The sequence below is a fragment of the Mobula hypostoma genome, chromosome 15 (genome assembly GCF_963921235.1).
Source record: "Mobula hypostoma chromosome 15, sMobHyp1.1, whole genome shotgun sequence".
Classification (NCBI taxonomy): domain Eukaryota; kingdom Metazoa; phylum Chordata; class Chondrichthyes; order Myliobatiformes; family Myliobatidae; genus Mobula; species Mobula hypostoma.
In genome coordinates, this window is record NC_086111.1 from 61,412,483 (window position 1) to 61,484,571 (window position 72,089).

Here is a 72,089-nt window from a genome sequence, read left to right on the forward strand (position 1 = left end):
AGCAAGACCTGACGTACTGTGCATTGGGGGACCACTTTGTCACGTCCCTTCGCTCAGTCAGCAACAGGTAGGAATTCCAGAAAGACACCCATTTTAATTCTACTTCCCATTCACATTCCAACATGTTGGTCCATGGCCGCCTCTATTGTCACGATAAGGCTACTTGAGAGCCCATAAGTAGATCGACAGAACAAAGACCATCATCCTCGACCTCGAGAGATAGCCATGACGACGAATCTCAGGATTCTGTCTGGGTAGCCAATGTGTCTGTATGAACATTGATGTATGGTGTTACATGCTCAAGGAGATCTGGTTTTTTTTGTGAGAATGATGTAATAGTCTTTTGGAGGTCACCTGATGTGATTTTCCCGCCGGTGAGGTCACATGATGACATGTGCCCCGTGACTGTATAAGGGTCGACCCAGGTGACACAGTTGGTTTTTGAGTTTGTAGATTTCCAGGTAGAACGTGTTGTATCTCCGTTTCTGTTGCGTGTTTGTTTTTGTGACGCAGTTCCATTTTTTAAAACGGTTTTGCGTTCTGTTGCAAAATACCATACTATTTGGACTGGAAATTTTTGCTAGATGTGTTGATTTACTCAATTCCAACGTTAGAAGGGAGAGTGAAGAATTTATCAAAGTTACAGAATCGAAGGATTGAGAGGAGTCAGCATCGTTTGGCAGTTTTTATAAAGGATCGACCTTATTGAGTCTTCGTTGGAAGAGTAGCTACCTGGATCGAGATAACTCTTGCCACAAAGAGCAAGGAGCTCATGCAAAAAGGTACTCTCTCTCTCTAAAGGAATTTAAAGTCAGTTGATTTAAACTGTTTATTTTTGGCATTGTGAATCCTGTGGACAGAACCAGCAGTAAAGGTGTGTCAGTGAAGAAATCCTTCTCCAGAGAAGTCTGTCCCAATTGAACGTGTAAATCTGTTGGTCTTTCGAAGTTATCGCTTTAAGAACTACATCTGACTGTATCACTTTAAAAACTGTTTTCGCATTTAACGCATTAAGAACCAGAGCCGAGTGGCGAGTTGGTGAATGGCTGCAAATCTGTTAACTTCTGGTTAAAGTTTTCATTTGTTTTTTTTCCCCTTATCGTTTATTGGTGTTTAATAAATATTTGGTTATTTTTATATAACCTGTCTCGATTGATATTCATTGTTGCCGGTTACGTAACAATGGACACTTCCCCATTCTTTTTCTTCAATTCTCTATTCTGGCACCCCTCCTACCACTTCTCTTCTGCTCATCTGCCTATCAATTCTCTCTGGTGCCCCTGCTCCTTCCCTTTCTCCTGTGGTCCACTCTCCTCTCCTATCAGATTCCTGCTTCTTCAGCCCTTAACCTTTTCCACCTATCACCTCCCAGCTTCTCACTTCATCCCTCCCTCCCCCACCCACTCACCTCCTCCTCATCTTGTTTCACCTGTCACCTGTCACCTGTACTCCTCCTCCTCCCCCACCTACTTATTCTGGCTTCTTTCCCTTTTCCTTTCCAGTCCTGATGAACGGCCTCAGCCTGAAATGTTGACTGTTTATTCCGCTCCATCCGTACCGTCTGAGCTGCTGAATTCCTGTAGCATTTTTTGTGTGCTGAATTGTTGCAGGGTGGCGGGGTGGAGATGCGTCTCTACCAAAGGAGGTGTAAGGTGCTCCTTCCCTCCGCTAGCCTGGGCAAGGTGTAGCACCTGCTTATCCCCCGATCAGGGTCACGTGAAACCATGGGGAGCAGGAGGTAGATGGTTGTTTGAGCTGATGGTGCATATCACAAGTCCAGGTTATGCGACCACTGACTCCAGGCAGACAATCTCTGAAGATGATTGATAATGGCTGGGGTCACCCATTTTGTAAAGACACTACCCAGAAGAAGGCAATGCCAAACCACTTCTGTAGAAAAATTTGCCAAAAACAATCATGATCATGGAAATAGCATATAATGACAAAGCACATACGACATAGCACATAATGAATGAACAAAAATTGTTAAGACTTTTCATTCCATCCTTTTTCGGAGAAGAAAGCTACCCTCAAGAGTAAACGGTAGGAAGCTGGTCTCCCTCTGCAAAAACTAACTCACAATGAAGTGTACCAGGCTGGAATAGAGTATGGTTCCGGTTATGGCCATACAACTCAGTTTCCTCTGTTACCTCCCGCACTCCATGCATAATAAACTGCAAATTGTCAAGTCTCCAATAAACTTGTAATCCAATGATTTTACCTTTGAGAACAAATGTCCCATGCAAACTTAGGAGGGATGCTTTGCATATGATGAAGCTGCTCAGCTAATAAGCCTCACTGGAATCAGTGTGGAAGCTGCAGACAGGAAATCATGCCCAAGAGATGCTGAAGTTATTGAAGCAAATCCACAAAGTTAATTCTGTTGTGCCCTAGAGTATGAAGGAAGGAAATGATAAAGTAAATAGACTTCTGGCTTTACAAGTGGGTGAGAAATTGTTACTGCCGTTTGTGGATGAAATGAAAGCTACAAGATACATATACACACACACACACACACACACACACACACACACACACACACACACACACACACACACACTTAATTCGGTTGTCCATCAAAATCTGATGACGACGTCCACTCCTTTGATGACTATACAGTCCTATCCTGGGCCCACAAGCTCTATTGCAGGTGGGACATGTATATGTGGTGGTGGTGGCAACTATGGCTGCATTTCTCCCGGCTCTCTTCTGGTTGTTTTTTCCATTTCCAGAATACGAATCCCGTCCCTACACAGCTGTCTCCATGAGGTACGGTCAGCAGCAACCTCCTCCAGGTCCTCGGGTCTGATCTTGCACTTCCTTAAAGCATTCTTCAACTGATCCTTATAGCGCTTCTTCAGCCCTCCAGCTGAGCGTCGACCATGATGTAGCTGGCCGTATAACACTCTGCGGGGTAGCCGACGTGGGGGCATCCTTATCACGTGCCCCAGCCACTGCAGCTGACACTGGGTGATCATAGCCTCAATACTCCTGCAGTTGGTCTTTACGCATATTTCAGTGTGAGGCACCCGCTCACGCCAGGTAATTCCCAGGATGTGCTGGAGGCAGCTTATGTGGAAGTGCTCCAAGGATTTGATATGATGGCTGTAGGTTACCCAAGCTTCACAGCTATAAAGGAGGGTGGTGACACAGACCTCTTGGCATACGGCGACCTTTGTGGAGGGACAAAGGCTCCCGTTCTGAAAGACTCTACGCCGAAGTCTCCCAAAGGCAGCTGATGCCTGTTTAATGCGGCTCTGGATGTCGTTGTCAGTGCTGCTATCCTCAGAGAGAACGCTCCCCAGATATTTGAAAAATGGCACTACTGACAGCTTTTCATCACCAACAGTGAAGGCAGGTAGAGTGGGTGGGACACTGGTACTCCATTGGCAAACCACTTCTGTCTTGGTGGTATTGACAGTCAGCCCCATCCTGCTCTACGCTCTCACCGCCACAGCAAGGACAGTCTGAAGATCCTCCGGAGTATGGGCCACAAGAGCACAGTCGTCTGCATACTGCAGCTCCAGGACCCACTCTCAACGGAGCTTGGTGATTGCGTGGAGCCTCCTGATGTCAAAGAGGTTGCCATCTAATCTGACGTCCACTGCCACATCGCTGCTGTCTTCAATCTCGTTGTGGAGAAGCTTGGTAACACACAAGGGGAAGATGTTACAGAGCACTGACGCGAGCACACACCCCTGCCTCACCCCTGTGCGTACAAGGAAGGGCTCGGACTCTTGTCCTCCTATGGTCACCCAAGCAGTCATCCCATCATGGAAATGGTGGAGGATGTTCACAATTTTATTGGGACAGCCAAACCTGAGGAGGACATCCCATAAGAGCTATCTTTGCGCACGCGCACGCACAAACACACACACACACACACACACATTCCCACTAATTTGTAATGACCAGAGTGTGCAATAATCTTGTGCCGTGCAATTTTTTTGCTCAGTTACAACAATATAACAACAGTGGAAGTAAACCTCAAGCTATTCTAAGGATAATTCTAAGGATTTCATTGTAGCTGCGTGTTCCTGACCTCATAAGCTTTTGATGTAGCAGTTTCTACTGTTTAATTAAGCCATTCCACTTTAAATGAACTAGCAGTTCTTTTGCACTTCACACCCTTTGCTTCTTTGGCATTCATCAATAATCTCTTCAATAAAAACAGTATAAATAAGCCAGAACTAAAATCTGCGGACAAATCATCGCAAACTCCATGTTGTCAACACCGTCTGCATCAGAAACCGGAAAAGGAAATGTGATTGTGAAAGATACTTAGCATGAAAATGAGGTAGAGGGTAACAATCTATCGTGCACAGTTTAAGGTCCTTTGTGCACTAGTAGCAAAAGATGGGTGCATGTGCACACACGCACACCTTAGAAGCAAAATTGTGCGAGTGTGAATCTAAACTGCAGGGATCTATCATGATAGAAGTGTTGCTGTGCTACAGTTACCAGTAATGGAAGAATGCAGAGTTGCCAGGTCAGTGTGCAACTCGGGTTTGGTTCCCGTGAGTCCACTTTAGATCTCAGCACTCTTTTCGATGCCCTTAACCTCCTAATCCATAATCTGGTGCATTTTTTTTAGATTATGAGAACACTCAGTCCTCTTTTATTGTCATTTAGAAATGCATACATGCATTAAGAAATGATACAATGTTTCTCCGGAGTGATATCACAGAAAACAGGACAAACCAAAGACTAACACTGACAGAACCACATAATTATAACATATAGTTACAGCAGTGCAAAGCAATACCATAATTTGATGAAGAACAAACCATGGGCACGGTAAATAAAGTCTCAAAGTCCCGAGTCGATCGACTCCCGAGTCCCCAATAGCAGGCGGCAAAAGGGAGAAACTCCCTGCCATAAACCTCCAGGCACCGACAACTGCCGATGCCTTGGAAGCAGCTGACCACAGCCGACACTGAGCCCGTCCATCCGAAAACTTCAAGCCTCCAACCAGCCCCTCCGATACAGCCTCCCGAGCACCATCCTCTGCCGAGCGCCTTCGACCTCACCCCGGCTGCTGAAACAAGCAAGGCCAAGGATTTGAGCCTTCTGCTCCGGAGATTCCAGTTACCACACAGTAGCAGCGTCAGCGAAGTAGGCATTTCAGAAGTTTTCCAGACGTTCCTCCGTACTCTCACGTCCGTCTCCATCAAATTAGAATTGTGCACGGTCCCCTACTTGACAGATTACAGATATCATTCACCAGAGAGGCCGCGCGTGCTGCCGTCGCACCGCCATCTTCTCCTGAATTTTGCCACTTGACTCTCACTTCACAATTGTCCACAGTTTGGAGTTTGTTGGTTGGGTGAGCGTTTCTGGCTGTTTCAGCAAGTCTTCCCACGTTTGTTTTTTCCAGATAGTTTCAGGTTTCAAAGGTGGTTATGGCACATCTGCTAAAGGGCATTGAAACCATTGAATCCTTTATTTCTCTATAAAGGAGTTATGCCAGGAGGATTTGGGCTTCCCCTTGATATCAACTGAGAAAATGAATGAAGGAATCCAGGGCAATGCAAATGAACAGACGAGGGAGGAAGAGGAGGATGTCGATAAAGTGCTCTCAGCCAGATATGGTATCTGCCCAATTTTTCACATTTGCCCCTTTCTAGATTTCCGGGAAATAAATGAATGTGTGAGATAAATTTCAGAGAGGTGGTATCACAAATATGTGGTTCTGCGGATGCCAGGAATCCAAAGCAATACATACAAAATGCTGGAGGAACTCAGCAGGCCAGGCAGCATCTATCCATTCTGACATGTCAGTTCTTCCCCTCCTCTACTGGCACAATGAGGCCACACTCAGACTGGAGGAGCAACACCTTATATTCCATCTGGGTAGCCTCCAACCTGATGCCATGAACATCGATTTCTTGAAATTACAATAATGCCCAGTCCTTGACTCTCCTTCATGATTCCCCATTCCTGTTTCCCTCTCTCCCCTTATCTCCTTAGTTGCCCATTTCCCCCCTCTAATGCTCCTCTCCTTCCCTTTCTTCTGTGGTCTACTGTCCTCTCCTATCAGAATCCCCCTTCTTAGCACTTCATCTTTTCACTAATCAACTTCCAAGCTCTTTACTTCACCCCCTTCCTCTCTCCCAGTTTCACATCTATATGAAACACAGTGGTGTTAGATAAATTGAAGGGATTGAAGGCAGATAAATCCCCAGGGCCAGATGGTCTGCATCCCAGAGTGCTTAAGGAAGTAGCACAAGAAATAGTGGATGCATTAGTGATAATTTTTCAAAACTCTTTAGATTCTGGATTAGTTCCTGAGGATTGGAGGGTGGCTAATGTAACCCCACTTTTTAAAAAAGAAGGGAGAGAGAAACCGGGGAATTATAGACCGGTAAGCCTGACATCGGTGGTGGGGAAAATGCTAGAGTCAGTTATCAAAGATGTGATAACAGCACATTTGGAAGGCGGTGAAATCATCAGATGAAGTCAGCATGGATTTGTGAAAGGAAAATCATGTCTGATGAATCTCATAGAATTTTTTGAGGATGTAACTAGTAGAGTGGATAGGGGAGAACCAGTGGATGTGGTATATTTGGATTTTCAAAAGGCTTTTGACAAGGTCCCACACAGGAGATTAGTGTGCACACTTAAAGCACACGGTATTGGGGGTAAGGTATTGATGTGGATAGAGAATTGGTTGGCAGACAGGAAGCAAAGAATGGGAATAAACGGGACCTTTTCAGAATGGCAGGCAGTGACGAGTGGGGTACCGCAAGGCTCAGTGCTGGGACCCCAGTTGTTTACAATATAAATGACTTAGACGAGGGAATTAAATGCAGCATCTCCAAGTTTGCAGATGACACAAAGCTGGGCGGCAGTGTTAGCTGTGAGGAGGATGCTAAGAGGATGCAGGGTGACTTGGATAGGTTAGGTGAGTGGGCAAATTCATGGCAGATGCAATTTAATGTGGATAAATGTGAGGTTATCCACTTTGGTGGCAAAAACAGGAAAACAGATTATTATCTGAATGGTGGCCGATTAGGAAAAGGGGAGGTGCAACGAGACCTGGGTGTCATTGTACACCAGTCATTGAAAGTGGGCATGCAGGTACAGCAGGCGGTGAAAAAGGTGAATGGTATTCATAGCAAGAGGATTCGAGTACAGGAGCAGGGAGGTACTACTGCAGTTGTACAAGGCCTTGGTGAGACCACACCTGGAGTATTGTGTGCAGTTTTGGTCCCCTATTCTGAGGAAAGACATTCTTGCCATAGAGGGAGTACAAAGAAGGTTCGCCAGATTGATTCCTGGGATGGCAGGACTTTCATATGATGAAAGAATGGATTGGCTAGGCTTATACTCTCTGGATTTTAGAAGATTGAGGGGGGATCTTATTGAAATGTATAAAATTCTGAAGGGATTGGACAGGCTAGATGCAGGAAGATTGTTCCCGATGTTGGGGAAGTCCAGAACGAGGGGTCACAGTTTGAGGATAAAGGGGAAGCCTTTTAGGACCGAGATGAGGAAAAACTTCTTCACACAGAGAGTGGTGAATCTGTGGAATTCTCTGCCACAGGAAACAGTTGAGGCCAGTTCATTAGCTATATTTAAGAGGGAGTTAGATAAGGCCCTTGTGGCTAAAGGGATCAGGGGGTATGGAGAGAAGGCAGGTACAGGGTTCTTAGTTGGATGATCAGCCATGATCGTACTGAATGGCAGTACAGGCTTGAAGGGCCGAATGGCCTACTCCTGCACCTATTTTCTATGTTTCTATGTTCCTATGTAGAAAAGCAGCATTCATCGTCAACGATCCTCAGCACACAGGCCATTCTCTTTTTTCACTGCTGCCATCAGTTAGAAGGTACAAGATCCTGAGGACTCACACCAACCGTTTCAAGAACAGTTACAGCCCCTCAACCATCAGGCTGGTGGCGCAGTGACATCAGCGCTGGACTCCGGAACGGAGGTTCCCGGGTTCAAATCCATTCGGGCTGTTCCCAAGTAGGCTTTCCATCCGTGCCGGGTTGAGCGTTGAGCTTACAACTCGACCTCGTAAAATAAAGAAAAATACTGCAAAATGTCTGTGCAAGGAGTGGCGCCTCACACAGCTTTCCAGTCCGTGCCTTGTACGGCATGAAAATGCCCAACGCTGGCCTCTCAGGCCTGAGTCGACGCCATCATCGTCAACCACCAGGCTCTTGAATAAAAGAGGATAACTACACTCATCTATTGAGACATTCCTTCAACCAATTATCTCACTTTAAGGACTCTTTATCTTTTTACTTCATGCACTAGTTATTTATTGCTATTTATTTATACTTGCATTTGCACAGTGTGTTGACTTCTATGGTCTTGCTCTTTCATTGATCCCATTTGCAGTTACCATTCTATAGACTTGCTGAGTATGCCTGTAGGAAAAAGAATCTCAGGGTTGTGTGTGGTGACGTGTATGTACCCATATGATAAATTTTACATTGAACTTTGAAATATTGGTATTAGAGTCAACATACTTTCAGTTTTAAAGGGAAGTGCCATGAAGAGTATTTAGCACGATAACAGAGAACTTATCTTCCACTAAATCAAACCATCCTTCATCAGTCAGCAAGGTAATGGCATCACTCAGAACACGCTGGAGGAACTCAGCAGGTCGGGCAGCATCCGTGGAAACGATCAGTCAACGTTTCGGGCCGGAACCCTTCGTCAGGACTGAAGAGGGGGGAAGGGGCAGAGGCCCTATAAAGAAGGTGGGGGGAGGCTGGGAAGGAGAAGGCTGGTTGGTTCCAGCTGAAAAACCAGTAAGGGGAAAGATAAAGGGGTGGGGGAGGGGAGACAGGGAGGGGATAGGCAGGGAAGGTGAAGAAGGAATAGGGGAAAGCATAATGGGCAGTAGAAGGAGGTGGAACCATGAGGGAGATGATAGGCAGCTGGAGGAGGGGGCAGAGTGACATAGGGATAGGGGAAGGGAGGGGGAGGGAATTACCAGAAGTTGGAGAATTCTATGTTCATACCAAGGGGCTGGAGACTACCCATACGGTATATGAGGTGTTGAGGTAATGGTAATGGCAAGGGCAATGGGTTATTTGTATCAGAATTAGCTAATAGTTGGTGAAGAATACAATGAAAAATATCTTGCCTGGTCAAGACAAGTACAAGAAGCATGGTAAGCACATCTTGCAAAGGGGAAATAGGATTGTAATGTTTGACAATGTTGACGGATCAAACGACGTATTGCAAGCCCCAGTGAGCACAGTGCTTAGATGCACTGGATTTCTGAAAAAGAAGCAGCATGACAGATAATCTCTTATCAGAGAGCATGGTGTAATGACTTCCGCATATTACATAATTAGGATCCTGAGGAGAAGGCTGCAAATGTGACAGTCCAGGAACAACTTTTTCAGTATGAGAAATCAATTTTGAAAATCCTACCTTAGACTACACAGAGCTTGAAGGATCCTGTTTTCTGCCTACCCTCAATGCATAATTATCAACCTAATAGAGTGTAGATAAACGGTGACAATAATTGGTGTCAAGCACGAATAAAAAACATGAAAAACTTAAAGAGTGAGCGTTAATTCCCTGCGGGAGATGACAACATCCCATTTATCTCTGAAACAGCCTGTGTATATACTGTAATCATAAGAAGGATTTGTGAGGAGCATGTCAAGCACCTGATAACCTATGGCAAAGCACTGAACAATGACAGCCAGGTACTCAATTTAACCGTGCTCGCTAGCAGTTTCTTCTGATAAAGATAGAAAGGTACAAGGAATGAGAGCTGCAAAGAAAGAGCTAAAATGGCTGTGTAAACAAAAAATGACAAAAGGGATGTTTAGGCATATTATCCCGAGATGCTATTAGGAAGGAATAAGTTATTGGGGCGGCTCAGTAACATAGTGGTTAGCACAACGCTTTACAGTACCTGTGACCTGGGTTCAATTCCCGCCACTCCCTGTTAGGAGTTTATACGTTCTCCTTCTGACTGTGTGGGTTTCCTCCGGGTGTGGTGTGCCACTTTCCTTCCGCAGTCCAAAGATGTACCAGTTGGTAGGTGATTCGGCCATTGCAAATTGTCCCGTGATTAGGCTAGGATTAAATTGGGTGGTTTCTGAGTGGCATGGCTTGAAGGGCCAGAGGGCCTATTCCACTCTGTGTCTCAATAAGTAAATAAAAACTTTGATAGGAAATGAATTAGACTGAAGGATAGGGAACCGTAAGCATATTCCTTCCATTTTATCAGCAAGTTGGCCTTACAGAGTATAGTGAGCTGAGAGAAAAGCAGGCTTGTCAAGAATTGTGCCACATTTTTTGTTCATCTTTTTGTCCTGGAGCAATCATTAAAACTGTGATTACAGTTAGTTATTGCAATCTCTTCAGTGGAAATATGGCATGAATGGCCTGCGATAGTTCTCAGGAAAGAAGATTGCAAAGGGATCATGTCTAATAAGACTTTCCATTTGTTGTCATTAAGTTAGTTTACATCTGTCCTTCTCCACATTAAGTGTGGCACTTTGATTTTGATATATTCTCATCGGCATGTCGCCAATACGCTCAATTTTTTTTTAAGTGTGTTGTACCAGACATTCAGCCATTCTTGTCTGGCACATGGTGTCAGGATTAACAGGGTCACGTTAAGAACGTTCCTGACTCGACCCGAGCCGCTAGCTTGACACGCAACCCAGCACGGATGGAAAGCGTGCTCAGGGGTGGCCCGACTTGGATTCGAACTCGGGAATCTTCGCTCCAGAGTCCGGCACTGATCTCACTGCACCACCAGCCAGCCTAACAGGCTCAATAAATTGATTAGAAAGACTGGCTCTCTTATAGGAGTCAAACTGAACACGCTGGAGGCTCGGGTGGAACAAAGTACCCTACGGAAAATCCTGGCAATTCTGGACAATGTTTTTCACCCTCTGCATGCCACCTTGGCTGAACAGAGGAGCACTTTTACTAATAGACTAAGACAACTGTGCTACTCCAAAGAGCTCTATATGAGGTCATTCTTACCCTCAGCCATTAGGCTCTGTAATGAGTTAACCTATAGCTGGGGAAGTGATGACCCTCTCCTGTAGACTGTTTGAGGTAATTATTCTTTAATCTTTTTTACTTCTCTTCTAATATTTGTATCTGTGTACTTGTAACGCTACTGTGACACTGTACTTTCCTTTGGGATCAATAAAGTATTTATCTATCTATCTATCTAGTTCTGATGTGCAGCAAGAACAGGAGAAACAAAAGATTGCGGAAATCATGCACGTAGTTTGTTTCCTACAAACCTCAAAGGGACCTTCTCTTAAACCTTTCCAAGTTGCATAAAGTATTACAATGGAGCTCTTCCAGAATATTTAAGGATGTACTATCTATCTGCTGTTATTGAAACAATCTATTCAATTTCAAAGTAAATTTATTATCGAAGTACATATATGTCACCATGTACATTTTCTTGTGCGAATTCACAGTAAATACAAGAAACACAATAGAATCAATTAAATACCATACCCAGCAGGATGGACAAACAACTTGTGGGCAAAAGAGAACAAAATGTGCAAATACGAAAAGAAAGAAAAAAATAATAACACTAATAATACTACTAACTGTTTCCCAGAAACAGAGGTGTTCCTTGTGGCAATACAGGACCAGGCGGTTAACACAAAAAATATCAAAAATACAATAGACCAACAAATTCAAGATCATATATGCAGAAAATGCTGAGAGAAACCAGAAACAATCCAACACATTACAGGATCCTGTAGCAGTTTAACACAATCTGATTACTTACACAGGAACAATCAACTGGAAAACATCATTCACTAAAATCTTGCTTTAAAATACAAACTCAGAAATGAAATCATACCTTACTAAAAATACAAGCTTGATCTGGTTTTAGAGTCAAGGTCCCACTAATTATATTACGATTGATCAGTTATTACGGATAGGATAATCCATAATGACTGTCTGGATATAATAATATGGGATAAACAAGCAAGAACAACTTACGTAATAGCTATTGTAGTTGCACGCAAACGCGCTACTAAAGAAACACACGGAAGCAGAGAGCTGAACTCAGAATGCCTTTATTGATTCAAAATCGCGCGCTTAAATCTCCCCTCCCATGGGCCCCTGCGACCTGCGGGGCAGACGTGACGTCAGACTGTCCTCGGAAGGTCCGCCCCGAGCTGATAGTTCCAAACATGCTACCGCATGTCTGCCCACGGCTCCCAATGGCGGTTCGAGTCCCGCGAGTGTGGGCCACCACAATATACCCATTCCAAATACAAATAGCTTAAAAATCAATAAGTGAAAAACACCAAAAATATGCTGAATTAAAAGAGGAAATTGAAAGACTTTGGAACATGAACAAGGTATACATTGTCCCGGTAATAATATCTACAATTGATATCATCCCAAAGGCACTACACAATAGTAGTAAACAATTAGGGTTACACAGCAATATCTATGTAAATCTTCAGAAAGCCACAATACTAAACACCAGTAAATTGATTTAATTAATATTATTCATTTTATCTGTTTCATTTCATCAACCATATGTTTGGTGAATTCGTAGGCTTCTGATCTGGTACAGTAGAGTGCTTGTTTTCAATGAAAGGAGGTCATGTAAAATTATAGCCGTTGTTTCCAAATAACTGTGCAGGATAATCAAAGGAGGAAGTTAAAGATGTCCTGATTATCATCAGTCAAATCTCTGTAAATTCAGGAGTGGTACCGCAGTAATGGATAATTGTAATGTAACATGTACAAACAAAAGGAAAATGGAATAAATCCAGTAATTACGTCCAAATAATTTGATCTTGGTAATGAGGAAAGCTCTTGAAGCAATTGAATTGGCAGTCGCATGGACGATTGTTGATTGATTACAGCAGGGGTTCCCAACTTTTTTATGCCATAACCCCTATCATTAACTGAGGAGTCTGTGAACCCTACATTAGGAATCCCTATACCAGAGAAAGCCAACAAAGAATTTGTTAAAGGACGACCATTCCTAACAGACTTGATAAAGTACATTAATGAAGTTACAGGGCTGTTTGATGAGGAAAATCTGGATGACGTGAAATATATGGGTTTGCCAAAGTATCAGATAAGAAAGTTGTCATCGGGATTGAAGGTTACGGGAAATAAAGGAACTTCAGCAACATTGATGGAATGTTGGTTCAGTGCCAAGAAGCAGAGGGTCGCAATAAATGATAATCTTTCATACTGGAGCAAAATGTACAGCTTTAGTTATATATGGAATTGGTAAGAGCTCATTTGGAGTGCTGTATTAGTCTCCTTATTTATGGAAGGAATAAGTGTACAGGTATTGGAAGCAGTTTGGAGAAGGCTTGCAAAACTATTATTTGGAATGCATGGATTTTCTTATGAGGAAATGTTAAGCAGACCAAGCTCCATCCACAGGAACATAAAAAGTGGGAGGGGGGACTTGATTGAAACATAGATATTAAGAGGTTTTGTCATGGTAAATGCAGAGAAGATCTTTCCTCTTATGGAAGAATTAAGAACTTGAGGTCACCAATGAAAATGAAGAGGTTTTCCATTTACGTCAGAAATTTACCACCGTGTTTCTCCAAGATGGGTTAAACAATTTTAAAGCAGAGACAGACAAGTTCTTCATAAACAGGGTGAAGGGTTGCCAGAAATAGGTGGGAATAAGGAGTTAATGTTGCAGTCAGATCAGCCATGATGTTATTGCATGACGGAGTAGGCTCCAAGGTCAAGAGGCCATCTTCAGTTCCTAGCCAGAATGCTCATATGAATAATGGATGTAATTAATAGAGATAGAATGTGAAAGAGCAAACAGGACATGATAGATATTTATAAAACATTAGTTCAGACACAATTTGAATATGGAGTTTCAGGCATTACCCTTTAGGAAAAATGTGAACGATCTGGAGGAGGTGCAGAGGAATTTTGCCAAAATTATTCTAGGGATGTGGAACTTGTATTAGGTGGACTGCACAGCACAGTTTGCAAGTACCTTTGATAGTGGTATTTTAAATCATGAAAGGTACAGTATAGATGGAGAGAAACGGTTCCTGTTGATGAAAGGGTTAACACAAGAGCACATAGAATGAAAAGAATCCAGAAGTAGCTTAGGCAAAATGTTCTTTTCTACACAGCATAGAGTTTGGTCCTGAAATGTATTGATGAGGTATTTCTGGAGGCAAGTGTAATTATTGTGTTCGATAGGAAGCTGGTTAAGTATTTGAAAAGAAAGTATTTGCAGGTTTTTAGGGAGAGGACAAGGTGGCGAGACAAGCTGAATTGCTGTTACATGGAGCTGTTATGAATTTAACAGGGTGAATTTCCTTCCTCCATTTGTAAATATCATGTAATTCAGTGACTGGCTTTGGGAAGGATGCAATTGGATAATCCAACGAGAAAGCCAGATAAGTTCTATAGTTCCATTTCATATCAGAGAATGTATACAATATTAGCCTGAAATTGTTAATACAACATATTAATTTTTAATATGTCAAAATCAATGTGCAAGGAATATGGCATAATATTTATATTGCAGTGAAAGTTTTCTGATTATGAAATAGTACCAGCCACAATAAGGACTTTTTGGTACAGAATCTATCAAATGATATTCTGTGCAGTGCACAAAAGGAAAAAAAAATACTGCTTTTATCCTTGGCTTTGTCACCTTGATTAAAGCTATTCATTGAATCTTGGTTTTCTTTATCATGCTTTTGATTTGCTATTTCATTCTCCTTATGGTTACTGTACAAATCAGGAAGCTTCAATATTTTATTTTAAATTAGGGAAAACCAGAAGTAAATTACTGTGGATTGGGGAGATCTGGAATATAAATGAGAAAATGTGGGATATTTGCAACAGGTGAGGCATCTGTGGAAAGAAAGAGTCACTGTTTCAGGTTTATGACTGGTTCTGATGAAAGTTCTCTAGCCTGGAGCACTAAATGCAACTATCGAATACCTGTAGCATTTTCTGTTTCATTTTCCGAACAGCGGCAAGTCTGGGAAAACTCTTTTCTTTGTGTCAGTGATAACCATACTTTAATTCTTGTGCACATTTACTTCAACTGTTAATCCATTGCAAAGTCACGGTTGCAAATAGTACTTTTTTGTTTATTGGGGTCTAAAATTCCATTCAGAAATGAATAAATTGTAAGATTTGCTCAGCAGTGGAGCCATTAATGGATTTTTATGAATCAATATTGAGAAACTCTAATCTCTCATTACTGAACTAGTAAGGGAATGTATAAAGGAAACTGATCGCATTCAGGCTTTAGCATTTTACTAAACAGAACTTCTAAAGTAAAGCACACATCTAGTTGCTCATTTTGTGTAATAGCAGGTGTACAGTAGATTGCACACTTGAATTTACCATCAGACTTCGGAATGGACATTGAACCCATGAACACAACCTGACTAATTTGTTTTGCGCTACTTATTTAATTTAATTATTTTATATATACATAGATTATATCCTGACGGCAATTCACAGATTTTATTATTTTATTATTATGTATTACTGCTACCGCACAATGGCAAATTTCATGACAAATGCCAGTGATATTAAACATGATTCTGATTCTGAATTAAGAGTAATTTTTAATTTCATTCTACAATTTGTTTATTAAGCTGTAAATACTTCAAATACTTCTATTAATTCTTCCTTATTAATGACGAATGTAGATAGCTTCTTGAGTGTATGAGACTTCATTAGTACATTGATTTAAGTGCCTAAAGTTAGTGCCACACTAATGTTTTCACTTATTTATACACACATTATAATTCTTATATAAATAAAGTAAATATAAAGGCATCCGTTAGTCTTGTGAGACCATGGATCTGCACCTGGAAAATCTTCACTCTCCAGGGCGCAGGCCTGGGCAAGGTTGTATGGAAGACTGGCAGTTGCCCATGCTGCAAGTCTCCCCTCTCCTCGACACCAATGTTGTCCAAGGAAAGGGCATTAGGACCCATACAGCTTGGCACCAGTGTCGCTGCAGAGCAATGTGTGATTAAGTGCCTTGCTCAAGGACACAACACATTGCCTCGGCTGGGGATCGAACTCACGACCTTCAGATCGCTAGTCGAAAGCCTTAACCACTTGGCCACGTGCCCACACTTATATAACACTTTCACATATTCATGAGGTCCCAAAAGCACTATAGTCAATTAAGCAGTTTATGAACTGTATCATCATTGGGATTTTCACCATCTTATATCCATTGAAAACATACGTTGCACCTGTGGAGTGAGAAATGGAGTTGAGAGAAGGAAGCAGAGTTGACATTTTAGCTGGATGACCTGTCATCCAAGCTAGGGAGAAACAGAAATCAAAACTTACAAGTGAGGGGTGGACTGCAAGAACTGAGGAGGTCTATGTTGAGGAGGAAACCACTTGAGACTGAAGCCTCAAGCGATGGTGGTACCGGCTGAGGGAGTGGAGAAAGCTCGTTAATTGCAACCAGGCGGTCCAGAGCAGATGGAATGAGATAGATACGAATGAGAACAGAGGAGAGACAGAGTATTGGTGTTGTGAAGTATAAAATATTACAGCAGCTGAAAGTCTGAAGTAGAAGAATGCTGAAATTCTCAAGCAGCCTCTTTGAAAGTGGAAGATCAGAGGTAAGAATGCAGGCTGATGACTGACTATTTCCACAGAAAACAGGAAAGGCTGGCTATCTGAAACTGATACATTCAATATTGAGTTTTGAGGAGTCTGATGTAGCTCAACAGAAGATGAGAATGTTTTGGGTTGGTTTGGCTTCATTAAAACAGCATAGGAGCCCAGAGACACTTGATTTTTGATTGTCTCCATGGCATTCCATTTCTCAGAAATGTCAAAATGTTTCTAGTATCAAATGAAAACATGAATTGATGTGGTTCAGAAATTTAAATATAAATCTGTATTACATCAATGCAGAAAAGTTGAAATAAGTTGACACTTTGCAAAGAATTAATATGAAGTGCTCTTGTCCATCATTGTAATGGTCTATTCAGTTCATTTGTTTTAACCAGGAAAACCATTCTATTAATTTAATGGACAAAGTAATCAGACTCATGCATATTAACATCGTACACAGTGATTTAAATGCTTTATTTTTTATATAGCCTTTGGGTTTGTAGCACGGTTAGTTTTACAATCTTGTAACAAACTACTCTCTGGTAAATTAAAAGTAAATTGCAATGGAGCTATCAAACACTTTCCACTCTCAAGGCAACATTGCTCCTTGCATTGTTATAGTTACCTGTTGTAAGCCAACTAGAAAATAGCAAGAATATGAGAATTTTAAGGGTGGCTCATGAACTTTGATGTGCACTGACTATCACTTTCCAGACCATTATCAAAGAAGTCTAACAATTCCTCATTGTTAAGTACCTTGGCCAGTTGTTCAAATCGTTCTGTGACCTTGGTGAGCCCTATGTTCAAATCTGCAAAAGAAGAAAAATATTTGCAATTATACAATGTAATTAACATCTGCATGATATTCCCAAGTGCTTAACAGCCACTATGAAAAGTAGTCTCTATTGACACCCGTATGTAGTGAACACAGCTGCCAGTTTTCAAACTTTCTCAAGCAGCAATGATATTGATTGGATATTGTACTTTAACAATATTGATCGAGGGATAAATGTTAATCAGGACTTCAGGGATAACTGCCCTGCTCTCAAAAATCCTACCACAAGATCTATTAAGTCTAACTGAAAGTAAAGATAGGATCTCAGTTTTTTTTATTTCACCAGAACTGCACTGTGTAATGTACTATGTTATGCACCATGTAATGATCTAATCTATATGAACAGTGTGCAAGACAAGCTTTTCGCTGTATCTCAGTACATGCAACAATAAAAAAAAATTGTAGTTCCAAAAGAAAACTTCTGTGAAATTGCTGCTCATCCTCTTCCTTGACTTTTGTACTGAAGACTTGCGGTGAGATTTGAACACACAACAGCTGCCTCAGAAACTTCACGAAACTTGCTGCTTCACCAACCTCCTCCAATCAAATAATTTGCTTCGAAAGGACCATAAGCAACAGGAGCAAAAGCATGGACTGCCTTGCTATGCTGAAAGATTAATCTTAGCCCTTGTACTTTGATTTTCGTAGACTCCAAAGTATAATCTCTGCCTTAAAAATTCTCAGTGACTGACCATCCACTCCCTCCATGATTGAGATGAATAATGTTTAAATCAAAGAGTTTTCTCCTTATCTCAGTCCAAAACCTTCACTGGAAACTCTAGAGTAAACAACCTTTGTTAAAAACTCCAAAGAAGATTATCTTCTTTTTTCTACTTCCCTCTAGATAGAAACACGTTGTACCAAATCCTTCCACATAGAATAAAACACTCCACTCAGGAATCAATGTAATAAATCTATCTTGCCCTGTTTTTAAGACAAGTTTATTCTCCCTAATTTGACAGCTGCCAAGCTGTATACCTTTTCCAAGTCCTGTATTAGTTTTTTAAATTGCTGCTGCATTTGGGAGTTCACTTGTGAATATCTTGTACCATGCCTTTCGTAGAAACATCCATAATTACTAATTTCTCAATATATTTAACTGTATTGCATTTCTATTTTCTTTCATCTCCAGTGACATTGGGGTATTCACCTCTGCCTTTAATACCATCATTCCAAATAAATTGATTCCTAAGCTCCGGAACCTGGGCCTCAGCACTCAGATCTGCAGCTGGATCTTCAACTTCCTCACAAACAGGACCCAGGCTGTAAAAATAGGGGACAAGCTCTCCTCTACAATCACTCTGAGCACCGGTGCCCCACAAGGCTGTGTACTCAGCCCCCTGCTGTACTCACTGTACACCCATGATTGTGTAGCCAAGTTTCCATCAAACTCAATATATAAGTTTGCTGATGACACAACAATTGTAGGCCATATCTCGGGTAATGATGAGTTTGAGTACAGAGAGGAAATTAAGAACCTGGTGGCATGGTGCGAAGACAATAACCTATCCCTCAACGTCAGCAAGACGAAGGAATTGGTTGTTGACTTCAGAAGGAGTAGCGGACCGCACGACCCAATTTACATCGGTGGTGCGCAAGTGGAACAGGTCAAAAGCTTTAAGTTCCTCAGGGTCAATATCACAAATGACCTGATTTGGTCCAACCAAGCAGAGTTCACTGCCAAGAAAGCCCACCAGCGCCTTTACTTCCTGAGAAAACTAAAGAAATTTGGCCTGTCCCCTAAAACCCTCACTAATTTTTATAGATGCATCGTAGAAAGCATTCTTCTAGGGTGCATCACAACCTGGTATGGAAGTTATCCTGTCCAAGACCGAAAGAAGCTGCAGAAGATCGTGAACACAGTGCAGCACATCACACAAACCAATCTTCCGCCCATGAACTCACTCTACACCGCATGCTGTCGGAGCAGTGCTGCCAGGATAATCAAGGACACGACCCACCCAGCCAACACACTTTTCGTCCCTCTTCCCTCTGGGAGAAGGCTCAGGAGCTTGAAGACTCATACGGCCAGATTTGGGAACAGCTTCTTTCCAACCGTGATAAGACTGCTGAACGGATCCTGACCCGAATCTGGGCCGTACCCTCCAAATATCCGGACCTGCCTCTCGGTTTTTTTTGCACTACCTTACTTCTCATTTTTCTATTTTCTATTTATGATTTATAATTTAAATGTTTAATATTTACTAATTTTTACTATTTTTAATATTTAATATTTGTAATCCAGGGAGTGGGAAGCACAGAATCAAGTATCGCTGTGATGATTGTACATTCTAGTATCAATTGTTTGGCAACAATAAAGTATAAAGTATAAAGTATAAAGTGTTCTCTTCTGGGTACTGAAATTATGGAGGTCCTTGATGTAAAGTGTTAGGTCACCCTGAATGATCTCCCCAGAATACAAGACAACATTTTTGGCATCAGCTTGTCACCAGAATGGCTGGAAATCTGACTGAGTTAAGTACGAGTCTGATTTTAGACTTTGTTTTGCCCTAGAATAGGTACAAAACCATGGGTTAGTGCAGTACCTGAGCGCCAGAGTTTATGCAAATGCCAACAGGCTAGCACGCTGATATCCCCAACCGCATCTGAAGCACATAGAGCCACAGCAGAGTATACATGCAAAAGGGTGCAGTAAGTGTTAAGAAGCAGATTAAAATATTGAGGGAGAGGTTCAGAAGGCTAGGCTTCCTTACTTGCCTGTCTGTTTAACATTATTGCTGGGCAGGAGTGCAGGCTGGAAGTAAGGGATACATCCATGCACTGCCAGCAGCAATTGACACATTAACTCCCATTTCCTTCACATTGCATTGATGTGATGTCTGAGATATAATAACATATTTTATATGATAATCTCTTTATCACAAGGCTATCAATCCACAACCTTGAACTTTCTCTACATTATACGTATTACCTTCTCCTACCTTCCCACAAAATTTCAGTCTCTGCATTTCTGGCCTCTTGACTACCATTCTCCACCACAGAAAGTGTGCTTTCAACTGATTAATCTGCAAGCTTCTATCCCATTGTTGGATAGTTCCCATGCTAGTATCTTTCCTCTAATACCATAAGCTTTTAACTTGTTAAGCCGCCTCATATGTGGTACCTTGTCAAAGGCCTTCTGAAAATCAAAGTACACGACATGCACTGATTATCCTTTGTCTATCCTGCTAGTTATGTCTTCAAAGAATTCCAACAGATCTGTCAGGCAAGATTTTCCCTAAAGGAAACCATGCTGGCTTTGGCCTATTTTATCATGTGCCTCCAAATACCCTGCTTTTCTTTCTCTTGAAGAATGGAGTGACATTTGCAATTTCTATTCCTCTGGAGCCATGCCAGAATCAATTGATTCTTGAAAGATCATTATTAATGCCTCCACAATCTCTTCAGCCACCTCTTTCAGAACCCTGGGGCTTATACCATCTGGTCCAAACGACATATCTACCTTCAGACCTTTCAGTTTCCCAAGAACCTTCTCCCTAGTAATAGCAACTTCATACCCTACTGCCTCCTGACACTCTTGAACGTCTGACATACTGCTAGAGCCTTCCACAGTGAAGAGTGATGTGAAATACTTATTCAGTTCATCCGCCATTTTCTTGTCTCCCATTAATAGCACTCCAGCATCCCATTATCCACTCTTGCCTCTCTTTTACACTTTATGTATCTGAAAAAAAATTTGGGACTCTCTTTAATGTTATTGGCTAGCTTGCTTTCATATTCCATATTTTCCTTCTTAATGACTTAATTGCATTCTGTTGGTTTTTTAAAAGCTTCCCAATCTTCTAACTTCCGACTAATTTTGGCTCTATTATATGCCCTCTTTTTGGCTTTTATGTTAGTTTTGACTTCTCTTCCTAGCCACTGTTGTGTCAGGTTGCCTTTAAAATACTTCTTCCCCTTTGTGGCGTATATATCCTGTGCCCTGGAAATTGCTTCCAGAAATTCCAGCCTTTGATGCTCTGTCATCATTATGTACCATGTCGTATGATGTAGGCGATCGTGGTCTCTCCATGACCACATTTGTTCTTGGCCAGTTTTTCAACAGTAATAGCTTACCAGTGCCGCCTTCTGGGCAGTGCCTTGACAACATGTGTGATCCCAGTGATTATCCATACCCTCTAGAAGTTATCTGCCTGGCGACAGTGGTTGCAGAACCCGGGCTTATGATACCCACCAGCTGCTCATATGACCATCCACTGGCTGCTTCCATGGCTTCACTTGACCCTGATCGGGGGACAAGCAGGTGTTACAGCTCGCCCAAGGGTGATCTGCAGGCTAATCGAGGGAAGGAGTGCCTTACACCTCCTTTGGTAGAGATACGTCTCCACCCTTCTACCCAAACACTTCAGTACCTGTGACAATGATAAACAACATTTCCAAAGCTTGACTTCATAATTCCTTCTCGGAACCTCTCCACAACTCCACTCCTCAAATTTCAGCATGACCCCTTAAATCCATCTCTTTGAGAAGATCTTCAGATCTCTCCATGTGACACATGTTGAATCTTGTATGATAGTACTCCTGAGTCATGAAGTGCTTTACTTCTGTCACATCCACAGATTCAGCAGTGCAGTAGATATGGCAATTGCACTCGTGAATTTGCACGTGTCAGCTAATTTTTATTTCATTGTGATAGTATTTAACTCCATTCATTCCGTCAAAGTATATGTCGAGACATGGGCACAGCAACGCTTCACTGCCTGCTTGCATTCCGCCTTGCCTGAGAAATTGGACTGTCGAGTCAACTGACTCTGAAGACTAGCAGTATTCATTTTATGTTGTTTTCAGCCACAGTGTAGGCTTCATTTTCCATTTGAGAGTTTTAGTCAGTAGCCCTGTTTGGCCTAGCATTTATTGTTTTCTTTTCCCTTTGACACTGTTCACATTAAAGTCTATGAACTATCGACCTGCTTCAGTGTCTCTCACTCCACACTTGGGCCATATCCGAACCTGGTGACAGCAAGCCTCGACCACACAAAGATGGACCCACCAGAGAGGAGAGCAGCTGACCTTGGCCATGAGCTTCATTGGTCAGAGTGATTTGTCGAGGCAACAATGTTCCGTTGGAATTCCTATGTATAAACTCTTGTTTCTGTCTCCATCATGACTGAAGGATCTTGCCAAGTGAGGGAGCCAGCAAAGTTTGAACAGTGACATTTTGGCATTGGCGGCTTGAGGAGAAGGTGCCTTCTATTCTCAGTACGTGTCCTGCCCCTACATTCCGAGAGTCCCGAGCCTACCCATCGAGCTTCTCCAGTCTACATCGAGTTTCTCCAGTATCCATTCCACGATTTTCAAGTCACAAGTACCCAGGTTCCGAGCTTTGTGGTCCCATGACTCATGTCTGCATAACAAATGAGCGTCTCAGGCAAGCTTATCAATTATTTCAACAAATCATCATTCAAGTCAATAGTATAAATTCTGGAAGTGCCCTACTCCAAAGGCTGACCCCTGGCTGGAGTGTGCAAATACACAAGATAGATAGACAGGCATCTGTTAGTCCCATGAGACCATGGATTTGCGTCTTGCAAAGTTTCCAGGGCGCAGGCCTGGGCAAGGTTGTATGGAAGACCAGCAGATGCGCATGCTGCAAGTCACCCCTCTCCACACCACCGATGTTGTCCAAGGGAAGGGCATTAGGACCCATACGGCTTGGCACCGGTGTCGCCGCAGAGCAATGTGTGGTTAAGTGCCTTGCTCAAGGACACACACGCTGCCACAGCCAAAGCTCGAACTAGTGACCTTCAAATCACCAGACTAATGCCTTAACCACTTGGCCACGCACCAACACAAGTAAATACACAAGTAAAGTAACTCTATCAAGAGTATTTTCAACCTCTTGATGAAAGTCATGGTACAGACTGGGAAAATTGAACTTTCATGTAGCAAATTAAATAGGTCTACAGAGAACCAACTAGCTTAGCAATGAAAGAAACCTGTCTATGCTGTCTTGATCTATAAAACTGAGAGTATATTCTAATTGCCTCTGGAAAAAAATTGTGAAAGACAAAACACTGAGCAAGATCTGAAGAGGTTCCTCCTCTAGGTTTCAAGTCTCATGTTTTCAAGGTTTCCCAAGGTCTTTTCTCTATGTTATAAAGGATGTTGTTTTATTATTTGTTATGAATATACTAGCGTGTTTCTTCTTAAATTCAAATCATACAAAAGAATTATTTTGGCAGGTTTATGCTTTGCACAATTGGCTCTAGGTGCTGTTAGTGAATGCTCATCCTCCTTTTACAGTGGCCTCTTGTCATATGCATAGGATATAGATTTTCTCCACTTCCATCAGACCCAAATACTCAGCAATGTTGTAAGGTTACAAGCTCTGCTCCAATGCAGAGTTCCATTGTTCTAACTTATAAACTGAAGTGTCAGAAACCTAAAAGGGATGTGATGTTGAGGCTCTATAAGGCACTCGTGAGACCACAAGGGATGTGATGTTGAGGGTCTATAAGGCACTCGTGAGACCACAAGGGATGTGATGTTGAGGGTCTATAAGGCACTCGTGACACCACACTTGGAGTATTGTGTGCAGTTTTGGGCTTCTTATTTTAGAGAGGATATACTGATATTGGAGAGGGTTCAGAGAAGGTTCATGAGAATGATTCCAGGAATGAAAGGGTTACCATATGAGGAACATCTGGCAGCGCTTGGGCTCTGTTTCCCTGGAGTTCAGGAGAGTGAGGGGAGATCTCATAGAAACATTCTGAATGTTAAAAGGTCTGAACAGATTAGATATGGCAAAGTTATTTCCCATGGTAGGAGATTCTAGGACAAGAGGGCACGACTTCAGGATTGAAGGACGTCCTTTTAGAACTGAGATGTGGAGAAATTACTTTAGTCAGAGGATGGTAAATCTGTGCAATTTGTTGGCATGAGTGGCCATAGAGGCCATGTCATTGGGTGTATTTAATGCAGAGATAGATAGGTTCTTGATTAGCCAAGGCATCAAAGGGTCTGGGGTGAAAGCAGGGGAGTGGGGATGACTGGAAGAATTGGATCAGCCCATTATTGAATGGCGGAGCAGACCTGTTGGTTGAATGGCCTACTTCTGCTCTTATACCTTATGGTCTTAAAACCTAGAAATTCCATAATTATGCAGTTCAAGGTTTTTAATAGAACTTCTTGAAAAAGCTTATCCACCTATAACACACAGAAAGATCTTTTGTCTCTATTTTCCCTATGGATAAAATCTACATGCATTGAGGTCGGCAGGCATGATTAGTGATACTGGTACAAGATGTTCTGCAGACACTGGACATCTTAAGCAATGCACGCAAAATGCTGATAGAACTTAACAGGTCAGGCAGCATCTTTTTGTGTTGATAATATTGCACAAAATAGTACCTGCAGGTGAAAGATGAATGCTGCAAGCCCAACACATGGAAACTGGAGAATTGAGCCTTATTTGGAAATTACTTGAAGTGTTTAGCTTATCCTGAGTTACAGTCTTAAGAGTTTGGGGCATTCAATTCTTCCAGATTAGTTTGTTTAGCTTTTCTGCATTAATGACCACGGGAACATTTCCTTCCACTGCCACCACCCCCAACTCCCCAACTCTCTTCCAATGAACTCAGGCCAACTTGGACATCTCGATAAGTGAACACTCCACCCATCAAACATCTTGCACCTGCCTTTTACACACACACACACACACTCGTCTCACTCTCCACACCACCCTCAAACCCTGGCTATCTGATTAATCAAGTTAAGGAAATTCAGTGGAAAAAAAAACTCCCTCTTTCTCCGTTACCAGTGCAGATGCCCCACGAATTGAAACCTGATTTGCCATCCAAGTTGTTAAGCTCTGTTCTTACGTACTCCATCAAGCAAATTGCTGACAGTAATATTGACTTAATTATTTTAGAGTTCCACTTTGTCAATTCAGCCCTGAGTACTCGTAGTCTCTCAGCAGGATGGCTTTCTTAGCCCAATCTCTATCATTAGTACCTATGTGGGGCACACAACTCCATCTTCCTCCTTTGATTCCAAGTTCATTTCCAATTAAAGGGAAATGCCCTTAACCTTGACATGCAGCCTTTGGCTGCTGCCTGTGGGTGTCAACAATACTGGACTGTGCCCCTCTGCTGTGTCACTTTAATAAACCCATAGAGTTCCATTTCTAGGCCACTTTCTTTCCTTGGGAAATGGATGATTTGTTGCTATGGAAATAGCATTAAGCATGCAGAGCACATTTGAAAACCACCTAACAGCATTTAATATGTTCTAATATCAAATGTTATGGGGTATTTACTATGAACTATTTATATTTCCTCGTATTTCTTGCTGTTTCATAATATTTAATGTAAAAAGCAACCTGGGTTATAAATAATAGATTTGTAATGTGTTTAATCAAATAATTATGTGGATGATGTTAAGAGATCTGACCTTAATTTCATTTTTGCCCAGTGAAGTTGTAGATAATAGTATTTTAATAAGTCAGCGATTGCAACAAAGAAAATCAAAATGTTTATGATTGCGTTCAGTGCTCACACGTTGGCAACCTGTAGATATTATCAAATTTATTCATCTACAACATAATTTGCACTCGTAAAAAAATAAATCCAGCTGTTTGGAAGTCTGCAATTCTCCACAACTGGGCTGTAATCAAAAATCAACATGTTGCACTGTCAAAATGGTGTTGAATATGCAAAGACAGAATAGGAGTTTGTTGCTGCTCTCCCGTGACATGTGTTTCTTTGTTTACAAACAGTAACCTTGAAGCCACTATTTGAGGAATTAACACATGATGTTTGTTTTCCAAGTAGTTTGACAGAATGATTTTTCTTGTTAAATCTTAAGACATTGGTTCACATGATAGGTGATAGAATATCATATAAATGTTAAGGGTTCAAAAGGTTAATGTTGAGGCTCTATTTTTCTGCTAGCTTTATCCTATCTATAATGATCCTCCTTGATATATGCGGCACGTTCAACTATTTTATATTTATTGCATTCCTTTTCTCACTTTTAATATTGTACAGCAATGAAATTAATCCTAAAACAGCAATAACAAGGATTTTAGGCTGATAGCTAATGAAAATTACGATATTGCACATAATAATTGCAAAACAAGGATCGGATTAATTGCAGAGTAAGTTCCTGCTTAAATGGTTAAAATAACATCCTATTCAATATCCTAGAAATAATTTTATGGGATATAATATTTCCAAGGAAAGCAGCCATAGAAAACCTAATGAGGCAAGAGTTCAGAATGTATCTTCAGCATTTGAACCATGTATACGTGCATCAGTTAGATTATGAGAACACTCAGTCCTCTTTTATTGTCATTTAGAAATGCATACATTCATTAAGAAATGATACAATATTTCTCCAGAGTGATATCACAGAAAACAGGACAAACCAAAGACTAACACTGACAGAACCACATAATTATAACATATATTTACAGCAGTGCAAAGCAATACCATAATTTGATGAAGAACAAACCATGGGCATGGTAAATAAAGTCTCAAAAGTCCCCGAGTCGATCGACTCCCGAGTCCCCAGTAACAGGCAGCAAAAGGGAGAAACTCCCTGCCATAATCCTCCAGGCACCGTCAACTTTCCGATGCCTTGGAAGCAGCCGATCACAGCCGACACTGAGTCCATCTGTCTGAAAACTTCGAGCTTCCGACAAGCCTCTCTGATACAGCCTCCCGGGCGCCAACCTCTGCCGAGCGTTTACAACCTCGCCCCAGTGGCTGAAAACATGCAAAGCCGAGGATTTCGGGGCCTTCTGCTCCGGAGATTCCGATTACCACACAGTAGCAGCGGCAGCGAAGCGGGCATTTCAGAAGTTTTCCAGATGTTCCTCCGTACTCTCACGTCTCTCTCCATCAAATCAGAATTGTGCACGGTCCCCTACTTGACGGATTACAGATATCATCATCGAAGTGGCCGTACGCGCTGCCGTCGCGCCGCCATCTTCTCCTCTTGTGTTATGGTGTGCAACAATGTGAGAATCATTGTGAATTTGTTATTGGAGGTATTTGGTAGAAAATGAGGGAGGTTAGTGCAACACTTTACAGTATCAGCAACCCGGGTTCAATTCCTGCTGCTGTCTGTAAAGAGTTTGTATGTTCTCCCTTTGACTGTGTGGGTTTCCTCTGGGTGCTCCGGTTTCCTCCCACAGTCCAAAGACGTACCGGATGACTGTTAATTTATCATTGTAAGATGTCCCGTGCTTAGGCTATGATTAAACTGGGTGGTGCGGATCAAAGGGCCGGAAGGGCATATTCTGCGCTGTATCTCAATAAATAAATAATAATAAACTTTGAGAAAAAGAATAGATAGCTCATTTAGATAAAAGTAATAAAGTGGTATTGTTTTTAAATATCTGAAACACTTTTAAACATTTAAAAACATTAAAATGCTCAAGTAATTGAGAACATTGTGAATTATTGTACACTTATCCTTGTGGCTCTCAGCAGTCTCTGTTAGTCCCTGTTCAGGATCATTGCATGGTGTGGGTGCGATGTTGCGCTCCATAGATGGACTCCAAGAAGTTTCAAAAGTCCACGCATCTCTGGGAAATCAGAAGTGGAACCCATCATACGTGTTTTGACTTCTAGGCATCCTAAATTTGCTAACACTTCATTATCAATGTGTGCATCCATTATGATGGTTCAGCGGTTCCACTTAATATCAGAGAATGTATACATTATATAACCTGGAATTCTTACTCTCCGCAGACATCCACAAAACAGAAGAAAAAGCCACAGAATGAATGACAGAAAAACATTAGAACCCCAAGCTCTCCTCCCCCTCCCATGCACAAGCAGCAGCAAAACATCAACACACCCCCCAGTTGTTCCAGCAGGAAGCATCTGCACCCCCCCACCACCCACCAAGCAAGCAATAGCAAAGTCCCCAAAGAGACCGTGATCTGCAGTCCAACAACAACGGCAGTCTCTCTCTCTATCTCATTACAAGGGAGAGAGAGGGGAGACCTAAAGCTCGCTGTATCGACCTTACAGTCTTCAGTGTCGCTTTCATTTTGAAGAATTGGTAGCATACTCTCGCCACCCCTGAACGAGAGGGAGGGAGAAAGAAAGAGCGTCGCTCGAGTGCAGGAGCGTTCTACAGTCACACCTGCTGTCAGGATGTTGCAGTTTCCCGTGACACTTCAGTTGGCGACACTGGTGAGGAATCGGTCATCCACGAGGCCACGCAAGGCTGCTCCCTGTAGGTGCACCATCTTCTAGGCCACTCCTGGAGATATCTGTCAGCAAGCCCAGGAAGTGGGAGCCCCGTGCTGTGGAGAACTGCAGTCTGAGTGCAGCTGTAGATCGTGGACTCTGACAAAAGCCCAGCCACCTTGTCTTGAAAAGAAGAGACATTAAAGAGAGGAATTTAAGCTGTTTCACAGAAGGACTAGAAGAAGTCATCCTCTGGCCCATACAACCTTGAGATTCATCTCCTTAAAGGCAGCCATAAAACAAGAAACACAAAAGAACCCGAAAAACAAGAACACTGGCAAACACCCAATGTGCAGAAGGAAAAAAAGCAAACTTACAAACAATAAAGGTAATTAAAGAGCATTTAGAACAAAAATGAGTCCTCAGACATGAAGCCCAGAATAGCTAGAGCAGACCACAGCCTCTCAACCTTAATGCAGCACAGAAAGGAGTAAACGTCAAGGAGCATTAAGCAGAACCAGCCCAACCCTCGTCTCTGGTCCCAACACCTCGCTTTTCAATCTATCTGGCCCGGCACTGAAATTGTCCAAACATTGGGTCAATTCTCACTCTAAGACGTGGGCACTGTCGCATCGATACACTTCGGGCCTGAACCCCTCTGCCACGTTTTGGCCCATACCCGATCTTTCCAAATCAGTCCGGTGCCTAGAGCAATCAAACCTCCCTCTTGGTTGAGGTGGATGGGCCTCGAATCTGCCTCTCCTCCACTCTGCTTACCCTCGACTCAGCCTCACCTTCGCTCGCCTCTTTATTGCTTGCGTTGAAAGTTTACCATAATTTTTTACAGAAGAGGTGTTATCAAAAATATATTTCATTGAAGTTCTTGTTTGATTAACTGCCAGTAACTTGTCACTTGCCTTTAGCAGCGCCATCTTAAATGGGTCCTAGACTCCCCCACCAATGGGAGCATTCTCCTCACATCCACTCTATCTAGGCCTTTCAACATCCGATAGGTTTCAATGAGATCTTCCTCATTCTTCTAAATTCCAGTGAGTAAAGGAACACCACTAGTCACCGGCAGTCCAAAAAGGATTCCTTTATTCCCACTATTTGTCTCCTGCCAGTTAGCCAATGCTTTATCCATGCAGGTATATTTCCTGTAATACTCTGGGGCCCGATCTCATTTAACAGCCTCATGTGTGGTACCTTCTCAAAGGCCTCCTGAAAATCCATGTACACAACATCCATCAATTCTCCTTTGACTATCCTGCTTGTTATTTTGTCAAATAATTCCAACAGATTTGTCAAGCTATATTTTCCCTTGAGGAAACCATGCTGACTATGGCCTACTTTATCACGTACTCTGAGACCTCATCCTCAACAATCGACTCAAATATCTTCCCAGCCACTGAGGTCAGGCTAAATGGCCTATAATTTCTTTTCTTCTGCCTCTTTTCCTTCATGAAGAGTGGAGTAACATTTGCAATTTTCCAGTCCTCTGGAACCATTCCAGAATCAATTGATTCTTGAAAGATCATTATTAATGCTTCCGTAATCCTTTTTAGAACACCGGGGTGTAGGCCATCAGGTCTGAGTGGCTTATCTGTCTTCAGACCTTTCAGTTTCCCAAACACTATCTCCCTAGTAATAGTAACTGCTCTCACTTCTGCCCCCTGACATTCTTGAACTTCTGACATACTGCTAGTATCTTCCACAGTCAAGACTGATGCAAAATACTTATTCAGTTCATCTGCCAATTCCTTGTCCCCTATTACTATTTCTCCAGTGTCATTTTTCAGTGGTCCAAATCTACTCTTGCCTCTCTTTTACTCTTTATTTATCTGAAAAAACTAAGCGGAAGTATTAGAGATATTGATTCACATTAAGGTGTATTATTCATCTGGCACTGATAAAATCTATCCCAGGGTATTCTATGTAAATTATATATATTAAATGACTTGGACGAGAATGTCTGTGGTTTGATTAGTAAATTTACTGATAGCATAAAAATTAGTGGAGTTGTAGATAGTGAGGGTGTTTACCTAAGTATACAGAGGGACACAGAGCAGTTGGAAAGTTGGATGGATGGAATTTAATGCAGCCAAGTGTGAGATAATGCATTTAGGATCATCTAATACTGGACAGATACATTCAATTAACATCAGGGACCATGGAAGGGCTGATGTGGTTTCAATTTCGAACATTTTTTGGGTTGAATCAATTTATTTTAGCAAGTCCTATTATATCTAATTTCTTTTTTCAACCTTCCACTATGGATCAAGCTTATTTAGATTGGAAAATCAAAGGTATAGTACGATTTCGTCATTTATTTTTGGTTGATTGTTTTATGTACTTCGAACAACTATCTAATAAATATAATTTGCCTCGATCTCATTTTTTAGATTTCTACAGGTTAGAAACTTTTTAATTACTGTTTCTCCTAATTTTCCAAATTTATGTCCAATGGATATTTTGGAATAAATTTTAGATTTAAATCTTTTTCAGAAATATATTGTAGCAATTATTTATAATACGATTATTAATTTATGTCCTGATGTATCTAATAAAATTAAGACTGATTGGGAAAGAGAACTTAAGATCACTGTACCGTTGAAAAATGGGAAAAGATTCTTCAGTTAGGTAATTCATCCTCTATATGCGCTAAACATGCGTTGATACAGTTTAAACTAGTGCACAGGGCTCATATGTCTAAAGATAAATTATCTCATTATTACTCTTATATAAATCCTATATATTATAGATGTCATTCTGAGCTAGCTTCTTTAACTCACATGTTTTGGTCATGTCCTTTGTTGAAAAAATATTGGAAAGATATTTTTGATATTATCTCAACTGTTTTGAATATAGACTTACAACCTCACCCAATTACTGCTATTTTTGGGTTACCATTGATAGAATCAAGTCATTTAACCTCTTCAGCTCATCAGATGATTGCATTTCTTACTTTAATGGCTAGAAGATCCATTTTGCTGAATTGGAAAGAGGTTAATCCTCCCACCACATTTCATTAGTTTTCTCAATCTATGCCGTGTTTAAATTTGGAAAAAAAATTAGAAGTGTTGTTTATGATCCCTCTGTTAAATTGGAATAGACCTGGAGGCCATTTATTCAACATTTTCATATGACGTAATTTGACCTTTTCCAAACTTATTTTACTTCTTTGTAATATTGGTTGAGAGGAACAGAGTCGTCGACACTAAGATTTCCTCTGTTTTTTATGATGTTACATAACAGCCCATGTCCTTTTTATTTAGCTTAGTTGATTAATTCTGTTTAGATCAGGTTTTTTGGGGGGTATAATTTTTCTTTTCCTTTTTCATGATTTTTTGAGATATTTTCCTTTGATTTATATTGTTCATCTGTATCATATATGATTGGGAGTTTCATCATTTAAGTGTCAACTGGCTTTATAATTACTTATGCTAATTATAACAATGTATTCCCAATAATTTTGTACTATTACCATGTTATGTCTATTATTATGAAACTAATAAAAGGATTGAAAAAAAGGAAGGGCTAATGTACAGAACAAACTTGGAGAGTTAGTTCATAGTTTCTCAAAATGGTGACTCAAGTAGACAGATAGTGAAGAAAGCATTTAGCTTGCTTGCCGCTTCAAAAAATTTACACAGTGTGGGGAATAAACAGTGAAAAGGACCAGCTGTGTTAATTTTAAACATGACATTGGGTTTGATGTCATGGGCATAGCCTTATTTAGTTCTAAACAAATCTATGGTTTGCTGTGGATGTTTTAATTAAAACTGATCTCACTTTCTCTCTCCATGGTTGCTGCCTGACTTGTTGATGGTTTGTATTTTGATTCCAAGTAAGTGTATCTGATGTGTTTTGTTTTTACAGACCCCCCCCCCCCATCTTTGGAACCACTCTATTAAATCTCTTTTTCCACCTTCTCCAAAGCCTTCAAGTGTGTTGAACCAAACTAAGCATAATACTCATATAAGGGCCAGATTGGGATATTGTAGAACATTGTTCTCCTGCTCTTATAAAGCCTACAATTCTGTGTGTTTTAATAACCTCTTTGTCAACCTGTTCTGCCACATTCACACATTTCCCCAGATTTCTCTCTTTCTACAACCCCTGTAAAATGATACCATTTGGTATCTCCCATTAGTTTAAATTCTTTTCTTCCAGCAATCACTAGATTCATCATCACACACTAAATGCTGGAGGAACTCAGAAGGCCAGGCAGCATCTATGGAAAAATGTACAGTTGATGTTTTGGGCCGAAACCCTTCCGAAGGGTCCTGCCAAAAGGTTTCGACCCGAAACGTCGACTGAACTTTTTTTCCATAGATGCTGTCTGGCCTGCTGAGTTCCTCCAGTATTCTGGGTGTGTTGCTGGGATTTCTAGCATCTGCAGATTTTCTCTTGTTCGTACTAGATTCATCACATCATTATGCACCACGTCGTACGACATGGGCAATCAAGGTCTTTGACCATTTCTATTCCTTGGCATTTTTTTTCTACAGAAGTGGTTTGCCATTGCCTTCTTCTGGGCAGTGTCTTTACAAGACAGGTGACCCCAGCCATTATCAATTCTCTTCCTTGCTCTTGGCAACAGACCCACTGCCCCATCTTGCCTCAGTTCTGCCACATTGAATTCCCTCCAGCAAGGAAGTTACAGGCTATTGTTTGCGATGATCACTTACCGGAAAAATGGTGATTAACAAAGTATTCAATCGTTTTCCTTCTTTCCTTGGCCAACATCTAGAAGTTGCTGAGTTTCACCAGTGCGATCATCAATTGGTCACCTAACCCTCGCACCAGCTACTCATATGACCATCCACCACCTGCTTCCCTGGCTTGACATGACCCTGAATGGGGGGCTAAGCAGGTGCTACACCTTGCCCAAGGGTGACCTGCAGGCTGGCAGAGGAAACGATCACCATACACTTCCTTTGGTAGAGATGTATCTCCACCCCACCACCCTAATCACTAGATTATATTTGTAAATGATGAATAGATGACTACAATCTATTAATGTTATCAAATTTTAGAATCATAAAATCTGGTACTGAATCAATTAATACAAACTGTATTTGACCATAATAATGATTTATTTATTTAAGAGAAACTTTTAAATTAAGCTGCATAAATATCCCATGTCAGATGAGAAAGGTTCATTAGGTCTTTTTGGAACTCCACTAAACATGGTGATTAATGTGAAGAAGTTAATTATAATTCAATATCACATTAAATATAAGGTGGCACTCCTGTAATTTAAGATTCATTAAGGTTCCATTGCCAAGCTTGTCAATGAAATGAAATGATGCAGTTCAGAGCAGCTGCTCCCAGCAAATAAGATTCTGATTAATAGTAGACTGCTTACAATACATAAAGAGTTTGGAAACTCTGAAAATCATGCCAGGCTTCATTACTGACCTTGATAGGATTTGTGTAATCAGTGAGATCCCACCTCGCAGCCAAGCACCGTGTCCTCATATAGAAAGCAACGCACTCAAAGTGCTGGAGGAACCCAGCAGGTCAGGCAGCATCGATGGAAAAGATTAAGTAATTGATGTTTCGGACTGAGGGCCTTCATCCTTCATCAGGACTAGAGAAAGAAAGACGAAGAGTCAGAGTAAGAAGGTGGGTGAAACTGGGTGGGGGAATGGGTAATGTAAAGAGCTGGGAGGTTGATTGGAGAAAGAGATATAGGGCTGGAGAAGGAGGAACCTGAGAGGAGAGGACTGAAGGCCATTGAAGAAAGAAAAGGGGGAGGAGCACCAGAAAGAGGTGATGGGCATTGGTAAGGAAATAAGGTGAGAGAGAGAAATGGGATTGGGGAAGGTGAATTACTGGAAATTTGAGAAATTGATGTTCATGCCATCAGGTTGGAGGCTACCCAGCCAGAATATGAGTCGTTGTACCTCCAGCCTGAGTGTGGTCTCATCGTGACAGTACAGGAGGCCGTGGACTGACATGTCAAGATGGGAATAAGAAGTGGAATTAAAATGGGTGGCCACTGGGAGATCCTGCTTTTTCTGACGGTGGAGTGTAGGTGCTCGGTGAAGTGGTCTCCCAACCTATGTCAGGTCTCATTGAGCACCGGACACAGTAGATGACCTCAACAGACTCACAGGTGAAGTCTGTTGCCTCACCTGGAAGGACTGTTTGGGGCCGTGAATGGTAGTGAGGGAGGAGGTGTAGGGGCAGGTGTAGCACTTGTTCCGCCTGCAAGAGTAAGTGCCAGGAGGAAGATCAGTGGGGAGGGATGAATGGACAAGGGAATCACATAGGGAACGATCTCTGTGGAAAGCAGGAAGTATGGGGAAGGGAATGATATGCTTGGCAGTGGGGTCCTGTTGGAAATGGCAGAAGTTACGGAGAATTATGTGCTGGATATGGAGGCTGGTGGGGTGGTAGGAGAGGACAAGAAGAACCCTATCCCTGGTAGCGTGGCGGGAGGATGAGGTGAGGGCAAACTTGCACGAAATGGAAGAGATGCGATTGATGGAAACATTGATGGTAGAGGAAGGGAAGCACCTTTCTTTGAAGAACGAGGACATTTCCTTAATTCTGGAACAAAAAGCCTCACCCTGAGAGCAGATGTGGCAGAGACAGAGGAATTGAGAAAAGGGGATGAGATTTTTACAAGTAACAGGGTGAGAAGAGGTATAGTCCAGCTAGCTCTGAGAGTCAGTGGGTTTATAGACATCAGTAGATAAGCTGTCTCCAGAGATAGAGACAGAGAGATTGAGAAAGGGAGGGAGGTGTCAGGAATGAACCAGGTAAGTTTAAGGGCAGGGTGGAAGTTGGAGGTAAAGTTGATGGAGTTAGAACCATAGAACACTACAGCACAGAAAACAGGCCATTCGACCCTTCTAGTCTGTGCTGAAACTTTATTCCGCTAGTCCCATTGACCTGCACCCAGTCCATAACCCTCCAGACCTCTCCCATCCATGTGTCTATCCAATTTATTCTTAAAACTTAAGGGTGAGCCTGCATTTACCACATCAGGTGGCAGCTCATTCCACACTCCCACCACTCTCTGAGTGAAGAAGTTCCCCTTAATATTCCCCCTAAACCTTTCCCCTTTCACCCTAAAGCCACGTCCTCTCGTATTTATCTCTCCATGTCACTACTGCTTGTTTCCCTTCTTTCCATATATGCTATGCCGGTTTCCTGAGTAAATACTGATGCAAAAAAACTGTTTAAGATCTCCCCCATCTCGTGAGGCTCTACACATAGACGACAACTCTGATCTTCTAGGGGACCAATTTTGTCCCTTACTATCCTTTTACTCTTAATATACTTGTGGGAACCCTTTGGGTTTACCTTCATATTATCTGCCAAAGCAACCTCATGTCTTCTTTTTGCCTTCCTGATTTCCTTCCTTTGTATTTTCTTACATTTTCTATACTCTTCAAGTACCTCATTTGTTCTTTGTTGCCTATACCTGCTATACACCTCTCTCTTTTTCTTAACCAGTTCGCCAATATTCCTTGAAAACCAAGATTCTCTATGCTTGTTAACTTTGCCTTTAGTCCTGGCTGGAACATGCAACTCTGCACTCTCAAAATTTCGCCTTTGAAGGCCTTCCACTGACCGAACACATCCTTGCCAGAAAACAACTTATCCCAATCCACTCTTCCTAGATTCTTTCTCATTTCCACAAAACTGGCCTTTCTCCAATTTAGAACCTCAACTCGAGGACCAGACCTATCCTTATCCATAATGAAGTTGAAACTAATGACATTATGGTCACTGGACCCAAAATGTTTGCCTACACATACTTCTGTCACCTGACCTGTCTGGTTCCCTAATAAGAGATCAAGTATTGCACCCTTTCTTGTAGGTACCTCTATATATTGATTTAGAAAACTTTCCTGAACACATTTTATGAACTCCAAGCCATCTAGCCCTCTCACGGTGTGGGAGTCCCAGTCAATATATGGAAAGTTAAAATCCCCTAATATTACAACTTTCTGTTTCTTACATTGGTCTGCTATCTCTCCATAGATTTGCTCCTCCAATTCTCTCTGACTATTGGGCAGTCTATAATACAACTCTATTAGTATGGTCACACCTTTCCCATTCCTCAGCTCCACACATATGGGCTGTGTAGACAAGCCTACCGGGCTGTCCTGTTTACGCACAGCTGTGATATTTTCCCTGACTAGTAATGCCACTCCTCCCCCTCTATCACGTCTGAAACAATGGAGCCCCAGAACATTAAGCTGCCAGTCCTGCCCCTCCTGCAACCAAGTCTCACTGATAGCAATAATGTTGTAATCCCAGGTGCCAATTCATGCCCTAAGCTCATCTGCCTTACCTACAATACTCCTTGCATTGAAATAGATGCAACTGAGAACATTTCTATCACGTACAAACCTTTGATTTCTGTCTATACATGCAGTCCTCACATGACCTTTATCCTCCTCCACCTCACTATCTGCTCCAACACACTGGTTCCCCTCCACCTGCAAATCTAGTTTAACCGCGCTCCCCCCCCCCCCCCGAGCAGCACTAGCTAATCTATCCGCAAGGATGTTAGTCCTCCTCCAGTTCAGGTGTAAACCGTCCCATTGAAACAGGTTCCACCTTTCCTGGAACAAAGCCTAATTGTCCAGAAGCATGAAGCCCTCCCTCCTGCACCATACCCTTAGCCACGTATTTAGCTGCATTATCTTCCTATTTCTAGCCTGACTAGCATGTGGCACGAGTAGCAATCCTGAGATTGCAACCCTGGAGGTCCTGTCCTTCAACTTTGCACCTAACTCCCTAAACTCTCTTTGCAGGACCTCCTCCTCCTTCCTATTCACGTCATTGGTCCCTACATGGACCACAACATTTGGCTGCTCACCCTCCCTCCTGAGAATACCAAGAACTCGATCCGATGTATCGGGGACCCTGGCACCAGGGAGGCAACAGACCATCTGGGATTCTCGATCTCTCCCATAGAACCTCCTATCTGTCCCCCTAACTATCGGATCCCCTATCACTACTGCTCTCCTCTTTTCCCTCCTTCTTTTCTGAGCTGAGAGTCCAGTCTCGGTGCCAGAGATGCGACCACTACAACTTGTCCCTGGTAGGTCGTCCCTGCCAATGGTATCCAAAACAGTATACTTATTGTTGATGGGAATGGCCACAGGGGTGCCCTGTTCTTTCTGTCTATTCCCCTTCCCTCTCCTGACAGTCACCCAGCTACCTGCATCCTGACTTTTAGGGGTGACTGTCTCCCCGAAACTCCTGTCTATTTCTGCCTCTGCCTCACGAATGATCTGAAGTTGACGAATTCCGCATGTGTGCAGGAAGCAGCACCAATGCAGTCGTCAATGTAGCGTAGGGAAAGTTTGGGAGTGATACCAGTGTAGGTTTGGAACATAGACTGATCCATGTAGCCGATAAAAAGGCAGGCATAGCTGGGGCCCATGCAAGTGCCCATGGCTACACCTTTTGTTTGAAGGAAGGGGGAGGAAGTGGGATATAGCAAGATAGGTTTTCCTAGGTGACACTCTTGATCCTATCATTCAGGATAACTGCAATTTGAGCAGCGCAAGAAAGCAGTATTTCCAAAAGCTGCATTTGTCTTATTTTATGTTTTTTTGGCTTCTAGTCCAGTTATCTAGTAAATTAGTTGAACTGAAAGATTACGTCCTGCTAAATTTCTCGTGACTCATGCACCATCTATGTTAATGTTTTTCTACTGGTCTCCGATGAGGCTAGATCTTAATAGATCTCTGTGCCCTTGAATTGAATAGCAGGTTCCAGACATAGACTAGATCTTTCTGTGAAGGTCGCAGCCTCAGGGTGACAATGATGGACTTTGATTGAAAGCAAAGCTGTGGGTATAGTATTGTCTTCTACCAAAGTGATCATGGATTTTCGCAGCTTTTAATTGTGATTTTTGGAAATATCTAAAAAGTTATTAAAGATAGAATAAAGCAATAAAAATAAAGTCAATGAAAACTTATAAAGCTATCTATAAATAATTAAGTATGTTAACTAAAACCTATAATTAGAAAGAAAATAAATTTTCCTTTGCCTCCGAAGCAGGTCTAAAATATCCATTGAACCAAGAGGGTCTTGGATCTCATGCCAAGTCTGACCAATGCAAAATCTGAAAGGAAATTCCCTTAGCATATGCGAAGGAGTCACAGCCAGACTACAGCCAGCTGCTGGGGTCTAAAAATAGTGTGTAGTGTGTGGTGACAGAGCTAGCCCCTGAACTTGTTTGCAAATCACAGCGAGAGTGTGCAAGTCCAGCATATTCCTCAGTTCAAATGGTTACACACAGGCAGTTCACTGAAGAGTAGCTGGCTAAGGCCAGTAAATTTGAGCCTATTGCTTTCCTCACAGATTTACTACTTGCTAGTGAGGAAAGGAGGAGGCTATCATATAACAAAGCATATTATTGACAAAAGTTAGACATTTGATGTGAGGTATTCCTGGACTTATAAAAATGCTGTTTTACAGATGATAGAGAGTAAATGGGTTTACTGAAGTGGGAAGAGATTGCTAACTTTTGTACACAAGCAAACCTTCTTCAATTTAACTGTCTACATTGTTTAAAAGTGTCTGACAAGTAAATGAGCCATTCAACAATGCTCACAAGCCCTCCATTTCCTTTTATTTGCACTAACAGAGGACAAAGCATTGAATGAACCAAATTTTCGAAAGCACTTTCTGTATCTCATCTCAGATGAGCTGCTTAATAGTACCCAACATTGGTAAAATTTATGCCACATCAATGATTTGGAGACAATGAACTTTGTAACATGAAAAAATAAATCTCCAACCTGAGAATCTATTGACGGACAAAATTCTAATGCCTAATTTTGCAAAGCATGTGGCTCTTCAAGTAAAAACTTATAGTAAATCAATGTAATTATTACATGGTTTAAATATGATCAGAATCAGGTTTAATATCACTGGCAGATGTTGTGAAATCTGTTAACTTACCGGCAGCAGTACAATGTAATACATGATAAGTATAGGAAAAAATGAATCACAGTAAGCATGGATGCATATATTCAGTAGTTAAATTAAATAAGTAGTTCAAAAACTGAAAATTAAAAAAAAATAATGAGGTAGTGTTCATGGGATCAACACCCATTTAGAAATCGGATGGCAGAAGGGAAGAAGCTGTTCCTGAATCATTGAGTGTTGTGCCTTCAGGCTTCTGTACCTCCTGCCTGATGATAGCAATGAGAAGAGGGCATATCCTGGTTGGTCAGGGTCCTTAATGATGGGCACAGCCTTTTTTTAGGCATTGCTCCTTGAAGATGTCCCGGATACTACGGAAGCTGATACCCGTGATGGAGCCGACTAGTTTTACAACTGTCTACAGCTTACTTCGATCCTGTGCAGTAGTCCCCCGATACCAGACAGTGATGCAGCCTGTCAGAAAACTCCCCATGGTACATCTGTAGAAATGTTTGGGCTTTTTAGGTGGCATACCAAATCTCCTTAAACTACTAATGAAAGCCAGCTGCCATCTTGCCTTCTTTACCGCTGCATCAATATGTTGGGGCCAGATTAGATTCATCTGTACAACACACAAATTATACTTCAGATGATGGGGACATGCAAGGTGGCATTTGTCCAAAATTAACTACATAGTGGAGAAGTGAAAGTTGGTGGAATTAAAAGCATTGCTAAACAGAATGGAGTCACAAAAGACTGCAGATGCTGGAATTTAAAGCAACACACAAACACTGGAAGGACTCAATGTGTCAGGCAGCACCTATTGAGGGAAATGGGTAGTCGGCGTTTCAGGTCAAGACCATTCATCTGGTGCGTTTTATATATTGTTGAAGAAAGTATGCTGGACAGTTGACAAAATGTCAGTATTATTCAGAGAACTTGGAAGCTGGTATGGTGTGTTCAACACCAGGTACAGTTGGATAGTATCAGTCTATGTAATGGGAAGAGTAAGATAATTTAGCTACTGGTGATATTTGGAAGTATTAATTGAGATACAGTAGATAGAATGGAGGCTAAAGGTGCTTCCACATTCTCGGATGTAGCTTTGCAAATCGTGCTCCAGTCTGTCAGTGGAGCATCAAATTCCTGTTCTTACTGGAGCAAGGTTCAAAAACACCACCATCCCCAGGGAAGATATTGGCGTGAAGGTTAACGCAACAAGCTTAATTCTTAGAACATGGCTAGAATGCAGGCAAGTGTTTCTAGATCTCACAAGAGATGTTAAGTTGAGACTCTTACTTATTAGAACAGATTCTGATTTAGTTTTATTCGAGCAGCACAGTGATCCAGCAAGTAGGATCAATGCTTCAGTGGATAATTTCACATCGTCCTAACTTGTACTCCATTTGCCAGATCTTTCCCCACTCACTTAAGCCACCTATTTTCCTTCTTAGCTCCTTGTGTCTCTCTTCACAATTTATTTTCCTACCTTAACTCATCACTAAATTTACCAGTCTTGCAAAATTCAGCCTTTCAGAGTAAATATCACATTCCCAAATTTCATGCCTGCCTATCAACGTTTTGGTTCAGATTTTCTCTTTATATTTCTATAGTTTGGACTGCTTGATATGTGTCACAGCATTGCTATTTGTAACAAGTTACTTAGAAAAGGACAATTTGATCCAAACTCCTAATGCTATATCTAGTTTAAATCACTCGGCCTCACCCTATCAGAAATACTCCTTTTATTCGATCCGCTCCTCCCAGTGTTTTCAGTGATTGAAAACTAAATTGCTTTCTCTCATTCCCAGTCCTAATCCTTTTGCTCTTTTTATAGATACTACCTGTTCTAATATATGTGTCCAATATTTTCTAATTTTATTTCGGATATCCAGAATATGCAGCTTTTTAAGTTTTTAACACTGCAAAGGAACTGCACTCCAAATATTTTATTGCAGGGGTTCCCAACCTGGGATTCACAGACCTCTTGGTTTATGGTAAGGGTCCAAGGTTGGGCATGCACGATTTAATGCAAGGAAGATGAAAGCCAGAACTTCAAATTTAAGTGAAGTAAATCCTCCTAACTCTTTCCTGGCTTTTGCGTACCATAAGGATCATATTCCATGTTGCAAGATATTGGATTTGGTAGGAGAAATCAGAGATCAACTATCTGTTCCATCACTTGTAAAAATTCCTTTTCCAAATATCTTTCGATAGTTTTTTTCATGGATTCATGAAAGAGTATTTTCTGAAGAATGTATATTCTTGTACTGGAAGCTCATGTGCACGATGCTGACACCTATGGAACAGACCAGGCTACTTGATGATATAATGAGGACCTGTCATAACAAAGCAATTGTTATTTGAAACGGATAGAAATATTTTAGCCAGTCATGGGGATCTAAAGAAATTTGAAGCAACAATTACTGTCTAAATCATAGCGGTGCACATTCCATAAAGCTGGATTTAAAATCAGGTTGGTGATAATTAGGATGGTCTTTTCTTGAGAAGGAGTTTGAATATTCCGGGATTCTGGCTTATTTGCATGTAACAGCACAGAGCTGTGCTTTGCCTTTTCTCTAACTGTTATTCTTTTAATTTCCCGTTTGACAAACCTTAACTTTCAAAATCAAATTTCATCCACCTGCAATGAGTTGCTGCTTTCAAGAAGTTGAAAAAGGCCTTTGCAGTTGCCCCATCCTCTTGAATGTCATTCAACTTAGAACTCACTTTTCTTCCCCTTTTTAAAATCTAAGAACACAAGATGTTATTTTGGGAAACCCCTCTTCCCATTGAAATGTAGACATCAACTAATGTAACTGATTCTTTCTATGAACTTCAAATTTGTTGAGTTCTTTATCCCTCAGTCATCTACTCGCTGTTTGAATAGCGGAGAAGGTACATCTGCCAAGTTTCAGGGAGTCCATGATGTTAATTGAATGATAGTAATGGTGTCGTAATACATGTCCAGGTTGGGTTGTGCATTTGATTCAGTGTGGAATTTGGAGCTGATACTGTCCCCATACCTTTGCTGTTCTTGTCATTCTAGGACACAAGATGTTCTGCCGATGCTGGAAGTCTTGAGCAATGCACATGGTGGAGGAACTCAGTCGGCCAGGCAGCATTTACAGAGGGAAATAAACAGTCATCGTTTCAGACAGAAGTCTTCATCAGGACTGGAAAAGAAGAGGGCAGAATCCAGTAAAAAGGAAGGTGGGAAGAGAGGGAGGTGTATAAGATGGCAGGTGAATAGTGAGGTCAGGTGACGGGAAGGTGGGTGGGTGTGGGGGGGTGGAGAATAATGTGAGAAGCTGGGAGGGGTATAGGTGGTAGAGGTTTAAAGCTGAAGATTAATAGGAGAGGGCAGTGGACGATGGAAGAAATGGAGGGACATTTTTCTCAGATAGTGTGGAGGCAGGGCTTTGGAAATTTTTTTTCAGTAAAGACGGCCATTTTCTCTATTTTGCCATTAAAAATGGATTGGTTAATGGATTTGTCATTCTTATGTGACACTTTGGGCTAAGTTCATAAAATCTTGAGTATCAAAATTATTATATATTCAGATGTTATTTCTAAAAATAAATTCTATTTTCTCTGTCATTGTAGAAGGACCAGATAATGTTTTGATACCATGAACATTATGGCATTTTAAACCAAAGAAGTCACAGGCTTCCTTGCCTTTTGAAAATAATCCTCAGAGCCCTGTTAAGAGCTCAGAAAATGATGATTAACGAACCACATAATAATTCATAAATGGGGGAAATTCAGGACACTCTAGTTATATTTGCACTTTTGGATTATATTCAGATGAGTTGGGAATTTATTAAATTTTCACTCTCTGGTTAATTTTAATATTCATGGATTAGTCAAATTATAAGAGCCATCTATTTTAACTGCTTTTGTTAGGCAATGGGGTATAATGATATCAGGGTCTGCTGAGATAGCTGCAAATAACATTGAAGAAATGTATTCATGTAGAGCTGCATCACCATCCAGCTGATGATGTCATATTGCCATGGTTACTGTGACTCAAAAGCTGCTTTCACTGTCTGTGGAGATAAGGCCACTTTCCATCTGACCTTACCATCATTCTAGTGCAGCAGGAGAAAATTGCATGTTCCTACAGCACTGATGTTAATGTGTTTTTCTCAGAGGCAATCTCTCAGAGATTGCTTAAGGGTGCAGCTCAAGATCCAGCTACCATTTAGCCGTAAACTTCAGCTTTTGTTCATGTTGCTGCCATCACGGAGGTATAATTCCGCTCACGAAGCTTCATGGATTATAGGAAGCTGATTAGGATGTTGAATATTGAAGAGTTTTGGAATTGTCCTTTGAATATGAAATATCCAGTGTGGTTTTTCCGCTGCATTTGCAACCTGCAATTTGCCACAATTGAGGTTAACGATGCAGTATTTACAAACAGTAGTTCATGCACTTTGCACTGGATTTCCAGCCTGATGTTTATATGCTTAACTTAAAAACACAGGCACGGAATATAAGCAATTTGAATACTATGATCATTGTAAAAAGCCGGACACTGTAATATAGGCAGTATATTTATATAGAAAACCTGGATATGCTGAGTTTAAGTAAAATTGGGCAAGTAAATCATTTTTCCTCTCTTTAAAAAAATTGCTTGGTTTTGCAGGATTTGACCTACAAAAATTACATCAGGATGATGAAAGGTCTCAGCTTGAAACGTTATCTGTGTATTCCTCTCTGTAGATGCTGCCTGACCTGCCGAGTTCCTCCAGAAGTTTGGGTATTGCTAATAGAAGTGGAGTGATTTGTGATTACATACAGACTTCACAACACAGACTCACTTTGAATGTTATATCTTAGCGATGAGATGAAAGGGTGTAAAATAGGGTGTGTGTCCACCAGCTTGTAACTGCAATGACTTCCTTAAGTTTAGTAGTTCGGTGCAACTTTGTAATGCATCATGTGGTTCTATTGTATCACTCTCTGAGCCAGTCCATAATGAACAACGGTGTTCCCTGATGTTTAAGAGAGTTAAAATGTTCCTCGGCACCACCAGTGTTGAAGAAGACACTGGCCGTGAAGTTTGTTGTTAGGGTGGGGGAATGGGTCCGTTCGCAATATTACAAAAGAATGGCAACATTGAAATTTCTCGTGGAAGGAAATAAGAATCAGCACAGACATAAAGCAGCTCGGGATGCAAGGCATAAATGAAGTACACGAGGAAATTTAGTGAATATGCTAAATTAAAGGAGAGTTTAATATTTATATAGAATGCTTGAATAGTTCCTTCAAAACCAGTAGCTGTAGAGGTTAAAGGCAGCAAGCAGAACAAAAAGCAGTGATCTAACTATATGGAATGAAGTAGGTTTATCAGTAAATGTGGGCTTCGACACTTATGTAACACCAGTTTATTCGCTCTCTGGTGCAGTTGAAGTCCCAGTTGATGAAATAATTGCAACAATAAAAGCACACTGGAATCTAGCAGCACACAAACCCATATCAACACACACAAAGTGCTGGAGGAACTCAGCAGATCAGGCAGCATCCCTGGAAGACAGTCAACAGCCAAAACCCTTCTTCAGGACTGGAAAGAAAGGGGGAAGATACCTAACTAAAAAGGTGGGGGGAGGCGGGTTGAAGAAAGAGGCTAGCTGGATGGTGATAGGTGAAGCCAGGTGGATGGGAAAGGTCAAGGGCAGGAGAAGAAAGAGTCTGATAGGAGAGTGGACAACAGGAAAAATCCAGATGTTCACTAGTGTTTCGGTTAAGTGAAATAAAGGTCTTTTGATTTTGTAATTGTGTCAAGAGATGCCGCAGAGCTCAGATGAAGAGGTCCTTATTAAAAAGTTTTTTCTATGCAGTTACTGCAAAGGCCAGTTTATCATTTCGGAAATCAAATGCAGCAGAGACTAAATCTGTATGGAGGTCCTGAAGAAGGGTCTCGGCCTGAAACGTCCACCGTACTCTTTTCCATAGATGCTACCTGGCCTGCTGAGTTCCTCCAGCATTTTGTGTCTGCTGCTTGGGTTTCCAGCATCAACAGATTTTCCCTTGTTTCTGTATGGAGGTGAGATGTTATGGGCAATTGTTCACAGGCTGAGCATCTTCAGGATGGACAGGATGGGAATGGGATGCAAATGAAGCATTGACCATGATTCCCCTCTCCTTGCTCCCTTCCCACTCTCAGTCCACTATGGAGACCCATATCAGAACTAGGGTTCAATTCACACACATATGCAGATCTGCAGAACCAATTGAACAGAGACTGGGGGTTACAGAACAAAATAACTGAGTTGTTATACAAATTCTGTGTCAGGTCTGCAGGTTGGCAATGTAGAATAATCTAAACAATAGAATCAGGGTAGTTTCTGACACATCTGGAGTCTGGAGGTAGAGAAACAAAGATTGAGTCTGCAAATCTGGGCCAGGGAATGGAGCTTGAAGGCCAGGTGTCTTTGAATCTGGGACCAAGGACTGGATGTCTGGAGACAACCTGTCATGGGGTTGAAGGCATGCCTGTGCCTGTGAGGGATGGAGGAGCAGGTGAGAAGTAGGCTTGTTTTGCTCTTGATGTCACTTTGTTTGTTGTCTGTGTTGTTCTGTTGAACCTTGTTGACATGCTGCAGTACTATGCATAAGTCTTGGGCACATATATATTGCTGGGGTGCCTAAGACTTTTAGACAGTACTGTAGTAACTTTATGTATTGCACTGTACTCCTGCTGGAAAAAAATACAAACTTCATGACATATGTGAGTGAAGATAAACTGATTCTGATATGGGTCTCTATTGTGGACTGAGAGTGGGAAGGGAGCAGGGAGGGGAATCATGACTGGAGAAAGGGGAAATGGCTGAGGAGGGAGTGGGAAGTACCAGAGAGACCTCCTGTAATGATAAATAAGCCAATTGTTTGGAATCAATAGAACTTGCCTGGTGTCCCAGGGCTGGGTGTGTCTACACCCATACCACCCTCTGCCCCTGGTGCTCCTTCTCTGTCATCTGTCCCACATCCCTCCAGTGGCACTCCACTCTCGTTTTCTCAAAACAGATTTACAAACTCGCTCTCTGCTCCACATTGACAAATACAGCACTGTGCAAAAAGTCTCAGTCATCCTAGCTATATATATCTGTGTCAAAGACTTTTACACAGTACTGCATGTTGGCGCTGGAATGGGTGGAAGGACTTATGGATTGCCCCCAGCATATCTTTGGGTGTACTAGTTGTTAACACAAACAACATGGTATTTTGTTCTGAGTGAATAATCTTCTAACCTTTTTCAAACTGTCTTGAGATTTTGAAGATGTTCCTTGTCAACCTTACAATGATGTCATCCAGGTTAACACTGAGTGCCCGGGCAGCCTTCCAGCATGCAGTCCATAACTTTCTGCAGATGCTGCTCCAAAAATAAGCCTATTATAGTGATAAAGCCCATTGTGAGTGTTTATGGTGAGAAGCACCTTGGTCTTTTCTTCCATCTCCATTTGTTGGTAGGTCTCACCTAAATCCACTTTGCTGAAGTGTTTTCCTCCAGAAAAGTTTGCAAAGGTATCCTCTATCCTGGGCAGAGGGTATTGATCCACTTTCAGTGCAAGGCTGATGGTGACCTTAAAATCACCACAGATTCTTCTTGTTTACCCGGACCACTGGTGTTGCCCATGGGCTCCACTTAATCTTGGAAAGAATTACTTCAGCCCCTGTGTATCTAGCTCACTAGCTACTTCATCACATATCTCATAAGGAACCAGATGGGCGTTGTAAAACAAGTGTGGCATTTTCATTTAGCTCTACTTGACCTTTGATATGTTTGAGTTTCCCAATGCCTTACTTGAACACTGCTGTGTCATCATCCAGCACTTTTCTTAATCCACTTTCAGTTGACTCTATTACAGGGGAGGTGGCATGCAAATTGTGGATGGATCTCCAATCAAGTTGAAGTTGTCTCAGCCAATCATGGCCCCACAATATTACCCTCCTGTTTTTGCCATGAACAAGCCCAGTGTGTCTTGTTGGTTGTTCTATTTCACTACTACAAATGTCATTCCCACTGGAGTTATTTTTAACTCCAGTATAAGGTCTTATTTGGGTATCTACAGACTTACAGTTGAATATCTCTGAAATGCAAGTCAGCCTCATTTTGTGGAATGACTGAAACAGCTGAGCCAGTGTACAATTCCATTTTAATTAATTTGCTGATCACTTTTGCTGTAAGCCATATTGTTTGTCTATTGTTAGTTTTCACACGGTAAATCTCAAGGCTACCTAGTTCTGTATCACTGTAATCATGATCAGATTCCTCATCAGCTGCATGTAGAGTCGCACACTTTTTGAAACTGCAACTTGACCTTTTTATCTTTTTCTCTTCCCTGTGCAGTCCCTTTCTTTTGCCCAACATGCTCTTATGTGTCCTGCTTTGTTGCATTTTCTGCAAGTTTCACCTTTAAATCTGCATTGGTCTGATGTAAGTGAGACCTTCCCAAAATGGTCACACACTTTGTTCGGCCAGGCAGATTTCTGTTTAGACTTTGCAATATTGTTCACACTCAACTTTTTCCTGGTTGTAACTCAATTATGTTTCTGTCTTCAGTTTCCATTGATACAGTGACTTCAATTGCTGCTTTAAATGTGAGTTGTGTTTCAGTTAAGAGCTGTTTTTGAATGCTTTCTTGTAAGATTCCACAAACTTAACAATCTCTCAGTGCTTCATTGAACAGACAATGCTCAGACAGCTTCTCCAATTCAGCCATGTGTGCTGAAACGGACTGTCCTTCCTTTTGATTCTACTTATGAAACCTAAAACATTTGGGATCAACAATGGTTTTGGTTCTAAGTGTTCTTGCATTACTTTCACAATATCAGCAAACTTCATTTTGACTGGTTTGCTTGGAGCAGTTAAACCTCTTAAGCTAACTGTATACCTTTAAATCCAATGCACCAAGCAAAACTGGCACTCGCTTTTCATTGGCTATTTCATTTGCTCCAAAATACTACTCAACTCGCTCAGTATTCAGATTCCAGTTTTCTGTTGTACAATTGAATGCATCAATCTTTCTGATGTAGCCAGCCATTTCTGCTTTTTTAAAATTTATGATTATTATCGCCAGATACTCACTGTTTATTGTGACGGGGTCCTGAATTACCCCTATGAACTGTGCTTTTGGAAAGAGAGAGAGAGGTGTCCAACACAGACACCTTGTTAAAAGAGAGAGAAAGAAAGAGAGATAGAGGCGATGACTGCTTTGAGATGGTGTTATGGTTTTTCAGCAGCATGTTTACACTTTTGCAAGGACACTAGCAGCTTCCAAGTTCTTACAGAGAGAGAAGGGAGGAGCTGCTTGATGGACAGTTGATGATTAACACGGTGAAATAAATAAAAGGTCAGCTGTTAGACCTACAGAGACATGGTTTTGGACACTGAATGAGTTTTGTTGTGGCCACAGAAAAAGTGGGTTTGGGAGGATCGATCAGGCGGATCGATCAGTGGCTCTTACAGTGTTAAAGGGGTGTGACTGGTGGGGAGTTATTCGTGTGTCAGACTCTTGCCTGGGTTGATAGTTTCACCACAGAAGAACAGCCCCCTTTGTTTGGTCACAGTCGGTGACTTCTAAAGGATTTTGGAGGACAACAGGAAGATTGACAGCGTCAGCTCACCTGAAGGCTCAAATCTCTCCCTCCCTCTCTCTCTCTCTCTATCACTACTCAACTCAATACCACGAACTGAACTGAACTTTACTAATCATTGTAAGATTATCTATTTACCCCTAGACTTGAAGAAGCTTGGTTTTCATATATTTCCACACTTACTTATATATAATCATTGCTAACCTGTTTGATATATCTGCATTTATATTACTGTATTGCATAGTTACTAATAAATACCATTAGTTAATAGCAATACTGGACTCCAAAGTGTTTTCCATTTCTGCTGGATCTTTAACCCGTCACTGGCTACGTGACATTATGAACTGATTAATTCATCCATTTTTTGTGTCTCTATCTATTCCCAAAGAAGCTCATACTGTGCTTACTTTTTAACTTGAACATCTTAGATTAGATTATGAGGACATGCAGTCCTCGTTTATTGTCATTTAGTAATGCATGCATTAAGAAATGATACAATGTTCCTCCAGTATGATATCACAGAAACACAAAACAGACCAAGACTAAAAAAACTGACAAAAACCACATCATTGTAACATATAGTTACAACAGTGCAAAGCAATACCATAATTTGATAAAGAACAGACCATGGGCATGGTTAAAAAAAGTCTCAAAGTCTCTCGAAAGTCCCATCATCTCACGCAGATGGTAGAAAGAAAACTCTCCCTGCCATGAAACTTCAGCGCTGCAAACTTGCCGATGCAGCACCCTGGAAGCACCCAACCACAGCTGACTCTCGAGTCCGTCTGAAAACTTTGAGCCTCCGACCAGCCTTCCGACACTGAGCACCGAGCACCATCTCTGCCGAGTGCTTTGACCCCGGCCCTGGCAACAGGCAATAGGCAAAGCTGAGGATTTGGGGCCATCCCCTCCAGAAATTCTCGATCGCACAGTAGCAGCGGCAGCAAAGCAGGCATTTCAGAAGTTTCTCCAGATGTTCCTCCGTGCTTCTCACGTCTGTCTCCATCAAATCAGGATTGTGCACGGCATCCTACTTAACAAATATAGATATCATTTACTGGAGAGGCCGCGCGCGCTGCGTCGTGCCGCCATCTTCTCCTCCCTCATCTTCATCTTGCTGCACTTTTTAAAAATCTGAACAGCACTTCAACAAATAGGTTGTTGTCTCAGGATTGTTTAAAACTTATTTGTCACCACTGTTATATTTTGTAACTCCAAAACATAAAACTAATTCAAGGAAAAGTATGGGAGCCCAGGAAATTGTTTACATTTCATTTTTTTAAACTTTTAAGCGAGGTGATGTGATGTTGTATGGTATTCACGTACTTTTACATATAACCTATAATGAATTATTTAAACAAAGAATGTTTAAACAAAAAATATATTTACAATATTACTCAAATGTTAATGCACAACATCTGGCAATATTCTTGAGTATTTGTATATATTGCATACTTGTACATCTAATAAACTTCAGTTGAATGTGAAACTCCTACCTACAAGGTCTGAGTCAACCCATATTGCTAACACTGAGCATGAAGGGACAAGCTAGGATTTTGTTAAGTGTGGAGCACATCCAGGGCAATCTTTCATATTTCAAGACTTTACTATTGATGAGATGAGCAGTAATGTTACAGAAAATTGCAAAAGCTTTTTGGTCAGTTTGAGATGCAGATATGAGCCTATCAAGGAAAGTGACAAGGCAGTAATGGCACTCTTAGCTGTGCCTTTTCATCAGGACTTGATCATGTGAGTGCTAAAGGCTGTCTTGACAGCAAGCCAATCCCAGGAACCTGAGAGATGAGAAAGACTGGGTCAGATAATTGCAAAAGATGGGAGGCACCCTTATCAATGCCAAGGACATCACGTATTCTCCATTTGCAAGCAGTTTCAAACTCCTAGGAGTGCAGATCTTGCACAACCTCTCATGGTCCCTGAACACATCCTCAACACTGAAGAAAACTCACCAATGCCTCGACTTTCTGAGGAGGTTGAAGAGAGCTGGTCTATGCACCCCAATACTGTCAACCTTCTACAGATGTGGAGTGGAGAGCATCCTAACATGCTGCATCACTGCTTGGTACAGAGACTGCCCTGTGACAGACAGCAGGGTTCTACAATGGGCAGTCAAAACTGCTCAGTGCATCCACCATCACGGACATATATTCAGATAGGTGCTGGAAAAAGGCCAGCAATATCATGAAGGATCCCACACACCGTGCTCAACGACCGGTTGTCCCACTCCCATCAAGGAGGAAGCTACACAGTATCTATGCCAGGGCCAACAGACTCAAAAACAGTTAGATCCCCCAAGCAGTCAGGCTGATTAACAAGCAACACACATAAAAGTTGCTGGTGAACGCAGCAGGCCAGGCAGCATCTCTAGGAAGAGACACAGTCGACATTACGGGCTGAGACCCTTCATCAGGACTAACTGTAAGAAGAGCTAGTAAGAGATTTGAAAGTGGGAGGGGGAGGGGGAGGGAGATATCTAAAATGATAGAAGACAGGAGGGAGAGGGATGGAGCAAAGAGCTGGACAGGTGATTGGCAAAAGGGACATGAGAGGATCATGGCACGGGAGGCGAAGGGATAAAGAAAGGGGGAGGAGGGAAAAACCCAGAGGATGGGCAAGGAGTATAGTGAGAGGGATAAAGAATATAAAATAATAATTAATAAATAAATAAAATAATAGATGGGGTACAGGGGGAGAAGGGGCATTAACAGAAGTTAGAGAAGTCAATGTTCATGCCATCAGGTTGGAGGCTACCCAGACGGAATATAAGGTGTTGTTCCTCCAACCTGAGTGTGGCTTCATCTTGACAGTAGAGGAGGCCGTGGATAGACATATCAGAATGGGAATGGGACGTGGAATTAAAATGTGTGGCCACTGGGAGATCCTGCTTTCTCTGGCGGACAGAGTGTAATGGTCTCCCAGTCTGCGCTGGGTCTCGCCAATATATAGAAGGCCGCATCGGGAGCACCGGACACAGTATATCACCCCAGCCAACTCACAGCTGAAGTGTCGCCTCACCTGGAAGGACTGTCTGGGGCCCTGAATGGTAGTGAGGGAGGAAGTGTAAGGGCAGGTGTAGCACTTGCTCTGCTTACAAGGAAGCAACTTTTATGTGTGTTGCTTGAAGTTCCAGCATCTGCAGATTTCCTTGTGTTTGGGCTGATTAACACCTCCACCCTTTCACCCACCCAACCACTCAACGCCACCACTACTACATACATATCACATGACATCACTTTATGAACATAAAAATCAGTCTATGTACAGTATATAACAGTTACTCGCACATTGTGTTGTAGGACTACTGTTATATTTATACTTAGTGTTTTTATCGATTTCTTTATACATATTTTGCTTTAGTGCACTGAAGAATGACTATAACTAATCCTTAATTTTTTAATCTTGAAATGGAGACTACAACAAGCCCCTCAACCATTGGAAGAAACAGCCAATGTCACCACTTTATCCATGTTCCTCCAACAGAGTAATATTATTCTGGGAGAGAAAAGGGGACCTGCTGCTCAGGATGACAAGGAAATCAAGCAGCTGATAATTGTGGCAGACTTGTACCCTGTAGCGCATAGAGTTGAGTAGGGACTGCATGTAAGCACTTGGGGCGATTATATTCTGTTCAAGTTCTGCTCTCAGTGGAGCAGAAGACGACAAAAAGCAAACAGACAGGGATCTTTTTTCCCCTCCAGAATCACTCGTTCTACATCTGATTCTGCACAGTGAAGTGGAGAGAGGAGTTCGAATCAAACCAGTTGCATAAGCTGAGCTGGAAAGTGCCTGGAAAACAAGGAACCTTTCATAAACAATTCTGTGATGATGCTATTTGTATCAGAATTCCTGTCTCAAGACAAGTATACATTAAATTTGATAGCGAAGATGCTATTTGTATCAGAATTCCTGTCTCAAGACAAGTATACATTAAATTTGATAGCGAAGATGCTATTTGTATCAGAATTCCTGTCTCAAGACAAGTATACATTAAATTTGATAGTTAAAGGCTTGTAAGCTCAGCAGTAACAGGATACAAAGTTAAGGAGATTGTGTCTTCAATGTAACAGTGCAAGGTGGTTCATTTTGGTTACATTGTGTAATGATTAATCTGCTCTGGAAATAGCTTCTCACAAATGGACGTGGTAAATCAAAATACCAAGGAAGGCAGCAAACACAACTGATGTACGGCCATCACATTTCATTCAACTGAGGTTGTCAGAGGGACCCTGTAATGTTACTACAAAACCTGAGTTGACAGAAGCACGGGGTTGAAATTCTTCAATCCAAAGCAAAGACGTGGTAATGGACTGAGTGCAGTTGGAACTATTGGAAGTATGTTTCCTGAAACAACAGAGCAAACCTCTAAAGGAATTTATAAGGATGCAATATCAGTTGAGTAAGTTTGCAGCATGGTGTTGACTTAAACAACGCTTTGGAACATAAAGATTATCTGTGACTATAGGAATGGAGTAACAGACAGGGAGGAAAAAAGTGAAAAGTAAACAGTTTGAAAAAATCTAGACGTGGAAGTAAAGAGTAAGCACAAGAGATTCTGCAAACAGTGGAAATGCAGAGTAATATAAAATGGTGGAGGAACTCAGCAGGTCAGGCAACATCAATGGGGAGGAATAAAGAGTCGATGTTTCAGACTGACACCCTTAGTTGGGTCTGGAAAGGAAGAGGGAAGAAGGCAGAGTAAGAAGGTGGGGGGAGGGAGGGGGACAAAAACAAGCTGGAAGACATCATTAGTGATTATTCATCACTCATAGCATCTTGCCTTGAAGTTAACAAGTGAAGCATCACATTCATCTAGTATCGATTATCTTCTGGAAAAAGTCTGCAGCTATTCATTAAAACAAGAAAGTGACTGGAAGAAGGAGTCAGATGTTTAAATTATAATTGAGGCAGGTTATGCCTATTTTATCCATCTGAAGCGTTATCTGTTTCTCCCCCCGTAGATGCCACCTGCCTTGTGTATTTCCAGCATTTTCTGTTGTGTTGTCTAGTTTGGGCTGACAAGTGGCAAGTAACATTCGAGCTAGGCAGGTGCCAGGCAATGACCATCTCCAACAAGAGAGGCTCTCACCGTCATCCTTGACATTTGGTGGCATCACCATCACTGAATCCCCTACTATCAACATCCTGGGGGTTACCATTGACAGGAAACTGAATTGGTCTGTCCAGGGGTCAAACCATGGCTACCAGAGCAGGTCAAAGGCTAGGAATCCTGCGTTGTGTAACTCACCTCCTGACTCCCCAAAGCCTGTCCACCATCTATGAGGCTCAGGTCAGGAGTGTAATGGAATACTCGCCACTTGCCTGGATGAGTGCAGCCCCATCAACACTCAGGAAGCTTGACACCATCCACAAGCATCCAGTCCCTCCACCATTGACAAACAGTTGCGGCAGTGTGTACTATCTACAAGATGCACTGCAACAACACACCGAAACTCCTCAGACAGCACCTTCCAGAAGCACAACCACCACCATCTAGAAGGACGAGAACAGCAGATACCTGGGAACACCACCACTTGGAAATCCCCCTCCAAGTCACTCACCATCCTGACTTGGAAGCATATCGCTGTTCCTTCATCGTCACTGGATCAGAATCATGGGATTCCCTCTCTAACAGCATTGTGGGTGTACCTGCACCTCAAGGACTGCAGCGGTTCAAGAAGGCAGCTCATCACCATCTTCTCAAGGGCAACTAGGGGTGGGAAATGAATGCTGGCTTAGCTGGTGATGCCCACATCCAGTAAATGAATACATTTAAAAAATGAAGTAATTAACTAAACTTACGAAATTATGAGTAATTCTGATGGATTCTGAAGGAAACTGTGACATTGATGATATTGATTTCTTATAGGACATTCCTTGGTTACCCATGCATAGCAATAATAGCTATAAAGATGAAGTGCGGTTTGTGAATAATCTTTGTTGCAAGTAAATAACAATAGTAGTAGGAACTCAATGGATCAGGCAGCATCTCTTCATCTTCACAGATGCTGCCTGACCCAATGAGTTTTTTCCAGCAGCTTGGTTTTATTTGCTCCAGATCCCAGCATCTGCAATCGCTCATGTCTCCATTAACAATGCCAAATATGAATTAGTCAAGGTAACAAACTGGATCTCTGTGACCAAGCAGTTGTGACCAGTGTCATTAATAAAACTACAAAAAAAAAACCATGTTGGATACATAGTTGGCTGGTGCTGAAATAAAGAATAATAATATCATAAGTCGCATTCCTGATTAGGGATTGCAGACGCTGTTAGACCATTATCCTCACATAGATAATGTGAAATGAGTAGGGCTGCCTCAGATGTAGAATATGACACTGCAGTTGTCTGTGCTCTAGACAAAGATGGGAAGTAATGAGATAGCCACACACCCTGACAATTCCAGCAGGGAGAAACAGCAGCTTTGGAAGGGGATACCACCTTACTGGGTGGCCAGGGGGAGATATATCTCTACCAAAGGAGGTGCAAGGTGTTCCTTCCCTCCATTAGCCTGCAGGTCACCCTTAGGAAAAGTGTAGAACCTGCTTTGCCCTCCAATCAGGGTCACATGAAGCCATGGGACTAGCTGGTGGATGGCTGTATGAGCAGCTGGTGCATATCACAAGTCCTGGCTATGGGACCACTGACACCAGGTAGACAATCTTTAAAGAATATTGATCGTGGCTGGAGTGTCACCCATCTCGTAAAGACACTGCCCAGAAGGAGGCAATGGCAAACCACTTCTATAGAAAAAGTTACAAAGATCATGAGCAAGACCGTGGAAAGACCTCTGTCCTACCACATGGCATATAGCAAACAAGCCACCTCACATCATCATTAGCATTCACCCACAGCATCGTCCCCATTGTACTTATGGATATAATGATGCCCCAGCAGTCAACACGCTACTGTTAATATTCCAATGAACATGATTACAGCAGCATTTCCAAGAGCTCCTGATGTATATGGAAAGCAAAGTGCATGGACAAAGATAGGGACATTGAAAATGAGGTACCTGAAAATATCCAAGTATGGTTTGGAACATAATTTGACTAATTATTATATTGAGACCTTATTGACCTCACAGATAGATGGCAGTGTTGACTTGAAAGAAACAAAATAGCAACTTATCTTCTCTGAAAGATGCACTTTCACAGATTAATCACAATCTCAGGTCAATTGATGCAGAAAAGTGAAGATTTTCATCAGAAAAATCAGATTTCCAACCCAATATTTGTCTGTTTCAACCATTAGATAAATTGCACCATCTTCTGACTGAAGCATACAAGTAGGCAAGATTATGGCAGCGTTTGCCAGAAATGAGAAAGCAAAAGGTAATTTAAAAATTGGGGGACAGCTTCGTCGAGCACCTCCGCACCATCCGCCACAAATGGAACTTCCCGGTAGCCAAACATTTTAATTCCGATTCCCATTCCAACATGTCGATCCATGGCCTCCTCTTGTGCCAAGATGCCTGGGGGGGAAGGGCATCAGCTGATATCCTGTCTGGCTACCCTGCAAACTGATGGCATGAATATCCATTTCTCCTCCCAGTGAACAAATTTTCCCCACCTCCTTTCACTATTCCCCACTCTCACTTCTTCTCACCTGCCTAATACTTCCGAGTCCCATCCTCCTTCCCTTTCTCCTATTCTCTACACTCCTCTCCTATCAGGTTCCTCCCCCTCTAGCCCTTGACCTTTTTCACTCCCCTGGTTTCACCCATCACCTTCCATCTAGCTTCCTTCCCCTCCCCTGAACTTTTTATTCTGGCATCTTCCCCCTTCATTCTCAGTCCTGAAGGGTTTCAGCCCAAAACTTTGACTTTTTGCTCTTTTCCATGGATGCTGCCTGACCTGCTGAGTTCATCCTGTGTTTTGTAAGTGTTGGCGTAAAAATGCAGCCCAGCCAACTCTTAAATATAAACACCAGCATGAACTTCAGGCAATTTTTATTACATTAATGTTGAAAATATTTTCTAATTTTCTAAATTTTTAAAATTTGCTTTTATGCATTTCCTTTGCTAGAACAGATTAATTTTTAGAGTGCCACATATAACAGAATGAAAGAGCAAGACAAGAAGTTAGTAAAAAGTTAACTGTTCATAGTCAGTCTAAGTGGCATCATTTGTCCATCAAAGGCTGTTTGTATTACTTTCCTTGCTGATCAGAGCACTAAGAATATCACACAAATGATATCAATGAATAACAATGCCTTTATTATGTGTTATTCTACGAAAGTGATTGAATCCTAACTTTGACAAGCAACTATTATGACATCTGTCAAATAGGATTCATTTTGTTAACTTTAGCTGCAATTGGAGATCCAGGTGTATATCACTGCGAACACATCACCAACATTTATATTTTCTATTTGTCTTGTCAAATAAATAGGTTCAATTTAATCCCTGGTCTGAAACACAGATCCAAATATGAACTGTGTGAGAGTGAAAATGCAGCAGCATTAAAATTAATGGCAAGATCAAATTAGATCTGCCCCACGTTTGGTATATTGTACTGACTTGCCCAAAGGGGAAAGTTTAACCGACATGGGAACTTGCAGCTTAATGTCAATTGCATCTTTCATTGTCATTGGATTGATGAAATGGTACCTTATCCTGAATTCAAGACGAATGAGGCATAAATTCTTCTTCCTCCCTATCCTCCTCCTTGGGATGTTTGCATCAGATGCATAATATTGTAGCAACTGTGTATTTGATATTCTGCAACATGGGTATTTTATTTTTTAGTTTTTATTTTTTGAGATAAACAGTGCAGAATAGGTCCTTCTGGCACTTCAAGCCACACTGCCCAGCAATCCCTGACTCGATCCTAGCCTAATCTTCGGACAATTTACAATGACCAATCAATCTACTAACCAGTACACCTTTGGACTGTGGGAGCAAACTGGAACACCCAGAGGAAACTCAAGTAGCCATAGGGACAATGTACAAACTCCCTACAGACAGCAGCGGGAATTGAATCCGGTTTGCCTGCATTGTAAAGAGTGATGCTAACCACTAAGCTGCCATGCCTATAAAGCTATAGTTCTGAAGCAGAGAACAACAGCAAGAGAGACTATATTTCAAAATTATTCTGGACATCACTTGTACTTGGTTTGTGAATCTGACAACTATTTTAAATTATCCAAATACTTGGGAAGGCACAGGCTCTACTATTGTCCTTTTATATTCATTTCCAGGATCTGGACAATGCAAGATGGTTCAGCAATTTTTTTCCAGCCCCAATTGCCTTCATGAGGGTAATAGTGAGCCATATTCTTGAACTACTTTAGTTCTTTTGGTGAGTGCTGTTGGGCAGGGATATCCAGAATTTAGAACTAGTAACAATGAAGAAAAGTTCAAAGTAAAATTTACTATCAAAGTGCATATACTTTGACAATAAATGTCACCACATACAATCTTGAGATTCCTTGCGAGCAATCACTGTAAGTACAATAGAATCAGTGGAGGACCACACCCAACAAGGCAAAAAAATCAACAAACTGTGAAAATACAAAAAATAATAATAATAATAGTTTTAGAGTTGGAGTCCAACAAATTATATTATGACCACAGATAGGACAATCCATAATGTCCATCTGAATATAATAATACAGGGTAAAAAAGCAAGAACAATGTAATAGATATAGCCATTACAAGCACACACAATATTCAGAAATTATTAAGTGAAAAACACCAGAAATATGTTAAACTAAAAGAGGGAATTGAAAGACATTGGCAGATACAGGAAATTATAGACCAGTGAGTCTTACCTCAGTGGTTGGTAAGTTGATGGAAAAGATCCTGAGAGGCAGGATTTATGAACATTTGGAGAGCTATATTATGATTAGGAATAGTCAACATGCCTTTGTCAAAGGAAAGTCATGCTTTACAAGCCTGATTGAATTTTTTGAGGATGTGACTAAACACATTGATGAAGGTAGAGCAGTAGATGTAGTGTATATGGATTTCAGCAAGGCGTTTGATAAGGTGCCCCATGCAAGGCATATTGAGAAAGTAAAGAGGCATGGGATCCAAGGAGACCTTGCTTTGTGGATCCAGAACTGGCTTGCCCACAGAAGGCAAAGAGCGGTTGTAGATGGGTCATATTCTGCATGGAGGTCGGTGACTAGTGGTGTGTCTCAGAGATCTGTTCTGGGACCCCTTTTCTTTGTGATTTTTATAAATGACCTGGATGAGGAAGTGGAGGAATGGGTTAGTAAATTTGTTGGGGGTGTTGTGGATAGTGTGGAGGGCTGTCAGAGGTTACAGCGGGATATCGATAGGATGCAAAACTGGGCTGAGAAGTGGCAGATAGAGTTCAACCCAGATAAGTGTGAGGTGGTTCATTTTGGTAGGTCAAATATGATGGCAAAAAATAGTATTAATGGTAAGACTCTTGGCAGTGTGGCTTTTCCTCAGGGCTGAAATGGCAGACATGAGAGGGTACAGTTTTAAGGTGTTTTGAAGTAGCTACGGAGATGTTGGGGCAAGTATTTATTTATTTATTTAAAAACGCAGAAGGTGGTGAGAGCATGGAATAGGCTGCCGGCAACGGTGGTGCAGGCGGATACAATAGGGTCTTGAAACAGACTCTTGGTTAGGTACATGGAGCTTAGAAAAACAGAGGGCTATAGGTAACCAGCGCCTTTACTTTCTAAGAAAAGTAAGGAAATTTGGCCTGTCCCCCAAAACCCTCACTAATTTTTATAGATGCACCGTAGAAAGCATTCTTCTAGGGTGCATCACAACCTGGTATGGAAGTTATCCTGTCCAAGAGCGAAAGAAGCTGCAGAAGATCGTGAACACGGCGCAGCACATCACACAAACCAATCTTCCGTCCATGGACTCATTTTACACTGCACGCTGTCGGAGCAGTGCTGCCAGGATAATCAAGGACACGGCCCACCCAGCCAACACACTTTTCGTCCCTCTTCCCTCCGGGAGAAGACTCAGGAGCTTGAAGACTCGTACGGCCAGATTTGGGAACAGCTTCTTTCCAACTGTGATAAGACTGCTGAACGGATCCTGACCCGGATCTGGGTCGTACCCTCCAACTATCCGGACCTGCCTCTCGGTTTTTTTGCACTACCTTACTTTCCATTTTTCTATTTTCTTTTTATGATTTATAATTTAAATTTTTAATATTTACTATCGATTTATAATCCGGGGAGCAGGAAGCGCAGAATCAAATATCGCTGTGATGATTGTACATTCTGGTATCAATTGTTTGGCGACAATAAAGTATAAAGTATGAAGTATAATCCTAGGTAATTTCTAAAATAAGTACATGTTCGGAACAGCATGGTGGGCCGAAGGGCCTGAATTGTGCTGTAGGTTTTCTATGTTCTATACATTGTCCTGATAGTAATATCTACAACTGGTATCATCTCAAAATCACTTCACAATAGCATCAAACAATCAGGCTTACACGGCAAAATTTATGTAAATCTTCAGAAAGCGACAATACTAAGCACAATTAGGATAGTCCAAAAGTTCCTAGCAATTGAGAAATGAGGGTGCTTGGCTGTGCCTGTACCTCAGTTTTTACCAGACTACGCAGAGAAAAAAGTTAAAAATAATAATAATCCATAAATCAGCAATAAAAATCAAGAACATGAGAGGAAGAGTGATTGCAAGTGAGTCCAGTTTAGTAATGGGACGAGTGAAGTTGAGTGAAGTTATCCTTTCTGGTTCAAAAGCCTGATGGTTGAGCGGTAACTGTTCCTGAGCCTGGTGGTGTGGATCCTGAGGCTCCCGTACCTTCTTCCTAACGTCAGCAACAAGAAGAGAGCATGCCCTGGTTGATGGGAGTCCTTGATGAAGGATGCTGCTTGTAGATCAAAGTTCAAAGTAATTTTTACTATCCAAGTACAAGTAGATGAAAATCAAGGTGGTGTGCTTGCTTCTCTTGTCCTCCTTGGTGTTAGAGGTAGCAGGTCTGGAAGGTTCAGAGAAACTGTAGTGCATTTTGAAGGTGATATGCAGTTCAGCCACCATGAACTGCTGGTGGTGGGATTGAATATTGACTGGTTGATGGAGCTAATCAAGTAGGCTGCTTGTTGTATCATGGATACCAGAGGCCAAATGGATGTCTGCAATGTTATACATTTCTATGGTTCTATCAGTGCCCAATATTTGTCCATTTAGGGCTATTCCAAAATCTTGAAACTTCTGTAATGGTGTCCCAAACATTTACACTCTCAAATCAAAGTGTACTCTTACTGCAGTGTTTGTTACCCACAGCCTCTATATGCTAAGGATTCTTTGAATGCTCCTCCCAAACCCAGGACCTTTATAACATGAAAAAAACAAGAGAAAGAAATAAATGAAATATGACTGATCAAAATTCCTCTCCTCAGATATAACAAGTCAATCAAGTTTATTGCCATTTAACTATATACATGTACAGTATACCATCAAATGAGATGACGTTTCTCCGGACCAATGTGTAAAGCGCAGTAGTACACATAACACACGTATGACACATAATAACTTAGGAAAGTAAGAATTGACTCCTCAAATGAATTATTCATAAACAGTGAAGTGCATAGATTAAATATTGTAGGGTACAGAACAAATTAACCAGTAACACTTCAAATGCAATGTGGTTGGGAGTTCAGACACTTGATGACCTGAAGGAATAAATTGTTTCCCTTCCTGACCATTCTCGTCTTTGTGCATCGGAGTCTCCTCCCAATGGCAGAAAGTAAAAGAGAATGCTGGATAAATAGGTGGGATCCTCAACAATGCTATCATCGTTGCCGCGAGGTCTAAATTGCCCAGTAAGTCAACACCGAACAGCACTCTGGAAGGACTTCAAAACAAGGACTGCATTGCAACAATTCAGGAATGTGGTTCCTTGCCACTTTGTCAAAAGGAAGTCGGAATTGCCCTTTACTGGACTGAGTCAAACCAATGAATGAATAAGATAAAAACCTCTCTTGCAAAGAAATAATATCATTTGCATTCCATTCCCTCGGGTTGTGAATTGTTTTATATTTTAAAAATATGGCATTTAAGTGTGTTTTCTTTTATCTTTAAATTATTTATTGATAACACTGTCAAACAAGGAGATGTGGAAGGACATTTGACTCACTAGATAGTCTATTGCAAAGTAAATTCACTCAAGAAACAGATTCTGTTTGAGGAACAGAGAGCACAGAGAACTACAGCAGTTTCCAAAGGAAATTTCACAAAAATTTACACTTATGCAATGAGTGGAGGCTAGTTATAGGGTAATTGCTTTCATAAAATTAATCTCAGTTACCTTTGGCAATTAGATCACCAAACTTGATTGAAAGGTAAGTTATTCAGGCATCTCCATTTTGGCTGTTTATAGCCAAGTTAGTAAGAGCAATCTTTTTTATCGTTTCCTTTCCAGTACTGTACTTCCCTCTCTCTCTTAGCTAACCTCTCCCTTCGCTCCTCTTAGTGCATCTTTCTCTAATTTATATTGCTTTTTAAATTGTTTAATCCCATTTGGTCAGGAGATAGAAATATAAGAAAATGAGAGCACAGGTAGGCTATTTGGCCTCTGAAGCCACAGTCATCATTCAATGTGATCATGGTTGATCTGCCCCAGCTCTTTTGCCTTTACTGAACAGTTTCCCATTGCTCTCTGTACCCTAATTGTTTAAATGTCTATCTACATCTTCAAGTACCCCAAGTGATCCATGGCAGAAACTTCCAGAGTATCACCATGGTCTGAGAAGTACTGATGTACTTCTGGTTTAAGTGAGTACTCTGAATCTTATATTTGAAATTCCGAGGAGAAATCGTCTGAACACCTACAGTATGTTGAGAATAAGTAGTTGAAGTTTCAGGCTGAGACCCTGTGCGATAACAAAGGCCAAAGGAAAATTTATTATCGGAGTACATACATGTCACCACATATAACCCTGAGATTTTGTTTCTGTAGGCATACTTAGCAAATTTATAGAACAGTAACTGTACACTGTAATCGTCAGAAACTATAAACAGTAAACAAACTGTGAAAGTGCAGATATAAATAAATGGCAAGTGTGTTTCATCCTGTACACTTGGAATAATATTTCACTTTTTCTAAACTCCAATATTCTGGCCATAAACACCAATTTACATCTTGCCTTCCTAATCATTTGCTGCACCTGCCTTCTTTTTGTACACAAGAATACCTAGATCCCTCAATATTTTGCTTATCTGCATTCTTTCTCCATTTAGATAATAGTCAGCCTTTAGACATCTTCTTAACCCAATTCCACGACCCCACATTTTCCATATGAAACCCCATTTGCCATCACTCAACCTATCTGTCGTTGTGGCTATCCCTCGAGGTTGAGGATGATGGTCTTCGTTCTGTTGATCTACTTATGGGCTCTCAAGTGGCTTATGAGTCCAATCTTGGCTTTGAAAGTTCTTCCGCATTCAGGACGGGTAGTTCCAGATGGCAGATCAGGCTTTGGTTGTTGCTGCCTCTTTCCATTTTCTTCTCTTTTCTTCTAATTCTGCACATCTGTTGGCTTCGAAAGTTGCTGTTCCTTCTCGGATGATGGATTGCCAGAGTTTCCCGTCCTTAGCATTGGTTTCCCAATTGTTGATGTCGATGTTACATTTCTTCATGTTGGCTTTTAACACATCTTTGAATCTCTTCTGTTGTCCGCCTCTTTTACGTTTGCCTTCTTTAAGCTGGGAGTAGAAGATTTGTTTCGGCAGAAGTTCATCTTTCATCCGAACAACATGACCGCTCCATCTTAGTTGGTTCTTGATGACGTAGGCTTCAATGCTTGTTGTTTCTGCTTCATTTAGCACACTGACGTTGGTTTTTCTATCTTCCCAGCTGATATTTAAGATGTTTCGAAGATAGCGTTGATGGAACTTTTCAAGTGCCTTCAGATGTCGTCGGCATGTTGTCCAGGTTTCTGATGCATACAGGAGCGTTGGGATTACCACTGCTTTGTACACTAACATTTTGGTGTCTGATCGGATGTCATGATCATGAAAGACTCTTGTTTGGTGACGTCCAAAAGCTGTTCCAGTGCATTTAAGACAATGTTGCCATTTGTGGGGGAGCAACCTATTTGTACCACTATATTCTTGTCAGCTGCCAGCAAAATGTTACCTCTCTGGCAATTTTTGTGCAATTCAGGTACAGTATAATTTACAATATGTGTATGTTTTCTTTTGAATGTTGTGTTTCTGATGTTACTGCAAGTTTTGCATTGCACCTGTGCATACATGTATTTATACATATGACAACAAACTCGACTTGACTCTATCCATTTACAGTATCAACAAACCTTCATTTTAACACTGTCTTACCATTTTCAAAGATTGAAAGTACATTTATTATCAAAATATGTATACAGTATACAACCCTGAGATTCGTCTTCTCACAGACAGCCACAAAACAAAGAAACAACATGGAACCCACTCAAAGAAAACATCAAACACCCAAGATGCAAAAAAAAGAACAAATCATGCAAATGGCAAAAACGAGCGAATAACATGCAAAATATTGAACATCAAACCGTAGAGTCCTTGAGGCAGTCTAAGAATGTTCAGTTTAGTTCAGTTCAGCTTAATTCAGCACTGCGTTGTCCATTGGTTGTAGGTCGCAGAGCCAGTCTGCCCAGATCAATTTCATGCCATTAGCAAACATGGGTACATTACATGCTCCTCCAGACGATTCATATGAAACATAACTATTTGAGAGCCAGGAAGAGATTCTTGGAACACCCCTTCATCCTTCCAACTTGAAAAGCTCATCATTCTGACCCGCTGTCCTCTGTCTTCAGTTCCTACTTACACATGTCCCTTTGTATCGTGAACTCGCATCTTATGAACCTTTACCCAAAATTATCACTCAGGCCCTCACTTCCTCTCACTGTGATGTTACAATAACATAAGGTCATAAGCTATGGGAGCAGAATTAGGCCATTCAGCCCATTGAGTCTGCTCTGCCAGTTCAACATGGCTGATCCAATTTTCCTCTCAGCCTCAATCTCCTTTTTCTCCCCGAATCCCGTCAAGCTCTGACCACTCAAGAACCTATCAACTTCTGCCTTAAATATACACAAGGACCTGGCCTCCACAGCTGCTTGTGGCAAAGAATTGCACAGATTCACCACTTTCTGGCTAAAAAAATCCCTCATCTCTCCTCTAAAAGGACGCCCCTCGATTTTGAGGCTGTGTCCTCTGGTCTTAGACTCACCCACCATAGGAAACCTCCTCTCCACATCCACTCTCTCGAGGCCTTTCACCATTTGGTAGGTTTCAATGAGGTCACCCCTCATTCTTCTGAATTCTAGTGAATATAGGCCCAGAGCCAAAAAATGCTCTTCATATGACAAGACCATTCCATCCTGGAATCATTTTCATGAGCCTCCTTTGAACTCTCTCCAGTTTCAGCACGTCATTTCTAAGATAAAGGGCCCAAAGCTGCTCATAATACTCCAAATGAGGCCTCACCAGTGCATTAAGAAGTCTCAACATTACACCCTTGATTACATGATCAGCTCACATTTTCTGCTGTGTTAATGGTTCAGATGTTTAAAATTCCAAACTCACCCAGACAATCCTGATTAAAATGGAACACATGCTGAGATGTTCTGATCTGGTACAATCCAGCACAATACTGAAAGCATTTTGCTTTGACTTCTGCAGGTAACAGGTAAAAAAAAAAGTTTACCAATTGACAGCATTCAATCCTCTTAGCCAAGTCTTCTCCATGAATAACATGAGCCTGTCAGTAGTGATTACCATAATTAACCAAGCTTTACCAAAGGACAATAATCAGCTTTCTTTTGACAGTTTCCAACTTCATTTGAAGCCACAGCTGCTGCCATCATTATACTGATTAGTCACACAAAATCATTTTCAAAAATTACCACCAGTCAGCATCCATCAACAGCCCTGTAGGGGGGGAAGGAATGTGTCATATTTTCCAAAATTAATATGTTTTTAAATCCTTTTTGCAAAATAAATTGCAAAAAAAGGCTTCACACACTTCAAAGATCATGTTAAGCAACATTTAATCCTATGCAAAATAAATTACCAGATGAGAGTGCTGTGAGTTATACTTGAGCTTAGAATTTGTTTCAAATAATGTCAAAAATTAATTTCAAATAATGTCAAAAATTAATGGGGTAGCATAGTAGTGTACTGGTTACCACAACACTTTACAGTACCAGTAACCCAGATTCAATTCCCGCTGCCGCCTGTATGTTCTCCCCATGCCCAGTCCAAAAATGCTCTGGTTTCCTCCACAGTCTAAGTATGTAACAATTGGTAGGTTAATTGGTCTTTGTAAAATGTCCCATGCTAAGGGAGGATTAAATCATGCAATTACTGGGGTGGTGTGCTTTGAAGAGCCAGAAGGGCCCATTCTGCACTGTATCTCGATAAAATTAAAAAAATTACAATTTATTTACATATGGACACAATATTCCTCTAAAACCGTTTTCATCCACTAATGAAGGTAAACAAAATTCAGCAGGTGTTGGAAGTCGAGAAAAAAAATCTTTAAACCTAGGAACCCACCAGCAGCTAAAATAACTTTGGTCTAAGTTTTGCAGCAGTTTCAGTTTTGTAAGGTGTGAACTGTTCCAATTAAAAATACAAAGAACTTATTAACAGCACTGTGAGGTCCAGCAGGGGTATGATTCAAAGCAAAAATCTCTTTATATCATAAAGATAGTTTGCTCAGAAATCAAATGACAAATTAAGGTGACTTTTTAAAAATTAATAATTGGTTTATTATTGGCAGATGTGCACATTCCCAAACCCTACTGAGATACTTTGCTGGCATGCCATCCAACCATATCATTCCACACATAAGGCAGTACAAAGGGAAAGAATAAGAATGCAGAATATTCTTCTCCCAGTAAAAGCAATATCCACCCTGATTAGGTCCATTGGAACTATAAATAACTTCCGTTATAAATAGCTAATTATTCTACTTCAAGAAAATTTTCAGTTGGCTATCATTGATTTAGTGAGTTTCCATTATAATATTCACCAACTGGTGGTGTAGTGGCATCAGAACCGGTGTTTGGGGCGCGTGATCACGAGTTCAAATGCGGCCAGCTTCTTGAACGCTTCCCATCCGTGCTGGGTTGAGCGTCGATCTAGCGTTGATCTTGGCCTCGTAAAAAACAGACAAAATGCTAAAGAAACCGCAGTGGCCACTTGAGGTGCCACAAGGCACGGAGAGGAATAACAATAACATTTGTAATATCCACAGTGTTTGCTTTATGAACACGTTTCTTTCCATGTTCCAGAGGAAGATGGCACCAGCGAACAACACAACCAAGGGCGACGTCCTCCAGACAGTTAATGAAACTACTTCTTTCACTTCTTTAGCATCTTCTTTTTCTTTCTAATGTGGTTTTGCCACTGTTGGAGCCTGTGGTCTATATTTTGGTAGTGTGTTAACAGGCCGATTGAGCAATCTGGCACTTTGCCATCTCCGAGGGTAATTGGTGAGGTTTCCAGTGAAGTGTGCAGCCTCAAGGCCAAGAAACCCGGAGACGGGGCGCGAAACCCATGATCAACTCCATTTGTCACCGAATTCACCGATTAAAGTGCCGAGGAAGATTGAAATCATCGAGGTGAGTGTGGAAGGCAAGAGGGGGTTCAACACCATCTACCAGCTCCTTGCTCACTGCCGGAGGAAGCTGTGTGCGTGCGATGTTTTCTCTCTCTCCCTCTCGCTCGCTGCTCCTGAACAAAGGTCCATGCTTTCGAATGGTCTCTCCCCTCTTCAACGGTGCCGAAGTTCTTGGGCAAGGTTTAATTGACACAGTTTGTGGATTGAACTCTGTAATTCACCGGTTCATAGGTTAATTTTACTGTCAAAGTATGCATGAACAATACAACTCTGATATTTGTCTACTCCAGATAGCCATGGAATACAGAAAAACTACGGGGGTCATTGAAAGAAAAGACATCAATGCACCTCCCCACACAAAAGGGAGAAAGAAACAAGACTCACAAAATCCAAGTCCCCAACCCCCTCCCTCACAGAAAAAGACTAACAGATCACCCACACAGAAAACGACAGCTGGAACACCAAATCCCAAACCCCCTTCAACCCCCTCCCTTGCACAAAAACCAACAGACCACCCACAGAAATCAGTAGCCAGAAGATCAGATCCCAAACCCTCAACCCCCTCCCTCGCACAAAAAACAAACCAATCACCCACATGGAAAACGGCAGCTAGAACATTAAAACCCCCCCAATGCCCTCCCTCGCAAAGAAAGCACAACAGCATCAAACCCCCAAGCCCATCCCCACAAAAAGGAACAGCACCAAATTCCCAACCCCTCTCCCACACACAAAAACCAAAACACCGCCCACCCAGACCCCCAGCTTGCTAATCGGCAACAAGAAAGAAAACACAGAAAACAATGTGTTTCTGCTTTCCGGTAACTCCTTTTTTAGTTGTTATTTTGGGCAATTTTAAGTCGGGGCGGCCTGCAGATAACGAACACTGAGCTGAACTGACGATGCCTGAGCTCTTTTTTAACTTGTGTTTTATATTCTGTGTTTCTTCACTTTTTTGTTTGTTGCCTGTTGCGCAATTTGTTTTTTTTTTAATGTGCGTGGGGAGTGGGGGGGGGTTCTCCTTCTTTGAACAGGTTCCATGGGTTTCTTTGTTAAGTGGCTATCTGTAAGAAAGATGAATCTCAGGGGTGTATACAGCATACATACTTTGATGGTAAAAAAAAACCTTTCAATTTTGAAACAAATGCAATGTTACTAATAAACTACAGAAAGAGAGGCTCTGTGTACATCTAGACTTGCAAATACAGGGTTAACCATGGATAGTAGACCAGCAGAAAAGGCTTGAAGGTTTCCAGCCAGGCAAGGAAAAAGACTTTACCTGAATTAATGTCAATGAAACTATTCACCAGAATGCAGACTGAGGTTGTATTTTAAATTCTGCAAGTCAATGGTGTTCTTCCAGCATGCTGTTTTTGTTTCAGATTCTAGCATCTGCAGTTTTATTTGTTTCTCATTGGAGCTTATGCCTTTTTAGCGGTATTAAATAGCCTTTCAATAAAGTTTAAACTGTAAGGCCATTACCAATTATACACAATGATGTTGTTAGCTGTGGGGCAAGACTCAAAAATACAATTGAGTAATGTTTGGTTGAGGCATTATCTCTCTTCTCCTGCTCAAACACTTTTTTAGATGCAAGTGATTTCTATTAAATTATTATTATTTTTGCATTTGAGACTTTTGTCCTCTTTTGATTTATGGATTAGGCTGTGGTTCTCTTGGAAGCTTTGAGTTTTGTGTTTTATATTCTGTGTTTTCACCCATTCTTCCTTGTTTGCTGTTTGTACCATTTGCTTGTTTTCTTTTGTGTGAGGAGCGATTTGGGGTTTGATGCTCTTGTTGCCGGGTACGCAATTTGTCTTTTTTTATTTTGCACGTGGGGGGGGGGTTAATGATTTTCTTTCAACAGCTTCTGTGGTGGCTGTCTGGAGAAGATAAATCTCAGAGTTGTGAACTGCATACCTACTTTGATAATAAATGTACCTTGAACTTTGAACCTTGAATCTCATTGGTTGCTCGTCAGTCTTTGTGTGTTGTTTTTCATTGATTCTATGTAATTCTTTGTTCTACTGTTAATCCTTGCAACAAAATTAATCAGAGGAGATTATAAGGCAACATCTAATACTTCGATAATAAATTTACTTTGAATGTTGATGCACCAGTTCTCATTGATGTACTGTCATGTTTTGGAAGACAGCCATCTCCACTGATGTATTACTTCAACTAACTTTTTGTCTGGACATTCAGCCCATCTAGTCTTCCTTCCTTTAATGATGCATTTGTTTTATTTATTTTTTATTTGGAGATACAGTGCAAACAGGCCCTTCTGGTGCAATGAGCTGTGTTGCCTAGCAACCAATTTCACACTAGCCTAATCAAAAGATAATTTGCAAAAACCAGTTAACCCGTTAATTGGTACGTTTTTTGAATGTGGGAGGGGACTGGAGCACATGGAGGACATCCACATGTTCACGGGGAGGAACATACAAACTCCTTACAGATGATTTTCTTCCGTTTTTTAAAATTTCACTTTGTATTTCCAACCGTAATAAAATATCAGCTGATTTTAATTCTGGATCTAATCAAGAGAGATCGCTTGAATTGCCAACTCAACCTTTCCCTTCTTGTATATTGTCTACCCGGCTGACGGTATACAGGCTTTACTGCTTTTTATTGCGAGTGACACAGTAACAGAAGCCATAATAATAAAATGAAGAAATAGAATATTTATATTCCAGGATATAAACAACAATTCTGACCAGAGGACTTTACAAATCCAGACCTACCTTTGTACAATCAGTTCTGGATGCTTCTTTCACATTAATAAGTCATCAACTCTGGTTCATTTATATCTGAAACAGCATAGAAGTGATCTGTGATGGACAATGACTAGCAGCCATTGCTCTGACATCCTCAAACTGTGGATGGATAAAAAAGTGTGATTAAGAAATGGGATGGATTGGGATGCTGCATCTAATCATTCTCAGAGCACTGAGAGTTGGCTTTTTTTAAAAGTTGGGTTATTTTGGGTTTCCTGCTTTGTGGCTGCTTGTAAGCAGACAAATTTCAAGGTTGTGTACCTTACACGTACTTTGATAATAAATGTACTTTGAATGTGTCTGCTGAAAGGTGATGAATGCCACTCCTAGAAGCAGAAAGTAGGACAATAGTGAATAAAGGTTCAGTGAATTGAACCCTGCTCACTTCCTTTCGCTACACCAGAGCACTTCGCGACTGAGTGTTCATCCGTTCATTCACTGTGTCATGTTGTATGACATAAGCGATTATGGTCTTTCCATGACCATGATTATTCTTGGCAAATTTTTCTGCAGAAGTGGTTTGCCATTGCCTTCTTCTGGGCAGTGACATCAGGCAGACAATCTCTGAAGAGTATTGGTAACTGAGAATAGACATCTTTAAATCCAATGTTCCACAGATATATTTATGGTAATTTGTTTACTTATTAATTCAGAGATGCAGTTTAGTCCTTCTGGCCTAACGAGCTGCAGGATCCAGCAGCCAACTTATTTATTAACCCTAGGGTGATTTACAATGACCAGTTAACCTACTAACCTGTATGTCTTTGGTCTGTGGGAGGCAACCCGAGCACTCGGAGAAAACCTGGAAGAATATACAAACTTCTTGCATGGTACACTGAAACTTAACTCCAAAGTCCAACATCCCAAAGCTTGCGAATGGGATCACAGTTTTAATAAAATGAAGTCATATCTGACTTTTATGTAGAACTGGAAAATTTGGCTTATGAGCAGAAAGGCAGATTTTAATGGGGAATGTAAACATGACAACATAATCTTTAGTCATTTAAGAGGCAATGATAACAAGACTGTTGATACACAATGACAATTATGTGAAATCAAGGTGCAGCGCCATTCAAATCAAAATACTTTCATCTTTTTTCTCCAATCATCAGTGTACTTCAACAAATAAAGGAAAATAGGTAAACATATTTACTTTGCATGCAATCATATTCTTGTGTATGAAATTAAACTAATCGAATGTGATTAACAATTATCTTCATATATTTGCTGATCCACCAGGGGAAAGCTTATTGATAATATGTGGTGACCTTCAAGGAAATCAATTTGGATTTAAAAACTACCTTTCAGATAAACAAAGGCCAAATTCAAAATTATTCCACTCAATTAAATTTTATTCCACTCAACCAAATTGATTTGATATGTTGATACAGCTTTAAAGCTTTGGAATGTTTACCGAAATGTCTATTAGGTTTAATCTGTGAAAACTAACAAGGCACAGACGCTCAGTGGCCACTTTATTAGGCATACCTGCACGTTAATGCAAATATTTAATCAGCAGCAACTCAATGCAAAGTGACTTTGACTGTGAAATGATTGTTGGTGCCTGACAGGGTGGTTTGAGTACCTCAGAAGCTGCTGATTTCCTGGGATTTAC